The 72089-nt window shown below is 36.0% G+C and overlaps 1 long non-coding RNA gene across 1 annotated transcript; it reads right to left on the bottom strand.

Moving 5' to 3' along the window:
- Positions 1-6944: 6944 nt before the first annotated feature.
- LOC118354343 (uncharacterized) lies at positions 6945-55290 on the bottom strand. The gene is made up of 3 exons (XR_004814725.1): positions 55221-55290; positions 54067-54191; positions 6945-7098 (listed from the first exon to the last, which is right to left on the bottom strand). It is a non-coding gene; the product is annotated as an uncharacterized LOC118354343 (long non-coding RNA).
- Between the last annotated feature and the right edge of the window lie 16799 nt (positions 55291-72089).

Genomic DNA, 72089 nt, shown 5'->3' on the forward strand with positions numbered 1-72089 from the left:
ACTTTAAAAGCAGGGAGAACTAGAATCAGGAAAAACTTATGGGCATTTTCTAAGATATTCGACTGCCCTGATTATGAATTATTTCAGTTAAGTCAAGATTTCATTTTGTCAGAACCAGTGCCTTGTTAAAAAAAAAATGAGAGTATTACTTTACTTATGTGGAATCTGGAAAGAATAGGAATTTTCAATGTATTTTCCCATTTTAAGTCCTTCCAATTTTAGATGCACCTGCTGGCTCCAATTCATGGTGTTTCAAGGTGTTCTCAGAAGGAAATGACTCACTTCATTGCACGGTACTCCTCTAGTGAAGGTATAGTCATATTTCCCTTTCCTCTGATCTGTTAAGTCAGTTATCATTTGGTCTTTACTTTGTCCCTTCTACTATTTTATGGACACATTTTTTTTCTGCTGTCATCATCTCTCATTCATTTTGCCCATGTGGATTTATTTTCTTTTCTATTACACTCAGGTAGCATAGATAAATAGATAAGCTTAGTCAAAGTCAAAGACTTTTTTTTTAAATATAGGAAGAGAGATAACATCATTTAAATCTATCCCCCCATATAAAATATGCTATGCTGATAAAGTTCTTCAATACATTTTTAAAATATTAGATAAAAAGAAGAGGTTATGGGAATATACCAAATGTGGTTATATTGGTATAGGTGCTTTTCTTTTTTCATTTTTATTTCTTCTTATATTTTTGAGGTTGTGCATGTTTTCTTTTATGCTGAAATATAATTTATATTTTGTTTCCTTAAGGCACAATTAGATTAGAATATTTTATACTTATAATATTCATCTTAAAAGTACATACTCTCTCATGTTTTCATGTTGGAAAGAGACATGAAAAAGAATAGAAAAATCTAGAGAGTAAAGCAGTTAGACATTTTTGGCCTATTTTGGTTTGAGCTACTTTGTTTGGCTTGGCAGCAAATGGTTCTTTCCCTTCTGCATCAGTTTCCCTGGGCTACCATAACAAAGTAGCACAACTAGGTAGTTCAAACACCAAAAATTTACTGTCTCGCAATTTTGGAAGCTAAACATCCAAGATCAAGGTGGCAGTAAAGCATGTTCCTTCTGAGGGTGGTAGAGAAAAATGTGTTCTGGTAGTTCCTTGGTTTGCAGTAACTTATTTGCAATCTTCACATGGTGTCTGTGTATATGTTTGCTTCTGTATCAAAATTTCCCATTTTTATAAAGAAAACCTATTTAACTGGCCCATCTACCCATATCTGCTCTGGTAACCATCAGTTTGTTCTCCAAAGTTAAGTGTCTATTGCTTGGTTTGCCTCTCTTTTTACCCCTGTGATCATTTGATTTGTTTCTTAAGTTTCACATATGAGTGAAATCATATTTGTCTTTCTCTGATTAAATAATTTTGCTTAGCATAATACTTTCTAGCTCTATCTATGTCACTGCAAATGCAAGATTTCGTTCTTTTTTATGGCTGAGTAATATTCCATTACACATAGACACACACATAAAGTACATACACACACCACATCTTCTTCATCCATTCAGCAGTTGATGGACATCTGGGCTCTTTCCATAATTTGGCTATTGCAGATAATGCCGCTATAAACATTGGGGGTGCATGTATCCCTTCAAACTAGTACATTTGTAACCTCTGGGTAAATACCAAGTAGTGCAATTGTTGGATTGTATAGTAATTCTACTTTTAAATTTTTGAGAAACTTTCATTTCGTTTTCCAGAGTGGCTGCACAAGTTTGCGTTCCCACCAACAGCGTAGAAGGGTTCCCCTTTTCTCCACATCCTTGTCAACATCTGTTGTTTCTTGTGTTGTTAATTTTAGCCATTCTGACTGGTAGGAGGCAAACTTTCAAAACTAACTGAAGGGATACTGTAAGCCAAGGCTTTTGGAGGCAATTGCCCTACAGGTTACTGAGACAGATTATTATCTGGTCTTCTGAATCACACAGGTACTCACTAAAGACAAACATAATTCTGAAAATGACAATGATGAGCAGGAATCCCATTGGACTTGCAATAAATGTATGTTTATAGGACATTTTAATAAATACCTTTATACTTACTTACTATGGGGCCTTTAATTTGTATCACTAAAATGTTCTATACACCAGCCTCATTATACAATATAGGTAGGTATTTATTGCCATACAATGAAAAAATCTGTATGCTTATGAATAAATCACTGTTTCACAGTGCATTTCACAGAAGCAAAAGAAACTTATTGAGATGAGAGATTTTTTTTTAATTTTACCTTGAAAAATAAGTAAGAAGAGAGACCTAAAAAGTAAAGAATAATAGAAGTTGGGAATACAGTTACATGATAGATTTTTATATAGCTTCAAAGAGGAGAGAGAGGAAAAAAAAAGAAAATAGGAAAGGGACAAGGAAAGATTTTTTTTTTTTTTAATGGAAGGAACATAGAAAGAATCCAGGTATTAAATTAGAGGGAAAATACCTTCCCTATAAACAATAGTGTCCTGCCAATTGTGCTGAGAGAGAATGAGCTGGAATTGATTGTGCCGGAATTAGATAAAGCACTAGCTAAACAAAGAGCTTCTGGCATCCTGAGGAAGGAGCCAGAAAGTACAAAAAAAGATCAGCTCAGTGGCAGTCAGCCATTAGATACCAATGAAGCTAATCCACACCACAAACTTGTGAACGAAGTAGATTTTCCTCCTTGTCTGTTCCCACAAATAATCATTAATTTTAAGTGCAGCTTGGGCAGGTGCACAGAGAATCCCTGCCGTTTTGACACTGTGTTGGAGACTTTCCAAGCAGCAAGCTGGTACAGTCCTTGAGTCCCTTCCACTTCACTGCTTCTCAAATTCACTTACATCTATAGACAGCCTGTCTCCTACCTGTAACATGCAGGGGCAGACCAGCAATTCTGGCATCCAGAGAGGTTTATTTTCAAAAATTTGGAGCCAAAACATCCATAAACTTATTCAACGAGTGGCAGCAGGAGCATCCAGTCTCCGATATGAACTGTCTAGGATGAGTCTACTTGGCTAATATGCTTATTGATCATCAGCCTATTAGATCAGCTACTGTGGACTGAATTTCTGACATCTTCATGCTCAAGCAGATGTGTTATGTCCTCTGACTCACTGCACTTAAGATTAGCACAAGTAATACATGAATTTATACTGGAATCAATATAAAGAAAGCATTAAAAAGAAAAAGGCTAACTCCTTACAGATCTAAACCTCTGCCATTGTAGTTTCTCTTGAACATTCTACAGTGTCCGAGACTGAATGTCCATTTACTTTGCTCACTCTCTTTGCCTTTACCCTTAGGGAGGAGGCAAATAAGAAATGAGAGAGGAAAAGGCCAGAAGCTGCTTATACCTCTTTTCTCAAAAATTCTTCCTATAATGAACATTAGTGAGTGTATCAGTGGTTACAGTTCATTAAATAAGAACAGATGCCACAAAAGGATTGCAAAACCCAGGGAAAAATGTGTCCCCATTGTGTACATAGCACTCCACCATCCCCAAAGGTTTATAGACAGTGCCACCTGTCTTGGTGACAGATCCACTGTGTCCACTGCAAGCTTTCCAGGTGAACAGAGTGAGGCCATATGAGGAACCATTTGTAACATAAAGACATCTGCCAACTCTCCCCCCAAGCTTTGGGGAGGACCAATGACATATGTATAGATCAATTCAAGTTCCTTAGAAGGAAGAACCTGTGAAATAAGTACATTAGTTTTCCTTAGAAGTTAGCAGGTAGCTAATGACCCTACCCTTAATATGTGGATATAGCTATTGACACATAGATTAGATGGATTGCTCACTAACATGAAGAATAAGTGACAAGGTTAGAAGAAAAATAATATGAAACACTATTGTCTCCTAATATCCTAGTAATCAATGCTCTGTTCACTGGAAGAAAGATTTATGTGGATGCTATCAAGACACAGAAAATTTGAGTTCCCTCTCTAAGTTTCACATACTAGAAAATAACTTTTATAAAATACAGTATATAAAGATCATCTGGTAAGTCGATAAAATATTTTTTAAAAAAGGGAACTTGACAAATTAGAAACCAGTGAAGAGTGCAATAACATCTCACTTTTAAAACATCTAAGAAAAAATAAAATAATATGCCAAAAATTGATAAAGAAAAATCACTCCAATGTTGGCTTGGCCTCAGACCACATTCTTTTGTGAACTTTATGACTATCGCATTTAAAGATAAAGTTATATTTTTCAAAATGGAAACTTGAGGAATTGTGAATGCAGTTGGCCCTCTGAGTTAAAAAGATATTCACGTCTTGAATTTTAATTCCAATTATACAGCTTGCAGGCTAATGCCGAATGGACTTGTTTTCCTCTCTGTTTAGAAAAGGGAGGAGGGAAGGGAAAACCACACATGGCATCGTTGGAAAGAAGCCAAGTGGCAGAGTGCTGGGGAGGGAATTGGCAGCCACACTATCTGAGATCAAACCAGCGACAACTTTCAATGCATTTCAAAAATAAGATGTAGCATAGTATGACAAGTATAAACTTTTTAACAAAAGCAATGAAAATTGTTTCGTTCCCTCCCTTTTTTTTTTTTTTTTTTGCAATTATCATTTTAGCTTTCCAAGTGTTCCCATTTGATTTCACTACATTGCTATTTTGGTATAAATGTCAAGAAAATCTTAAAGACTATATTTTTCTAATCTTGAAAGATGCCTCAACGTTTTTTGGAGAAAACAAGGTTCTGACAAACAAAGGAAATTTGGAGATAACATTCTGCCTGATTAAAAATGGAAAATATCAGAAGGAATCATTGCTAAAGAAAAACAAACTAGCTATTAAAATTGTTAGCATTCTACAAGACCCATAATCTAGTCCATGATACCTGAACCTAATGGCCCCTTTTATGTGAAGTTCTTGGAGCATCTCCAAGGCAGTTATATTCCTTAATCTTCAAACTATTGCGGCAAGAGAGAAGTGCTGTCCATCAAAACCCCATTTTCCAGATAGTAAATTTTCAAGCACAAGAAATTTAAGTCTTATTTAATGATCCAGAAAAAAAGTAGGGTTAGGAGAGGCTTGCTGGGTCTAAAGTGTGTCATGTCAGTCCAGATTGATAGGTGTGGCTTTACCTCCTTACATCTTGCAATCTCACTGAGAAGGAGGAATTTACACTGCCCTCCCCAAGAGGGAATGGATTTAGGGGAAAGATATCCACATTCTCTCATTCATATTTTTACTGGAGAAGAAGAATGGTTCATTTTAGGGATGAGACTGAGAAAAAGCTCAGAAGCTCTCGAGGTGTAGCTCAAACTCCTCTTGATGCACTCTCCCCTCCCTCTAGCTTGCCTCTGCATACAAACACTCTGCTCTGCTCCACGTGATAAGTCTATTAGAGTAGGCTCTGCCGACAAAGGAAAGAAATCTGGACTGTAGAGTGGAGAGGTCGATTCCGCTGGGCAAAGAGCAGAAATCCTGATTTCAGTTGCACGTTTAAGTAGGATCGTCCAACCTAGCTTTATTAGTTATAAAGCTGTTGTTTCGATCATCCCCTTCAACTGGCTCAGAATATAGAAGGAGAAACATGAGGGGCACTTCAAAATCTCTATCGAGTGTCCTATGAAAGTTTAAGTCAATTAAAAAGATGCCTCATTCACAAGATTGAGCCTGGTGATAATGACACCAGTAATGATCATGGTGATGCCGCATGTTCTGACACCTACCATGTGCCAAACATTATGACATCCATAACTGATTTACATATATTAGCCACCACATTGTCATATAAATATATGAGATAAAGCTATAATTAGTCTCACATGAAAAATTGAGGCGACCAAGGCTTAATAACCTTTCCAAGAGCAGAGAGTTTGCTCTTTTCACTTCCACTCTTTTTTTTTTTTAAGACCTTATTTGAGAGAGAGAGAGAGAGAGAATATGGGGTGGGGTAAGAATAGAGGGAGAAGAAGAAGCACTCCTGCTGAGCAGGAAGCCTGACATGGGGCTTGATTCCAGGACCCTGAGATCATGACCTGGGGCAAAGACAGTCGCTTAACGGACTTAACCACCCAGATGCCTTTTATCACCACTCTTATTGTCACTAACAGCTTCAGGCATTATCTGACCCTCATCTGAAGGTTATCAGTCATTTTGTAATGAATAGTGCTTATTTTTTAATCTGTTCACTTTGACTACTTGGCATGATCTGCTTATGTATCTATTATTGTTTTTATGGTAATTTTTTAAAAAGGTAAGAATAATATCCATAGGGACAGTACCTAACATTTATGCATCAAGAACTATATGAAGCACTTATATTGTCTGATGAAAGCTTCAAAACAATTGAATGAGGTGATGGTACTATTATTCCCATTTTACAGATAAGGTTTAGAAACTTGAAGTGACTTTGCCAAGGTTATTGAGTATTAGAGGCAGTATCGATGCATATGTGTCAGGTTCTGACATCTGATCTTAACTCTATGCCATATAGATGAAATTTGAGATCAATAAAAGATATCAAAACATCTTTAATTATTGGTCTGTCTGTAACACCCAAGAAAGTTAACTCATACAAAACTTTAAGAAAACACATCCTAATAGTAGGCTATCTAAATGTTTATTATTTATCTTTATACCACAAATCATAATTATGATGTGCTTTTTGCATACTTAAGCCATAAGCTCATCATAATTATCTAGCCTTAACATAATTTGGAAAAACTTGAAATGGAAAAGGATTAGGTTCACTTCACTACCATAATAGTTTTGATAATTCTGACTCTCATCAAAACACTCTTCTGCTTTTTCTAGGAAAAGAAAAATCTTATGTTTAATTATTTTCTATAATTTTCATATATCTCTTCTAGATAAACCATTCTGTTTTGAACCGTTCATTAGCAACATCTAAAAGTTCTACTTACTGTTAAATGGCAAGTTAGAATTAGCAAGAAGGAAGATCTGGAATGCACCCAGTCAACCTACCTTGAGACTAAATACAATATAGCCACCTCTCTGTGTTTTGCACTTAATTGGAGCTCAATCAACATGGACTACTTTGTTGATCTACTGAGTTGAAGCAGTGCACAGGATAGATGTGCACAGGATATCCAAACAGCATATGATGAGGAGCAAAGTAGGGTACCTACAAACAGAGATTAGAAACAAAATGTTTTTAAAGAATCCCTGAAGCATAACTACAAACATTGTCATGGCTGTAGACCACTGGGAAACCCTGGCAGCAGATGGCTCAAGCTAATGCCCAACTAAAATGAAATGAAAATACCAGCCAAACCTCCAAGAGGAGATGAGTTTGCAAATGTAGGACAGTCTGCATTTGTATATGATAGAGAAAACTGTAACATATAGAATACTTTCAGCTCAAATATTTAAAAAAAAAAAGAAAGCAGTTTCCCTCAACATTTCCTTTCTCTCCCACTCTCTTTCTCTCTGTGTTCACTTCTTTATATAAATATCTTATTGCTCAAGTCATTAATAGTATCACAGTGAACACAAATACATAATCATTTTAATGACATTAGAAGAAAAAAGTTGAAAAGTGTATTATTCCAGAATTCTATGTTAGGTAAATAGGCTCATGGATCTTCTCAGCCTACTTACATTTGAAAAAAGAAAACGATAAATTAGATATTGATATAGATATAGATATAGATAGATATAGATATAGATATATCTGCTAAGTTTGCATATTTTCATATTAAACCATTTTGTTCACAGTTATTGACTGTCCATTATTCACAATAACTGATAACTAGAATGAAGCATATTCATGTTATCCTTATCATCACACTTCTTAATTTTTTCATGGGGTTCTCATCTATCTGGATTTCAAATCAAAATAATTTAATGTCATAAACATTGGCCATGAGGCCAATTAAGTAGGAGCTTGCAGCAGAATCTCTCTCATCTCATCTTCCAGTTTCTTTCCCATTTTTCCTGTCAATGCCTTTCTCATGATAGAAATTCTATCTCCAGTGAGTTCATGTTCTCTCTGCTTACCTAAGTTTTTTTAACTGTTAAATACACCAGATGAGAAGATGTCCCCCAATATGGGTGGCACCATGACAAGAGAGGAGTCAGGAAAGCTGAATGCAGTAGGACAGAAGGTGAGATTCATGGAACAAGAGTAGGAGCAGCGTTTTAGAACCAGACAGAGAATGGTGTCTGGCTGCTGGTACAAACACACTACAGAAGTTGCAGTATGCTTGCTGGGCATCAACAAGGACCACCCTGGAAAGGAACTGACAAAGTAACTGACAGCAATGTATGACTGAGTGATATAACAACTGCATGTTTTATTCCTGCAAAGATTATATAGAGTTCAAGAGGGATAAAATATTTGGGGTTGAAGTTGGGAGATTTATTCGATATTTTTCTGTTTTCCATGAGAAAGGATCTTATCTAAATATTCCTGACTTCTTGCTTGTCCCCTACTCCTCTCTATAGGGGTAGAATGTGACACTTGGCAGGCTGGGTTGTGCTAATCCATCACAAGCCCTAAACAAAAGGGATTTCACACACCTGCCCTATTATCCCTAGGTAAGTAGAAAGGCAATGTGTCCCCAGGTAATGGTGTCTATTCCTCAAGGCCTGGAATAAGAAGACAGGGAGTAGTATCAGATCCATCCAGCCCATATTGGGCTGCAATTATATCGGTAAGACCTACTCTGTTCTCTATCTCTCTAACTCACATCTATTTCTCAATTGGTTCTAAAGACAGAAAATAGAGATGTCACTTATGAGACCTGATAATAATTTTTAATCTCTAACTAGAATTTGAGTCATCTGTGATGGGAAGACAAGAAGTATTCTGATATTCTTCTAATCATATTCCCTAGGCTACAAATGACATTAAATGCCCATAAATCAACTCTGAATTTCATTTTACGGATCTTCCTTGACTTACGATAGGATTATGTCCCGATAAACCCATTTTAATTTGAAAATATCATAAGTCAAAAATGCATTTAATCCATCTAATCTACTGAACCTCGTAACTTAGCCTAGCCTACTTTAAGTATGCTAACACTTGTATTAGCCTACTGTTGGGCTAAAATCATCTAGCACGAGACCTATTTTAAATTAAGTGTTGAATATATCATGTAATTCATTGAATAGAATACTGATGGTGAAAAACAGAATGGCTATATGGGTACAAATGGTTGTAACTGTACTGGTTGTTGACCTTCATGATCTGTGGCTGACACGCACCTGCAGCTACCACTGCACAGCATTACAAGGAAGCATCATACTGCTTATCATTAGCCCAGAAAGAAATCAAAATTCCAAATTTGAAGTATGATTTCTACTGAATGTATATCACTTTCTCACCATCATAAGTCAGAAAAAAAAAAAAAAAGTCAAACCATTATAGTTAAGGGTCCATCTCTATTTGCAAACCACCGGTTACCTCATTTATTTGTCTAAATTGTGATATTTTTGGTACAAATTAGAGATGCCTTTATGTTTTTCATGTTTAGAGTTTAACTCTGTGCCATCTTTTAGTATCCAAATCACCTCTAAGCCCCAGCTAAGGTCTCACGACTTTCTTTACTGAAATTCCCAGTTATTTGCCTATTTTACTTTCCCAGTTGACTTACAATGTATGCCGCACAAATTTTTCCTTTTCCTATTATGTTATCTAAATATCAGCTGTGGTTTTCTTCCCAGCTTAGATCCGGATAATATTCTACTTTCCATGACCCGTAGAAAGTGCAATGCCTTCCATAAAATCTCTGTCAATTTGTGGTTCAATCTCTGATCACTTCTGGTTCCCCTTCTTTGCCCCTGACTTCCTTTTGTGCTGGAGTTTTGTCCTCTACTATGTCTTTTACTCTCCTTTATCTCTGTCCCACTAGGGACTCAAACTTGAAACACTATTTTTTTATTATGTTTCCATAAAAGCAGATCAAAGAAAATATTCATGTGCCTAGCATATGTATAAAAGTAATTACAGATGAAAAGCATTTACAAGGAAGAAATGCAAAATAATAATTAAAATTCAATATTAAATAGTGCTGTACTTAAAAGTTCACTTTGTCATCCTATGTTGCTTGACCATTTCCTCCTATTTTTCTTCTCCCATTTTTCTCTCTCTCTCTTTTTTTTTTTCTGTCCTCTGCTCTGCCAGGAAATGAAAAAAAAATAAGACTAAAGGAAAGTAAAGATTCCTTACAGTCCCTTTGCTCAAACTCCAGTCAAGACTGCATACTCAACAATGCAGCAGAAGCTTTGAAAGTACCACCTGTGAGTCAGCTGGATAGAATTTAGGGTCTCACATAATGAAGGTTTCCTTTGCTCACATTTCTAATACTTTATTAGAAATTCATGGTAACAAATCTTCACTCTCCAACTTACTGAATGAGTCTTCTATTCAAGGCTAATGTTTGTATTTCACACCTTCACAATACCCAGCATTGTATAAGATGCCTGATGTTTTCTTTGCAAAATAAGAGAAATACTACCTGACTAAGGAGTTGCTCAACCCTACTTAAGAAGCCTTTCTGGGGATTCTTGGGTGGCTCAGTGGTTTAGGGCCTGCCTTCTGCCCAGGGCATGATCCTGGAGTCTCGGACTCCAGTCCTGCATTGGGCCCTCTGCATGGAGCCTGCTCCTCTACCTGTCTGTGTCTCTGCCTCTCTCTCTCTCTCTGTGTCTCTCATAAATAAATAAATAAATAAATAAATAAATAAATAAATAATCTTAACAACAACAACAAAAAAAAGAAGTAGAAGAAGAAGCCTTTCTACTTCAGCTTGGGAGTTGGTTCCTGATTTCCATGGTCCTTAGTTTGAAGCATAAGGTCTACACAGATCAACCTCTGTTCAATCTCTTAGAAGAAAGGGGCAAAATTGTTCTCTTGAAGTACTAAAAGGAAATGAAATATTCTGTGAAAAAAAAAATCTGCTTCATTTAATTGTTTTTTCAACTTTCTGCTATTTATTACCAAACAAAAACATGTCCATAACACAGAAAGACTAAAAAGAAGTGACAGATATTGCAGGCAAATTCTAAAAATCTCATAGGCAACCCCATAAAAAATTCCCTTAAATTAGGAACAGGTGAAATCATTTATGCCACTGGAAATTTTATATGCTTGGATAATCCTAGTACCTGAAAAACAAACTTCTAAGTATATTTTACTTCTAGACTATCTGCTTAATTTTTTAATTCACATGCAGTATAATTTTGAAATTTAGTTCACCAGGATGCCTGGGTGGCTCAGCGGTTGAGCGTCTGCCTTTGGCCCAGGGTATGATCCTGGAATCCCAGGATCCAGTCCCACATAGGGGTTCCTGCAGGGAGCCTCCTTATCCTTCTGCCTATGTCTCTGCCTCTCTCTCTCTCTGTGTCTCTCATGAATAAATAAATAAAATCTTTAAAAAAAACAAAGAAATTGGTTTAAAAAAAATCTTAGTTCACCAAAACAATTTAAAATATTATTTGCTTTTTAAATTTCTCTGCAATCAGAGATCACTTATTCGTTAAATATATATCAAGGACATGGTATATACTAAAGACTTTACAAGGTGCTAAAATGCAAACATGAACAGTCTTTTGTGGAAAACTAATAATAATTATACTGTATTATGGAAAGTGTCCTTTTCTTTTTTTTTTGCTAGGTATTGTACCTTACCCTTCTGCTTCAATCCAAAAAAAGGGTAAGTTTTTGCAATAACTTAAATTAATACTGCCAACCAACTAATGTCAAAATTTAGAAAGGACTTCTTTATTTTATTTTAAAGCCTGTGTATCTGATTAAAGAAATCCGTCTACAAGTCATGGAACACCATAATATCCTAAGTGAAACAGATGACCTGAGGAGAGTAGAAAAATATTTTCTTATTTCTTTCTACATCTTTTCATGACCATGAAACCCAAGCCCTGAACTATCCATAAAACATGGCTTTTATTCTCTATATCTAATAAGAGCAGTTAGAAGACCTAGAAGACATACCTTTTGAAGTAGCTTCATATACAAGAAGAAAATTCCTGAGACTAATTTCTAATTTTGCAAAATGTAACTACTATATATGAGAGAGAAAATTAAGAGAAAGGAACTTTTTCAGTTGGAAAGGCAATAATATTAGAAGAAATTGGAAGAGGATGAAATAAAAAAACATTATAAGGAGGTTTAAAAATGTAATAAAAAACATAAACCAGAAAAAAAATAACAAGCAGAACTGGTGCTGAAGAAAAAAATAAATCCCTGAAAGGACTCATATTACAAACCATACCCTAACTACAAAGTGATATTCATATCTGATTAATAGTTTTTTTAAAGACTAAGCAGTTAGAAAAATTTTTGTATTCTTTGGTAAAGAGAAAATGAAAACAAAATTATAGGCTACCTAGAAATTAGTAAAAATAGAATGATTATATACTAAGCCTTAAGGTTATAGCCAAAGCTAGTGCTGTCTGCTTTATAATTAAAGAAAAAAGGAATAAAAATAATTGAACTGGGCATTCAATTCAATATGTTAAAAAAAGAAAAATGCAATAATTATATGAAAAGTAAAGGAAGATTATTCATTAAAGACTAGACATTAAAAAAAAAGACTAGACATTAACAAATTAACAAACATGTTTCTAGTGCTAATTATTTGAGCATGTAAGTAAAACAGCCTGATGCTGTTCATTATTGAGAAAGAGGGGAGGAAGGGAGAGAGTGAGGGAAAGAGGGAGAGTAGAAAGAAAGAGACTTTTTGGAATGAGAAAATTGGAAAAGGTATACCATTCATCATGAGATGTAAATGCTTGGGATAGTTGATAGAAAAATTGGGGGAGTAAAAATAACGTAAGAAGACTTATCATATGATATATTAAAACCTGAGTAAATAAATGGATTAGTAAATAGATTAAGTAAATAAACAGAATAAGCAAATGTATAAAATAATTCCTTATGCCAGTGAAGAGAGGTGAATTTTAAAAAATAAATGGTATTGAGAACATTGAAAAATGTAGTGGCACCTCACACCTGTCAGAATGGCTAAAACCAACAACACAAGAAATAACAGGTATTAGGGTGCCTGGGTGGCTCAGTGGGTTGAGCATCTGCTCAACCAATTCAGGTCATGATCCCAGAATCCTGGGATCCAACCCTTGGCAGGAATCGTGCTTCTCCCCTGCCTCTGTCACTCCCCCTGCTTGTGCTCTCTCGCTCTTTCTCTCTCTCTGTCAAATAAATAAGATTGAAAGAAGAAAGAGGAAAGGAAAGAAAAAGAAGAAAGAAAGAAGAAAGAAAGAAAGAAAGAAAGAAAGAAAGAAAGAAAGAAAGAAAAAAGAAGAAAGAAAGAAAGAAAGAAGAAGAAAGAAAGAAAGAAAGAAGAAGAAGGAAGTAAGGAAGGAAGGAGGAAGGAAGGAAGGAAGGAAGGAAGGAAGGAAGAAAGAAGAAAGAAGAAGGAAAGAAAGAAAGAAGAAAGAAAGAAAGAAAGAAGAAAGAAGAGAAAGAAGAAAGAAAAAGAAAGAAGAAAGAAGAAAGAATACGAAGCAAGAAGAAGAAACAAGAAAGAAAGAAAGAAATAAAGAAGAAAGAAACAGAAAGAACGAAGCCATGACGTCAGGCACGTACGGACGTCATTTCGGAAAGGAATGTAATACCATTGTTTGGTAAGTATGTGGAGAAAAAGTAACACTTGTACACTGTTGGTAGGAATAACACTGGTGCAGCCACTCTGAAAAACAGTATGGATGTTCCTCAAAAAGTTAAATATAGAACTACCCTATAATCTAGCAATTACACTAATAGGTATTTACCAAAAGAATACAAAAATACTAATGCAAAGGGATACATGCACCCCAATGCTTATAGCAGTATTATCTACAATAGCCAAATTGAGGATAAAGCCCAAGTATCCAGCAAATGATGAATGGACAAGGGAGATATGGTATTTATATACAATGGAATAACATTCAGGCATAAAAAAGAATGAAATCCTGACATTTGCAATGATGTGGATAGAGCCAGAGAGTATTATGCTAAGCAAAATAAGTCAGAGAAAGACTACCATATGATTTCACTTATATGTGGAATTTAACAATAAAAACAAATGAGCAAAGGGAAAAAAGAGAAAAAGAAAAATAAATAAATCAAGAAACAGACTCATAATTATAAAGAACAAATTGATGGTTACCAGAGGGGAGGTGGGGGATGGATGGGTTAAATAAGTGATGGGGATTAAGGAGTGCATTTGTTGTGATGAGCACCAGGTGATGTATGGAACTGTTGAATCACCACATTGTACTCCTGGAACTAATATAACATTGTATGTTAACTAACTAGATTTACAATAAAAACTTAAAAAGCCAAAAAAATATATTGTGGTAGGTTCTCATATCACAGTTTTTCCAAAATGATTTCAAAATGGATTAAATATTCCAATAACAAAAAGAAATCATAAATGTATTAGAATGAGAAATTACTTTTAATTATTTATTTCAAAGGATAAAACATATAGAGTTTGATAGTTTACATAAAAATGAAAAATATGGTAAAGGTAAAGGAAAAAATATCACTAACAGAGTGAAACGGCAAAGACCAAACTTTGAAAGAAAACCCACAGCCTACACAGCAATAAATGTTCAGTATCTTCAATATAAATAGAAATACAAATCAGTACTCAAAGTCTGAATAATCCATTAGAAAAATGGGCTAAAGTTCATGAGCATGCTATTTACACAAGAAACACAAATGGCCAATGAACACATTTTTAAAAACTTAACCTAACTGAAGAAATTCCGATTGAAACATCAATAGGGACACCTGGGTGGCTCAGCGGTTGAGCATCTGCCTTTGGCCCAGGGCATGATCCTGGAGTCCTAGGATCGAGTCCCACATAGGGCTTCCTGCATGGAGCCTACTTTTCTCTCTGCCTTTGTCTTTCCCTCTGTGTGTGTGTGTGTGTCACTCATGAATAAATAAATAGAATCTTTAAAAAAAAAAAAAAAGAAACATCAATAAAGGAAGGTCTAGAACTATCTGATGAGTAAAAGTTATATAAATGATAATATTCATTGTTGGTAAGCAATTCTCATAAGGATGGTTAGATACACAGACAAGTAGTAACTTTTGGGAAGATAATTTATTCATTTGAGTAAGGACATTAAATAAGATTTTTCCTGATATCTGAAGAATTGAGATCGATGACACAAAATCAAGAGCAATAAATACCAAAAAGAGTTGGTGGGCCAGGTACTTTTTTAGTACTCATTAAGAAGTAAACAATTATCCTTCATACAAGCCCAACTTTCTTCCTGTTTGATAAACATAGGAGACCAGGAAGCAGAGGGTATCTTGAGTATTTAATCTAAGAAAGAGCTATGCATTGCTCGTTCCCTGAAGCCAAATAATGAATCTCTGAGAGAATCAATTAAAGAAACTGGCGTCTCATTCATTAGTTCAGGATAATGTCATGCAGCAGATTGAATGATCTGTACATAGGAATATTTGAGCAGAAGTGGAAACAGGAAGTTGAGAGAGAATGTAGAACAGAAGAGGGATAGAGTGGTGTAGTCTGTACTCCAGCCAGCTTTGTCTTAGAGAAAGTGGACGTTACAGAAAGCAACAAAATTTGAAATATCTTGTTTGCCTGAAGTCATGAAGATAGATAAGCAAAGGTAAACCAGAAATAAAAGGCTGTGTTGACAACAGAAGGTGGACCTGAGATGTGTTCTACGGAGCTATCAATGGAGCAGACATCACATGTCAAAGAACTGAGCACTGAAATTCCCCTTCTGGAATCATACAAACACCCCAAGAGAGCCTGCCTATCAACACCTGCCACAAGAGAAGCAACAGCCAGCATATCTAAGAGATGACCTAGCAGAAACCTATAAGTAGAAAATATTTTCTCTATTTTTTTCTTTTTATCATATCTCTCCATTCTACTAGCTGGGAATGAAAAGATGCATAAGAGGGAAAATAAATAGAGGTAGAGTAGATGTCTTAGGAGCAGACTTTGTTTCATCTGTACTCCAAGTTCCCCAAGCCTCGCTACCACTTGGAGGAGAGGAGATGCGCAATGAATTGGATATGCAATTGGGCTTGACTTTCTTATATATCTGCATGTAACAGGAGAGTTGAGGGGACTGTCCAAGATGTCCCTAAATAATGAAAAAAAGAAATCTGAGAGAGCATAGAACAAGGTAACTTGACCATATCAAGTTCAGACTGTTCAATAGACCAGTTGTATGGTCCACAGTTCCTAAAATAATACATTCCCCTTCACCCACAAATGGTACTTCTGGAATTTATCTGTGGTGACATAAAGATCATACTGTCAAATCAAGCTACATAAATCTTGGATTTGACCCAATATCAAACTTTACCAATGATCTAAATGATACAGGAGGAAATTTTCTCCTTGGAGGACTCTGAGACCCTCAGGTACAGCTTCCAATAAAAAATGACTTTCTTCTTCCACAACAGGACATTGTTTTGTTCCAGGTTAACAGATAAAGCAGTTGAGCAATGTATGCATGAACATCACTCACACAGAAGAAGCCATTTGGACTATTTTACATTAATTACAGCTTATGTGATCTTCCTCAGCTAGCCATCCCCCATAAATTTATAAGTTGCAGAATTATTCACAATAAACAGCTTCAACTGAATAGTTTTTTTCCTGCTAAAGATCTTTTCATAGACAAGAAGTTGCCATTATCCTTCTGCTAGTAAATATCAAGAGTGGGTTTCTCAGGTCATTTGTATGTTTACCAGGAGGTCATTAGCATGTTTCCCAGGAGGTCATTAGCATGTTTGCCAGAAGATTTAATGCAGTAATTCTTTGTGTCTGGACATCTCCAGGAGAAAGTGGATTGGTACAGAACTGCTGCAAATTCTTTTCTTCCCAAGCCCCAGTCAAAAAATTGGGCAAGAGTACACATTTTAGGTACAAAGATGTTTAATTCAAATAATTTTAAACAACCTTAATATATAATAAATGAATACATTAAATATATTGCTCATATATTTATATTATGAAATCATCTATAGTTGTTATGAATGATAATAGGCACATATCTATGTTTTATCATGAAATTATGTTTATGAGAAATAGCTTAATGAACAGGCAGGTTATAGAACAATATGTACCATATGATACAACATGACATAAATTTCATAACACATACACATAAAAAAAAGATTGGAATGCTTCAGAAAATATATATATTGACAAGATCCATGAATATCACTTCTCCTGTCAAATAGATTTATTCTACCCTTGAGGGATTTTTTAGCAGTTTATCCCAATTCATGAAGACACATCACACCAAAAATAGTCTAATCCCTTTATATATACATTACAAAAGAAATTTTCTTAACTTTGTAACTTCCTGCAAAAAATCTGGAAATCATTATAACCCTCCTTGCTTGTGCATTAGAGCTCCTTTCTTTTCCACTCTTCCCCTTTTTATGTATTTATAATGACATGTCACAGGTATGCACACTCTTGTGTGTTTCTTCCACTAAGTCGTGAAATTCCTTCAGGCAGGAGCTACCACTGTTTTCTTTCTATCCCTATTATAATACCTGGCATGCAGAACATATTATCAATAGAGTTCTTTTTCCAATCTGCACAGGTAGAAAAAAAAAGAAAGGAATAAAGCACTGCAAAGCATTGTACTGTGTGTTATAGGAAATAAAAACAAAGATACCATGATTATTTGCATACTTAAGAATGTGGTTTGGAAAAATAAGATATAGCCACAACTTGTTTGCCAATTGTGGGTAGAGTTTCTATAGGAGCAGTAACTTTTACCAGATTCTACCTCCATCCCTTTCCTACTTTGTTCCACCCACTATAGGTAGGAACTATAAGGTAGGAAGATTGCATCCCTTAGGAATTTGTTCTCCAGATAACATCCAACAAACAGTAGTTTAAACCAATGTAGATTCATTATTCATATATTACTAGAAGTCTACACGTTAATCGTGGCTGTCACTGGTTCTTCTTTTCAACAAGAAACCAAAAGCTTCCTATTTTTCTGCTTTTCCATCATTAAAACATTGGTTTGGGGCCTCATAATTGCAAGATGACTGCCAGACTTCAGAGAGTACATATGCATTTTCAGGGAGGAGGAAGTGAAAGGACCAGAGGTATAGCAGCATGCCTGGTAAATATGTCATATTTTATCAGGAATTTAAAAGCATCCCAGGGAGCTCCACTTAGCTGACAGCCACTCATAATTCATTGGATAGAAATAGAGTCATAAAGCCTGACTAGATAGAATGAAGCTAGAAAGAGGAGTACTGTAGTGGCCAGAAAACAGGGCTGCCACATTTGTTAAGCTAGTTACTTATTACCTGGGACATTTCTTGGATGACAAATATTTGTGAGCAGTATTACCATGTTTAGAAGTCACAAACCTAATTAAGCTTTTTCTCTCTAATCTACTGACTCCCACGTTCATATGATAAGCAGACTTGGCCAAAACTAGCCTCCTCTATTGATGCCCAGCCATGCCTCTTGTTTCTACTCCTTTATTTGATGCAGTTATGTGGATAAACTTAAGACCCACCGCTTAACAGGTCCTACCAGATGCTCTATCCTCACCTTGTTCTTTCCGTATAGATGGTCAAAGAAAACCAATTTCAAGAATTCCATTAAAGAGGCTGATGGATAGATATTAGGACAACTTACTTAAAATTGAACATAGTTCTTTTCCCAGGTTTTATCAACATTTTCTTTGGGGACAATACATACTAAGTCATTTATACAGAAAGTAGTGTTTCCATTTTCAATTTTATGATTTTGGGGAAACCCTGTAAGCATCCAGAGGTACTGGCATGTTTCAATTATCTTAACATATACTCTCCATAACCCTAGCTATGTCTCTCATATCTCAATTTCTAAAAGACCCATAACAGGTATGCAGCAATTGGATCCATGAGTGCATAGACATATTTGGACTTTCTCAACTAACAGACAGTAAAAATATAACCATTACAACATGATGTGTATTAAGTAGGTTGATGCTATAAAGGGGTTCTTGTGTGCAGAAAAGTTGAACACACTGTCCCAAATTGAGGTAGAACAGATTTTTTTTTCAATCAAAGAAGCAAGAATGTTTTCATGGCCTGGCAGTCTGAAATGTTAGAAAGAATTAGGGGACATATAAGACCAAGAAACAACTATGGAAACCACTGTAAACTGGTTAGGTAAAAAGAAGAAACATACCTATCTGAAGAAACAGATGTACCAATACATGGAAACATTCAAACTTTGATCTTTAAGAGCAATATATATATATAATATGCATGATTAACGCACCCAAATGATGTGTTACATCAGAAACAAAGAAAAATTCACAAAAGTTGAGATTTTTTAAATGTCTTATGGCAAAACAAGTATTTCTCATTTTACATGCTATTATGAAAGAGAAGGTACTTACTGAAGTTGGTGAATGGCTTACTACTAATGAATATCAGAAAGAATATTAGTCTCATATCCTATTTTATTGCCTTTTTTTTTAAAAATTTTCCAGGAGAACATTTGTTGGAATAGGAAATATAAGAAAAACAATAGTAAGAGGTGATGTCAAGATATGTGACATCACCAAAGGAGACCTTAAACACCTTAGGCTTTTACTAATGGTTCCCCAATGCTACCCCACGGACTGGCCAACAGAAGAAACACTGGAGGAAATGTTTAAATATAGCTCTGAGGACCTACCTTCGAAGGTAATGATTCAGTATACCTAGGGTAGAACCTAAAATTCTGTACTTTAGAAAAAGTTACATGACTGATTTTAATGTGTAGTAAGATGAAGTTTCCCCCTGAAAGAATTTCAGTCTTATGACCCATATAACTACCTTCCCTAGATACTGAAAGAATCCATCCTTTCTATGATCTTTGAAGAATCTAGAAAATAGTGAAGACAGTAAAAGAGACTGGAAGTGTATTGGAATGTTCAAGGCAGAAAAAAAAAAAAAATTAATTTCAAAGATCCAGAGGAAAGAAGGCTTTTGCCAGGATTAAAGCACAGCAAGAAGGCCACATGGGCTAGAAAGGTATAAACAGGATGAAAGTGGCTGGAAATGAGAGAGGAGAGGTGGGTGGGGACAGGCAAACATGTGGGTTATAATAAGGACATTGCATTTATTTTCAATACATGGAGAAGCCATTTAAAGATTAGGAGCCAAAAAAAAATAACATATTTTAATTATGTTTTTTAAAGATAACTTTTGTTATTGAGGGGAAAGAATTGGGATAGAGAAAATTTGTTGTCCACTTTAATAAATTACTGTCTGCTTAACATAAATTTGTTAGGATGGCAGCAGTGGAGATGATGGGGATTTTATAAAGTCTCGGTATATCTTAAAAGTGTAACTGGAAGCGTTTTGGGTGAATAGTCTATCAAGGATGAGGACAAGAAAGAACTCAGGGATGATTCCTAGAGGTTTCCATAGCCCCTGGGTAAATGATGGTGCCATTTTATAAAATGAAGAAATCTGAGAAATTAGCATACTTGACAGGCAAGGATGGGGTGGTGACAGGTTTTTATTTTGGACATATTAAATTTGATATGCCTATTGGATGACCAAATGGGGATGTGATGAAGACAATCAGACATACTCATCCAGAGCACAGAGGTATTTCCTGTTTTTTAATAAGATTTTATTTATTTACTTATTCGTGAGGGACACACAGAGAGGCAGAGAGAGAAGCAGATTCAGGTGCCCTGAGAGTTTAAGACTGGAACTGTTACTACTAAGAAATGTAATTTAAAGCCAGGGCCTGGAGGAGATAATCTAGAGCATGGGTGTAAATGAGAACTAGATAAGGGATGAGGAATGAATCTTGATGCACTCCCACCTGGAATAGATCAGGGAAACAAAGGAGAGGAAAGGGAATTGCCATAAAAGTGTGAGGAAAACTCAGAGACAGTGGAGTTTGGAAAAGTGTACAAGAAAGGTATTCTAGGGCATCTGGGTGGCTCAGTGGTTGAGCATCTGCCTTTGACTCAAGTTGTGATCCCAGAGTCCTGGGATTGAGCCCACATCAGGCCTGCCAGTGGGGAGCCTGCTTCTCCTCTGCCTCTCTCTGTGTGTCTCTCATGAATAAATAAATAAATAAATAAATACATAAATACATAAATACATAAATAAATAAAATCTTAAAAAAAAAGTAGGGAATCACGAATTTTATCAAATATTGTGAAGTCATGATGTCAAATGAGAATTAACCATTGGACTTGAAAAATGGATGATTTTGTCAAGAGTATTTCAGTGGAGAGGTAGAAATGAAATCTGATTTCATTGAAGGAATAAATGAGAAGTTGAGAAATGGAAAACTTCAGAAAAATTTGTAACTAAAGTGAGTAAAGGTATACAGGCAGGGGTATGGAGATATAAGGATTCTTTTTTTGTTTTTTTTAATGGATGCTTTTGCAGTACATTTGTGTGTGGATGGTAATATCTTAGTAGCAAAGAAAATATTCACTAACTTATGAGGCAGACTCATTTTCCAAAAACGGCTACAGCAGTATATCCCCTCCCTCATGCCATTCTGCAATGGGACCTTAACACTCCTCTTATCAAGAAGTGGGATTATGTTCCTTCTTCACAAATCTGTATAGTCTGTGACTGTCTTATAATCAAAAGGATTAGCATATAGATGCTGTGTGAAGCATATTGTAGTCCTGAGGCCAGGATAGAAAAGACAGTGAAATGTACTCTGGTTACTCGGACACTCCCACTAGAGCCCTAAACTGCTTTGTAAATGTTTTGACTGCCCTAAAGCTACTGAGCTGTAAGGAAACCCAAAGCAACCCAGGCAGAGATATCACAGAGTGATAGTTTTGAGACTATTTGAAGTGAAAGAAACACTTGGTCGATCCCCAGCTGCTCCCGACACTCTGCTCCATCTGCGCTAGTTTCAGCCATGATCTGACTACAGTCCCATTAGAGATCCTTGGCCAGAACCACCTAGCTGATCACTTACTAAATGATGATCCACAGGACCTATGAGAGATAACAAAATGCTTGTTTTAAGACACTAAATTTTGGAGTGATCTGTTATGCAGCAATACCACTTAAAACAAAACAGAACAGAAAAAAAAAATGAAAAGAGAAAATTGTGGGATTAACTTCAGTAAGTCAGAAGGACTGGAATCCAATGCACAAATGTAGAGTTCATCCATGGTAAAAGGTAAATAGGCAATAATTATATGTCCAGATGCATGGAGTGGCCAGATTTCATGTGGAAAAAAAAGAATGTATTTGTCTTGTGATTATTTCTATTTTCTTAGTGCTATAAGAAGAGAGTCATCAACTCAGAATGAGAAGGTGAAAGGGATACTGAAACCCTAAGGAAAGGGGAAAAGATGTGCAATAATCTTTTGAAAGAATCGGAAGGAGAATTGATTTTTAAAATGGAGTAGGAGAGCTAGGCAGTCCTGAGGAAACACATGAAACTTGTGATTATGATTTTAAAATGAATACGGTGAGTGCATTTATGTTTTTCCTCCAGCTGCCTTTGGCTGCAATGGCACACTTATGCCTAAAAGGAGGACTTACCCAGCGTTTGCATCTTACCAGGCAATATGGGAAAAGAGAGACACCACAGAATTGAAGTGAATTCAAGGGAGTATCAAGGTGATAAAAATAATAGTTCAATGCAATCCAGATAAAAAGAACAGTGAAGATTTGTGAAGTTATACTGGTAGATTAAAAAGGTGGCATGCCTCAGAGGTACTTAGAGGGTAGAAGAATTGTGGAAGTCGTAATGAAATAAGTGAGCCAGAAATATTAGCAGTGCAGTGAGATAGTAGAATCTTTGCAATCAAGATTTTGTGGAAACTGCAGTTTTTCATAATGATGAGCTCAGAGTATGCCCAAGGGATGGGTGGTTAAGGACAAGTAGAGGACATAATCATTGGGGATAAAGCAGCCATGAAACTGAGGATCCAGAGCGTTAGAGTGCTTATCTCAATATTCAAAATACTAGAAAAATAACAGACATCATGAATGAATTAATAAAACCTCCAGAGAATGATAAGACATAAGTGAGTTTTGAGGGCGAGTGTTTAAGAAGTGTAGAGGACATCATAGTGATTTGTTTCAAACAAACTGGGAGTTCTGACAAAAAAAAGGGACAGACAGGGATTTGGAAGAGACAATGAGAAACATGGAAGACATCCAACTACCCCTGGCCTCAGGAGAATATGGAAGGAAAAGATGTCACCACCCAGAGAGCTGTTTTTTTTTTTTTAAGAGGATCTCTGACTTCATTTGGCATAAAAGGTGAAGAACTATCTAGAGCAAAAGATATAGGGAGTTTTGTAGAGAGCACAGTGGAAGAGGGTAGATAAACGCGGAAGGGAGGGAGACTGATTCAGGTTAGGGAACATACTGAGCCATGTGAGGTTAAAATCATGATGGATGTCCCCAGGGTCCTGAACTGGAATTTGTGCCCAAAGTAGGGCATGATGAAATTAATCCTGATGGTTTCTTAGGGAATGTGAGGAGTCCATTTGATTCTTGGGACTGATCTCATCAACACTATGTAATACTAAGAGAAATGTTTGGCTGGTGATAGGTATAGAGAGTGACAGTCTTACTAAAAGCATGTGGAGCTCTGGGGTTTCCTAAAATCCTGCTTTAGCCAGTGTCAAAGCTGTGGAATCATAGTCTTACCAGAGGCATAGGGAATTCTTTGGAATTGCCTTAAATCCTGCTACAAGTGCTACTGTGACAATATGAGAGACAATCTTATCACAGCCAAAGGGAGCTTTGGGGCCTGAAAGAGGTTAGAGATAATCGAGTCAGGATCATGGATGGAGAATATTAGCCTTGAATAGGAAATTATTTCTATTTCTGAAGCAGGAGGAAAATATGTCAAGAATAAAGATGCGTAGAAATGTTGATGTAAGAACTGAGATTTCTGAGAGTCAAACAATCTCAGAAAAGTAGGTAACCATGCCTGCCGCAATGTGGGAATTGAATATAAATTTGAGAGATTAAATAATTGTTTGGAAATTGTTGTGTAGTATGCAAGGGAAAGATAAAGGAAAGGTATGTGTGTATTGCCAAGTAGCCCAGAGAGATAAGCATGAATGTGTAGATGGCAGGGATTATGGCTTCTCTGATCCTCCAAACTGTATCCATCCAAAGCCACAGCCTGAAATCACCTAAGAAAGTATATTTTAAAAGGAAAGATGATCATCAACATTTTATCTTTATACCTTCCATCTGACTCTAAATGTGATAGAGACTTCTAGGTCCAGGGTTTACTCAAGTTGGAAGATGCTTACCATATATTTTTATTCAGATCTGTCATTCGACATTCTAGAATTTAAGCTCTCTGAGGTCAGGGAAATATATCTTATTCATCTTTGTAGCATTGGCTTTCATTGCAGCATCGGATACCTGGTAGGCAATGCCACAATGTTGAATACAGATACTACACGTATGTGTTCGGGAAACCTTCTGGGGTGAAGAATGTATGTTTATGTTTTAATAAAATAGACTAAGATCAGCTGTTCTGTTATGTTGTGAGCATTCTAGTACATTTCTACTTGTTATATATGAATATTATATATTATATCATGTAATATATATTAGTGAAAAATCTCATCTAACTGCCAACCTAAGACGAGTATTGGTAATTATTGCTTGCATGCTCATCCACCAAAATGGTAAGAAACTAATGTGAAGGGAACATGGTATTGCTGGTGTTCTTTAAAAATAAAAACCTATTGTACTGCAAGATTTCAATGCCCAGGTGTTACCTAATGTGCTGTAAATATGTACAGCAGACAATGTCAGAACAAGCTATTTCATTTCCATGGAAACGTCAGGGCCACAATGGAGGGTGCTGGTTAAAAATGGATTCTTTTCATTAGGACCACACAACAGGAGGGGACAATTAACAGACTGAATAGAAGTCCTAATGAATTTAGCAAAAATACAATAAAGCTGTCTTCCTATTTTTATTGTAAACATTTACGAAGCAAAAGTACAAATGAAATGCTTTGTCTGATACATTCCAACCTATTTCAAGAGACAATTCTACAACTCTCGGATTTCAAATGTTACATTAAATATTTTATGATTTCCTGACCAGGCTGAATAGGAGAAAGAGGAAGAGACAAAACTAATTTTTGTTTTGATTATTGAGATCACTTAAATTGCATCTAGTAAACAGAATTGTGAAACTTAATCACTGTTCAGTGAAGAAAACTAGAAAATTCAAAAGGAACAATTAAAATTTAAATATGTACACTAAAAGAATAGATCAAACCGTAAAATATATATTTCCCCCTTTCAACTGGGGCTGCTATTGGTCAAGATTGAAATAATTATTTTTAAAGTTATGCATTTATTTGCTGATACTTGGTCACTGTGTAGCACCAAAGAATGTAATTCAAAGTGAAAATTGTATCAGTCATTCAGAAGTTTTGCCTAAAACAAGGCTAAAACATCTGCATATTTGGATGAATGCCTGGCTCTGTCATTCACTAGCTGAGAGGAGAGGCACCATTGCATCATTGTTATCCTAAGCATCGAGAATGCTAATTCAGTATGTGTATCAGACTTCCGTGCACTTCTTGCTTGGGCTACACCTTATCATCTAAGATTAAGTTGATTTTATTTAGATTATACTCACAAATAAAGGATAATTATACTGCTATGTGACAGAAAAGAATCTACTGTTAGAGGAACCTGCTAAAATGAAATTCACTCCCTGAATGACCTTCAGGGTAGAGGGAAAAGAGTATAAGGACAAGAACAAAAGCCCTCTAGCAAACCTAAACAGCTGTCCTAGTTCTGACAAGTCCCTTATGATTCTGTGCCCCAGTCTGAGGTAGAATAGAGCCTGGAAGTCTTTTGGTCTATCTATATCTCTAGATACGATGATAAGATTAGTGATTAGTGACAGATTAGTGGTTAAGAGTTCAGGCCCTACATGGGATGCCTGGGTGGTTCAGCAGTTGAGCGTCTGCCTTTGGCTCAGGGCGTGATCCCTGAATCCCCGAATTGAGTCCCACATCAGGCTCCCTAAGTGGAGTCTGCTTCTCCCTCTGCCTCTTCTCTCTGTCTTTCATGAATTTTTAAACAAAAATCTTTAAAAAAAAAAAAAAAAAAAAAAGAGCTCGAGCCCTACAAATCGTAATTATCATTAACTTGCTATAAATTTAGGCAAGCTTCAATTTCCTCACCAGCAAACTGTTGACAATCACTGTATCTGAGCATTAAATGAGAACATGAATTCTGAATATTTAGCATAGTGCCGAGAACACTGTAAGCAACCAGTAAATGGACATTTGGGAGAATCAAAGAGAGCACATGTTCAAAGCAGCTTGGAAAATGAAGAAGGCCATAGAATCCACCAGTCTTCAAATTTGAGATGCTGGAACATGTAAATCACACCCCATTTTCTAGACTACCAAAGGTGAAAATGAAACTATCATTGACACCGTCATAAATCACATACAAAATTTAATTAAGTAAAAAGTACATGTATGTTCCTTATGTTCCTTTCTCAAATTTTGTCAACATCAACAGAGATAGCCCAGAAGTCTCCAGAAATCAAGCAACTCTCCTATACCAAAGGGATCAAACTGGAAGTCTAATCTGACCCGTGGCTATGCTTCCTCTAGTGTCACAGTACTTTAAAAGATTACTCAAAAACTGAAAATTTGAAAAAAAAAAAAAGCCTGAATATTTGGAGTGTTAAAATAAAAATCAAGATTCCTAGCTTAACTTAAAAATTAGAAAACCTGGTAGCCCTCAGCACGCACAACCATATGGCACAAATCTGCTAAAATATAAAAGCAGATGTCCTCTGTAGAAAGGCAAGACTTCTCTAGTTCTCATGGTCCTTATCTCACTTTGTTGCTTCTTTTGATACCAAGGCTCAGTACCAGTCACTGTCTGCTGTCATAGCATATCAAATTTTCCTTTGGGGAAGAAACAACTCTTAGTACTCATGTTTCCTTCTTCTTCTTCTTCTTCTTATAGATTTTATTTATATTTATTTATTTATTTATTTATTTATTTATTTTTATTTATTTTTAAAGATTTTATTTATTTATTCATGAGAGACACACACACACAGAGAGAGGCAGAGACACAGGCAAAGGGAAAAGCAGGCTCCATGCAGGGAGCCTAACGTGGGACTCGATCCCGGGTCTCCAGGATCACACCCTGGCTGAAGGCAAGTGCTAAACTGCTGAGCCTCCCAGAGATTCCATTTTACTTATTTATTTGAGAGAGAGCAAGCATGAGTGAGGGTAGGGGTAGAGCAAGAGGAACAAGCAGGCTCCCCACTGGGCAAGGAGCCCAACACAGGGCCCTTCCGAAGACCCTCGATCCTGGACCCTGGGATTGTGACCCAAACAGAAGGCAGACACTTAACCAATTGAGCCACCCAGGTGCCCCAGTATTCATGCTTCTTCTAAAGGCTGGAAGGAAGCCTTTAGGCTACAAGTTTAAAAAGTACATAAATAAGAAAAAAAAAATAAAAAAAAATTTAAAAAGTAAATAAATAAGTAAATAAATAAATAAATAAATAAATAAATAAATAAATAAATTTGTGGATTTGAAGATTTGTTGGTATATATTTTTTAACCTTTTTATTAAAGTAAAACATATATATATGTTTTAATATAAAACATATTTATATATATATATATATAAAAGGACCCAAGTCATAAGTTTACAACTCAATAAATATTCATAAATTGAATTCATTTATGCAACCAGCACCCAGATCAAGAAAGAGAACATTATCAGCAAGTAGAAGCCCCTTTGTGCCTTCTTCTGTTTACGATTCTCACAAAGGAAATGCAATCCTAACTTCTAATACAATTACTTGCTCTGTTTGAACTTTATGAAAATAGAATCACTCAGAATATATTCCTGCACATGTGCCATCTTTTACGTAACACCTTGTTTGTGAGATTCATTTATATGGTTACATGAAGTTTTCATTCTATTGCTGCATTTCTAATGTGCAAAGAAAGCTTGTCCATAACTCACTTAACTGTTATTACCTGTCTGGCCCCTATTGGCAACCCAGTTCAGCACCCTAATCAAGATATAAATCTTTAAGAAATCTTTCCCTTTACAATTCTCTTAATACTTCAAAATCCATTGGCTTCTCCACAACCATTTCACTCCTGTCTAGTGATTTAAATTTTCAAATGGTCCTCTTTGTTCATGCACAAAGGTGCAAAAATCACTTTCTGATTTGATCCTTTTACCTAACATCGAACTCGTTTCCCCCTATTTCAAATATGTCTGAAACATCTTGAATTGCCGAAAAGAGGAGTAGGATTATCTGCTACATGCCTGCTGTGCTGCTTCTTAGAATGTTCTTGATGAAGAGGAAGCAGTGTTCAGATTTCAGTCTCTTTGTTACACAGCCTAGAATCAGCGTTTAGTGAGCAAAGGATTAGATGTATTAAAATAACACTTTTGGTCAATTCTAAATGATAAAAATATTTCATATCTGAGATGCAGACAACTTTAAGCTACTAATACCACATCATTAATTACATAAGACTTTTCAGGAGAATAAAACCAGTGATTCCTAACCACAAATTTATAATCTGTCCAGAAATTTAATAGTTAACAAAAATCTTGTGTTAAGATGCCCATGCATGGTATAAGTGTAACTTTTAGTGCTGTTTTGGAAAAATTAATGTGTTATGATTCAAAATATCATTTGGACAACAAAGAAGAGAAGACTGAATTTGCTATTAACTAAGAATAATTTCACTGGGAGTCCTCTATTTCATATTTTCTCTTGAGATTTTCAGTAGGCTTTTAAAGGAGATGCTGAGCTCGAAACTAATCCAAGAAATAAAGAAAGCCAAGGGGAGAAAACAATAATAATGGACAGTTGTACTTGATTGTTTCCGTGGTCAGGGCATCCTCCTGAGTGGCAGATAATTCATCTTCTGTCAGTTTCCATTGCCTAGAGATCATTCTGAGCATTGTTATCAGCAAAACCTCCACAAAGTGAAGGATTTTCAAACAGGAAACCAGATGTGATGGGGTCAGGCCCTGCATGTGATGGGGATATTTGGGTTAATGATGATTGATGCCATATCACATTTCATAAAGTACACACTTGCCAAATCAGGTATTTCTGCAATCATGTAAGAGCAGTTGCTAAATGCCTTTACAGCAAAGCACCAAGGTCAAAGAGGAAGCAGTGGATGTAAAAGATCCCATTTCCCTTAGAAAGGTGGCATAATAAAATTGGGATAACCATGTTGCATACTGTGTGGGGTTTGTGTAACAATCCTTTCTAAATGTCTCCTATTTATCGAGGAAATCTGAAACACTCCAAAGTTCCCATACCTAAAACAAGCACATTATTGTTTTGTTTGGGGGATGTATATTTTTTACTTTGTTACTCTAAATTACTATATTAAGTAACTCTTAATGCCATTACTTTATCAAAATCAGTGATTAAAATGTAAAATATTAATTTTTGCATAACACATTTGGTGATTTGGGACAAAAATATCACATTGAATACAAATGTACACCCAACAAGTATTCCCTCTTATTTGCTGAGGCACATAAAGGTAGTGATTTTATTACCACTCCTGCTTTGGTAAAAAATATGTTTTGATTTATATGGTAGTTCAATATGGACACATATTTACATGCTACAAAGGAATAATATACAAACATGCTCAAGGGGGAAAGGACCCTCACCATTTAATCTTAGGAAATAAATCTTTACAGGGTCCCTGGGTGGCTCAGGGGTTGAGCGTCTGCCTTTGGCTCAGGGCAAGTCCTGGTATCAAGTCCTACATGGGGCTCCTTGAAGGGAGCCTGCTTCTCCCTCTGCCTATGTCTCTGCCTCTCTCCCTCTCTCTGTCTCTCATGAATAAATAAATAAAATCTTTTTTTTTTTAATAAATAAAATCTTTAAAAAAGAAAGAAATCTTTACAAAACCATTATGCCATTGTTTTTGAGGTTGATGTTTCCAAAGGAAGAATAATGAACGTTGCAACTATCGTAAAATAGTCTTGGAAAAGCTTAAAAATTATTTTTAAGCTGATGTATTTACAAGACTCTTGAAGCATTTGTGGTTTTCGATAGCTATTGGTATAATACCAACTTTTCCAAAATATGCATATTTTAAAGAAGCTTATAGTCAGGATTGGTATAGCAATCTGCATGAGTGAAACACTGGGACACCTGCACCCCAATATTTATAGCAGCAATGTCCACAATAGCCAAACTGTGGAAGGAGCCTCGGTGTCCAACGAAAGATGAATGGATAAAGGAGATGTGGTTTATGTATACAATGGAATATTCCTCAGCCATTCAAAACGACAAATACCCACCATTTGCTTCGACGTGGATGGAACTGGAGGGTATTATGCTGAGTGAAGCAAGTCAATTGGAGAAGGACAAGCATTATATGGTTTCATTCATTCGGAGAATATAAGAAATAGTGAAAGGGATTATAGGGGAAAGGAGAGTAAATGAGTGGGAAATATCAGTGAGGGAGACAGAACATGAGAGACTCCTAACTGGGAAATGAACAAGGGGTGGTGGAAAGAGAGGTGGGCGGGGGGTGGAGGTGACTGGGTGACGGGCACTGAGGGGGGCACTTGATGAGCACTGGGTGTTATGTTATATATTGGCAAATTGAACTCCAATAAAAAATAATAAAAATAAAAATAAATAAAAATAATTTAAAAAGAAATCTGCATGGTTGACTTTATACTTCCTTTTCTAAAATCAAGGCCTGCCTCATGGGAAGAAATTGGGAAAAGAAATAGTTCTGAAAGATTACTTGCTAAATAAAAATTAGAACTTCATTGTCAATGGTAGATTGGGAATTATTGGACCTAATAAAATGTATCATTGTGATGATTAATTTTATGTGTCAACTTACTGGGTCATGAAGTATCCGAATATCTAGTTAAATACTATTCCTGGTGTATCTATGAAGGTCTTTATAGATGACACTAGTACTTGAATCCATAGGCTGAGTAAAGCAGAGTACTTACCCTTCCCAGTGTGGAAAGGCTTCATCTCCTCTGCTGAGTGCCTGAATTGAATTTCAAAAAGCAGAGGATGAGAGAATTCTCTGCATCTCTATCTCTGTTTCTCTCTGTTTCTCTGTCTTTCACTCTCTCTGGATGACTGCTTCAGCTGGAATATCAATCTTCTCCTGCCTTTGGCCTAGGACTTATACCATTTGCTATCCTGGTTGTCAGTCTTTAGGATTCGGAATGGAATTATATCACCAGTACTCCTTGGTTTTAGGCCTTTGGACTCAGACTGGCATGTTTTCTACTGACTCTCCTGAGTCTCCAATTTGCCACCTGTATATCATGGGACTTCTCAGCCTCCATAATCACAATTATAAGCCAATTTCTTAAAAGTTTTATATATATATATATATATATAAAATAAATATATATGTATATATATACATATACTTATGTTTTGTTTCTTTCAGAACTCTCACTAATACAGATTTTGGCACAAAGAATGGAGTGTTGCCATAACAAATAGTTAAACATGTGAAAATAGCTTTGGAACTGAACACAGGTAGAGGCTAAAAGAGTTTTGAAGTGCATGCTAGAAATATGGATGTTAATAGCGATTCTGGTAAAGTCTTAGACAGAAATGAGGTTATTGGAAACTGGAGGAGAGGTGATCCTTACTATAAAATGGCAAAGAACTTGACTGAACTGTAGTCTAGTGTTCTGTGGATAAAACTTGTGAACAATGAAACTGGATATTTAGCTGAAGAGATTTCTAAGCAAAGTGTTGATGGAGTGGCTTGGTTCCTCCTGACTGCTTGCAGTTCGATGTGAGAAAAGAGAAATGAACTGAAGGAGCAATTGTTATCCTAAGAGAAACTAGAACTTAAAGTTTTAGAAAATCCTCAGCTTGTCCATATCAAAAGACGAGAAAGTATGTTCAGAAGAGAACACCAAGATATGGCTGACCAATTATTTGACAGATTAATGTCGAAGTAAACCATGGACTTAATCTCAATAGGATCCAGGAATTGAGATAAGATTACACCAAAAGAAACACTGCCTGTTGGGACTAAGGAAAACAGAAATGAAGGAAGACTGTAAACATGCAATATCCTTCAAGGAAAGAAAGACCCCAAAGGTGATTCAGAAACCTTCAGGGCTACTATTCCCACCACAAGCCTAGGCAGCAAGGCTGTCTCCACTTTAGTTTCAAGGGGTAGAACTGCCATCCAGCAGAGCAACCTGGGCAAGGACCTTGCAAAAAGCTGCACAGGCAGGGCTCCACCAGGGCCACCTCTCTGAGCCATGAGGGTGATGCCACCATCTCCCCCACGTGTGTCTAGAAGGTGGGACTGCTGCCCCAGTGGCTCTGGATAGCAGAGCAACAAACCAAAGAGGCCTAATATGTCATGGTATTTGCCCTGCTACACAGTGTACTTGCTTGAGAACCAACACCCCTTTCTTCCTTCCTATTTCTCCCTTTGGGAATCAGAATAACCATCTTATGGCTATACCACCATTGTGTTTGGGAAGCACATAACTAATCTGGTTTCAAAGGTTCAGCTGGAGAGAAATTTTGCCTCAAGATGAATCATATCTCCAGACTCATCTACATCTGACTTAGGCAATATTTGGGTAAGACTTTAGACTTTAGAGTTAATGTTGGTACTAGTTAAGACATTTGGGATGAAATTAGTATATTTTACATGTGAGGAGGACATGAATTTTGCGGGCTTAGGGGCAGAATGCTACAGAATGAATGTTTGTGTTCCCCTAAAATTCATATGTTAAAGCCCTAATTCCCAGTATGATAGTATTTCAGTGTGAAGCCTTTGGGAGATTTAGAGTTTAGATGGGAGATTTAGAGATTTAGGTTTAGATGAGGTCATAAGGATGGGGTTTCTATGACAGAATTAGGATAGAATTAGGGTTCTTATAAGATGAGAAAGATTAGTATCCTTAAGATGATGAGTGTGCTTTTTCTTTGTCTCTCACCTTTCCTCCCTCACTTCCCTTCTCCCCTCCCTCCCTCCCTACCTTCCTCCCTCCCATGTGAGGGCCCAGTAAGAAGACAGCAGTCTATGAACCAGGAAGCAGGTTCTCATCAGACACCAAATCTGCTGGTGCCTTATTCCTGCACTTCTCAGGAATGGCACCAAGAATGGAGTGCCATGACTCCATAACTGTAAAAAATAAATTTGTTATTTATAAGTATTTTGTTGTAGCAGCCTGAATGGACTAAGACACATCCTGGGCCAACTAAGACAAAAAGAAAAACCCACACACAAAACCTTGATAATAAATAGGGACCATTAACCACTTCTCTAGGTGATTAGACTACACAAGGAGAACTGAAGCCATAGAAGACTCGTGAGAACACAAAGATTAAATATCACAATTGTCAAAGCTCTTTGAGGCATCAACCTTGGTTCCTTTTTCACTCTTTAAAAAGAATGTTCTTTAAACATCTAACGTATTTGAATCCCTCAAACTAAGGATTCCGGATCAATCCAGAGAAAAATTGAAACAAGGACAAGTTAACTTCAAGATCAAAACACAGAAGATTACTGTTCACATTTTCTTGTGAGAACTGTATTTAAATTCTATAAATTTCACTTTCAGAGATCTTACTTTTGGGATACATTGATTAATAGAAGCAGACATATCTATCGTTGGCTGGATTCAGGGCAGTGCCTAACCAACTAACCTGCCTAATAAAATATAAACAGAAATCATTCCCTCTGTAGGATAGTGATAGTCCAATTACATCTTAATCATATATTGCACAAGGATATTTTGGTGACATGTTTAAGGGAGCTGCACACCTAGTACCAAAAGTAGAAATACAGAAAACAATCTTTAAATCCACTCTCACAAATCTCTGATAGACAGAAATTCAAAGTACAAAACCAGCAAGAAAAGTGTTCATAGTCTTCTGCCAGAGGCATGGAGGGAAAAATGAGATTTTTACTTTCTCATTGCTCAGGGTAAAATTGCTTCAACCTGAAGGTAACATGAGAAATGGAGAAAGGGGTTAGCATAGAACAGTAACCCTGAACGTCATTCCCTCCTGAAGCCTTCTCTTTTTCACAATGACATCTTGAAGAAAATAACACTGGCAAGCCTGATAGACACTAGCATGAGCCACATTTGCTGAAGATGTGATTTTGTTCTTCTTCAAGTGAATACTAAGACATTTGCCATTCTAAACAAAGAAGAGCTTGCATAACTGTGTACATGATCTCATAGTATGGTTTTTATAGACTAAATCTAACCTAAAATATATATTGCACCACTATATTTGCTCATAATTTCTCAGGCAGAGCACAGGCTATGCTGTACGAAGGGCGATCTTTTAGCATTTTCAATAATAAATCCACACTAACCTAAAAGGGAGCTGGAGATGATGAGCTTCACAATTAAGAGGAATTAAGAACAAGAACAGGAAGATATTCTATTTATCTCTCTTTTATACCATTCACCCACAAATATCAAAACCTCCAAACAATCTCTCAGAGAAAGGACAACATATATATGGAGTAAAAAACAGAAATATCAAAGCACTTATATATTTTATGCAAATACACCAGCTGTATACAAAATGTCCCATGATATCTAAAAATCAGCTCATATCAAAAGAAGTTCCTTAATTAAAGCTCATATGCTTTCAACTTTGGGTTTGGTTTTTAAAACTAAATATAGGCATCCCTATATCACCAAATTTTCTTCTCCCACATTGTTCTCTTCCTCTAGGGTTTAATCCAAAAACTCTGGAATCATCCTTAACACTTTCATAACCAACACACAATACATCAAAAAGTTATCTCAGCTCTAAATCTTTCTAGAATCCAGCTATTTCTCAGTATCTCCAGTGCTGCTTACCTGATCCAAGTCCCTATCATAACAATTCTAGATTATAGTTGTAGCCTTCTATTGGATCTCCTTGCTTCCATCAATACTTCCCTATGGCCTGTGCCCTGTAGAGCATCAGAGTGACTATTTTAACATGTCATGCTTTTGCTAAAAACGCTATAAATATGTAGAAGTCCAAAATGTCCTTTCTTATCTGATGGTCTTCATATATGCAGATTTTGGGCTCTCTTCTTATTTCCAGTGACTTTTTCATTCACTCACTCTGTTTCACCACTCTGGCCTCCTTGCTGTTACATAAACATTTCAAGACCTCTCCCACCATAGGACATTTCTACTTGCCATTGCCTTTGCCTGGATGCTCTTTTTCCAGAAATCCTCATGGTTCCCTCTGTCACTTTTTTTGAGTGTATGCTCAAATATAACCTTATCAGAGAAACTTAAGCATTCCATTCTATAAATAGAAACCTCCTACTGCAGCATTTCCTACCCCTGTAGCCAGGCATATTGTTCTCCATAGCACTTCCAACACCTGACACAATCTACATTATTTTTTTATTCCTTATCACCTCAACACTAGACTGTAAGATCTTCAGTAGCAGATTTTTTTTCCCTTTTGTTAACTGCTCTTATCTCTAGCACTTGCAAAAGTGCCTGGCACACAGTGGGAACTTACTTAATATTTGCTGAATAAATGAATAAAAGGATATATGAATGAATAATGATCCAATATTAAATATGGTCACAAATTATATCAACAAAGTGGGTTAAGAAAAGCTTGGCATGTTTTGACCTGAGAGAAGTTCAGAGAGGCTGGCTCAATAACAAGGACAAAGAGATCTTTGGATGACAGTGATGAGTCAGGTATAGGCTGATCACCCTGGAGTTTGTATAGCAGGCTGAATAATTTTAATTTTATTTTAAGGAAAATATCAAGCCATTAAAAAGTTTAAGCAAAGGAGTAACATGTTATCATTTTTTCCAAATTTTTTACTTTGTCTACTGAGTAAAATACAGAATAAAATAGAGCCAAGAGAAGAAGAGAGATTATTAATAAGGCCATTGCCATAATTTGATTGAGACAATATGCTTTCTTGGACAAGAGTGGTGGCAGCTGGAAATGGAGAGCAAAACTAAATCCAGAATATATTTTGTAAGCATGAACAATACTAATTACTAATCATTTGCATGTAGCAAAGGGAGGAGAGGAATTTTGGCTTGAATAGCTGGGTGTGTAGGCCTCAATATGGGAAAAACTAGAAGAAGAAAGATCTGGGGCAGAAATTTGATCTGAATGTATCAAGTTGAGATGTTTTAGATGGCTTACAGATCCTCCCATACAGGACAAATTGCTTCACTTTCCCCTGATAAACTAGCCACTGCTATAGGAAACTTCATTGACACCTCTCTACCGAGCAAGCACCTCTCAAGCAATAAAGCACAAGATCTCTCTAAATTTTTGAATACTTTAGGATACCTTTATTTGGAGGTTCCAGAAATCAGTCTGACAGGAAGTCAATATCATCTTGCATAGACTTTGTAACTGACCTCAAAAGAAAAGAGATTTTATATGACTTAGCTCCTATTCTTCCTTTGACAGAGGTCTCAGCAGGAAATCTGGGCTGAAAGCAAAAGTTTGTTACAAAATTCATTTTTAATTGTCTCCTCTGATATGTCAGGTAACCCTAAATTGTCTCCAGGAAATTGAATATTCCTTCTTATGTGGTAGGGAAATGATGAAAGTGTCTAGGACAGCCAGTCACCATTAGGAAGATGAAAATCTATTCATTGCCCACAAAATGGAAAGTTCTCTACCTTGAGTCTTTTCTCTCTTAACCCTAAGGGATCCAAAAAGTACTTTGGGCATGAGAAATAAATTTGAAAATTATGAATTCAAGGGACGCATGTAAAGCCATGAAAAGGAAGAATTTACTTAGAAAGGATATCTATAAAGGAAAGGGACACAGAAGAGAGCTATGGGCTTCACAGAGTTTGGATAGAAGAGTAATCCTGTAAGGGATACTGAGAAGAAGTTGAAGAAAAAAGATGAAAACCAAAAGAGTATGCTGGAAACTAAGAGGAACTAATGTTTTATATATATATAAAGAGGAAATGGGCTATTGCATCATTTTTTTCTGAGAGGTTAGATAAAAGGATAGAAATTCAGTATGGCGATATTGGTGATCATGAAAAGAACAGATTCGCGGACATGATGAGGGAGGAAACAAAAATTACAATGGCTTAATGAATCATTGGGTGGTCAGAGAGTGAAGATACTTTACATAGAAAATGCCTGACTAAAAAATGAGATGGTAAAATGAACAGAAATGCAGCCATAGCTGGAAGGTTATGAAAGTGAATGAAATAATTATTAGTGTACCAAGAGCTCTTCACAGAATGCGCATCATTCTGATGCCCAACAAGCTGAACAGACCCTATTAAATAATGTTGACCAAGCAAATACTGAGCACACTGTGGAGTCATGGCTGAAGGGGACAATAAGATAAATCTGCTGGGAGAGTCCCGCATTACGGCCTTCAGGACTCCGGACTCAGAAAAGTCCTCTAATGACCTATGGTAACTTGAAGTCATATTCTTTGGGGCAGTTGAGTGTTGTGCAAAATATTATGGGACCCTAAGAGATCAGAGAACTATGCATATGACCTTTAGTTACTCCAGTTATTTTTGCAACGGATACTTGCTGATATTCTTTTTTACTATTATTAAACCTCTTTGTGTGATACATTTATATTGTCTTGCCGCGTGCCTGGCACTCACCTAAATGCTTTAACAAATACTAACTCATTAAGCCCTCATTGCAACCTTCTAAGACCTGTACTATTATTTCCTTTATTTCACAATCCGAGGCACAGAGAATTCTGTAAGGAAAGTAGTCTTTTTCCAGAGGCCATGGCTTCAAGCTCTGCGTTTAATTGATGCTATTTAACTTACCTACTTGTTTGCAAATGAGCATTGTTACATTGTCAAGATAGAAAGCACTTCCTGAAGCTTCTGGATGAGTGATTCAAGTCAAGTGAAGAACACCTCTTCGTTAACTACATTCAGTGCTCCTGGGGACTTGGAGAGTCACTCACCTCAAAGGTGTAAGAGCAAGCTGCATTGGTAGTGCATCCTCCATTACTCATTTTCTTTAACATACATTAGAAGGAAGCACCCAGTTGAAAGGCTTAATTTTTATAATTAATAGGAATGACTGAAGGACAACTCCCTACTGTTTTTGTTTTGTTTCACTTTAGGGGGCAAGATTTCTCTACTTCTTTATACAGTTCTCTAAGAAGTCTCAAAAAGAGCCTCTGTGAGAATTATTGCACTTCCGAAACCAGAAACTCGTCATCCCCTATCTGACAAACTGATTCTTTCTCTCATGCCCACTATACTATGTATGTTCTTTGACCTCAAAATAACTTGCTTGATTCTTTTGTCCCTTTTTTTTGGCCCTATCTATCACCTTATTTCTAATCTTATTTCCTTACCTGTCCATCCTCAATCTGTGTATCAATTTAACCAACCTCCTGCCAGCACTCTTAATTTCTTTACCCTAATATGTTTCTAGTTCAACATCTTCAAAAATGATTACTTAACTGAATCTAAATATCTGCATGCTCTCCTCTCCTGCCAGACTTCTGAAAGCTCAGCCATGTCAATATGGCAACTGATGCTGCTAACAAGTCCTGGCCATCATGAATCAATCTTTTTAGATGGTCCAGGATAGCTCTCTTTTCCTTATCTCCTCCTATTACTATATGGGCTAGACTCCACCTGACTCAATCTCAACTTCACATTACATAGAGGAGTAACGTTCCTTCCTCACCATCACCATCACCTTCACCCCCATGTCAGAGGTAAAAGCATTACTTCTCTTTCCCAAGGCATTTTTTTCATAAATGCTTTCTCTCCCATTCTTTCCTACTATCTCCAGAGTCCTGCTCCAACCACTATCCAATTGTTTTGTATTGGCAACCTTTCTCATTTCATTAGCTCCTTCCTATACATGGAATCCAAAATATAGTCAAATAAGAGACACAAATAAAAATAAACATTGGGCCATCCAGTGGTTCAGTCAGTTAAGCATGGATTCTTGAGCTCAACTCTGGTCTTGATCTTGGAGTCATGAGTTAGAGCCCCCCATTGGCTCCATGTTGGGCATGAGCCTAATTAATTTTTTTAATTTAAAAAATAAATAGAAAACCTCCTATATACTATTTCCTTTCATCTGGTCTTTAACTCTACACATTTCACATCTACCCTTCCCAAAGTGTTAATACTTATGAAAAACTTTTAGAGCACGCTGTGTCAGGCACAGTTCTAATAACTTTTTTTTTTAAGATTTTATTTATTCATTCATGAGAGACACAGAGAGAGAGGCAGAGACACAGGCAGAGGGAGATGCAGGCTCCATGCAGGGAGCCCAACGTGGGACTCGATCCTGGGACCCCAGGATCATGCCCTGGGCTGAAGGCAGGCACTAAATGCTGAGCCACCCAGTGATCCCCCAGTTCTAATAATTGACACATATTTTAGTTCAATCCATACAGCAACCTTTGAGGTAAGCATTTTATTATTCTCATTTTACAGAAGAAAAACTGAGTCATAACAAGTTTAAGTACATTTTCCAGGGTCACAGAGGTGTGTTTCCCATTGTCTCTTTGACTTATTAATAAATTTTACAATAAATTACAATAAATAAATGGGCAGTTACCTGCTCACTCTAATTTTTTTTCCAGGCTTTAAAAATTTAAGCAGACCACCTCTTTGAGGATTTTTTTTTAATTTCCTTTTAGAATTTTTGCTTTCTTAGATTTTCCTAAGTATTTTTTTTCTATTTTATATTTCTACCATAACATCAACTTTACTCATTCTCAATGACTTAAATTCTTAAAAAATAGGAGCGCCTGGGTGGCTCAGTTGGGTAAGTGTCTGCCTTCAGTTCAGATCATGATCTAAGGGTCCCATGATAGAGCCCCTCATCAGGCTCCCTGCTCAGTGGGGAATCTGCTTCTTTCTCTCCCTCTGCCACTCCTCCTGCTTGTGCTCTGTCAAAGAAATAAATCTTTTTAAAAAAATTGTTAAAAATTAAACTGTAACTAAATGTAGACAAATATGAATATATTTTCACTCATAATGAAATGCATATGAAAATATTTTTCATGTTATCCCTAAAATTATATTTTCCCTAAACGTATTTTTAAGTAATTTCAAAAGAACTATTAAGAAGTAGTGGGATGCCTGGGTGGCTCAGCAGTTGAGAGTCTGCCTTTGACTCAGGGCCTAATCACCCAGATTCCTGGGATTGAGTCCCGCATCCGGCTTCTTGCAAGAAGCTTGCTTCTCCCCCCTCGCCTGGGTTTCTGCCTCTCTTTCTGTGTCAATCATGAATAAATAAATAAATAAAATATTTTTTAAAAAAGTAGTTAGGAATGTCAGTTTTAAATAAAAATTATTTAAATAAGTCCAAAAATTTTAATTTTAAAAAAGTTGATTAAATCTTATCAAATATTTTATAAAAATACAATGCATCACAATTTGCCTTTAATTTCTGTCAAGTTACCAATGTAAAGCAACAATCAGTGTTATGCTTCATGAATGTTATATCTAAACATAAGTAAATATAAATTTAAGAGAAATATGAATTATTTAACCCTGTAAAATATTATAAGCTTTGCAACATATTGTGAATACCTGCTATATGTGAGTGTCTTTGGAAACACGATTAGAAGGTGAAAAGTAATAAGAAAATAAATGCTCAGCACTACTGAGAAATGATACTATATTTTGCAAGAATCTGTTGGGTTTAGATGAGCATTTGACAGATCAATTAATTTACCTTTTCTCTTACCCAAATCCTTCCCCTGCTCTGATCCTCCCCTCCTACTGAAGCTAATGCCTGTTTCCAATGTCATCTGTGGCACAGCCCACAGCTTTTATAGCATTTGGATACAGTTGCCTTTGCAAGAAATGAAGAAAAATATTACCCAGGGGCAGGAATAACACTAGTCAAGAGAGAAGATGTTTGGGATAATAGGGGTACAAGCACTGAGTGTTAAATTCCAAGTGAAAGAAAAATCTACGTGTTTTTTTATTAATGGATGTATAGCTGCATATAAGACATTTAAGGTCTTCTAGAGTACAGGGCTCAGGGCAAGGATCACTCTTGCCTAAATCTAAGCGAGTCTTGCTCAAGATAGAAACTAAGTTCAGCTGTAGAAAAACAAAGAATGATATATTTGTTGCATACCAATACATGGTTTGAAAATATATCCAGTACACATTGCTGTAAATTGCATGTACTTTACAAACCTTCATTGACAAATCTTGCTAAAGATTCTTTCTTACTAAACTGCAAGCTTACTGAAAACTAGAATTAGGTCTCGGTTGATTACTGTAGTTCTTCCTAATAAAGAGCCCATCTTCTGGCACACACCAGGAAATACTGCTACAAATAGTGCATTGTTTCAAAGAAGGCTAAGCTGGGATCAAGCATATATATGCAATGAACATGCTGAGGGCAAAAATACCCCCAAGTGAGTTAAATGAGAGTATTTCAAAAGATAATTAGATAGCAAATCCAAAGATTATTACTAATGTGATATGTACACTTTTTTCCTTTTTCCTTTTCCTTCCTCATAATTTTCTTTTTGAATGAACAATTTCTAGTAGTAAATATTGAAAACCAAGAACTCTTTAACCATTAAATCTTCTGATAACTATTACTTGTATGCAGTTGATATACAAGGGAAAATGTTGCTATTAAACTAAATTTTAAGTAAAAGCACATTATAGTAGAAATAAGACCCTCCAGAGTATAATTTTATGAGACCATTATTGCACGGTAGCTTGGGCAGTTGAACTCACATGAAACAAATGGCTCCATAAAACAAGTCCCAAAGTGGCCTATTGCTTAATTAAATTCATATACAAAGCATCCCTCTGCCTTGACATGTGTACATACATATATTAGATATGTTTTAAAATTCAGTCTGAAAAATATGACCTCATAAAGATGCAAAGGTTTAGACAACACTTCAAAGCCAAAGAACTTCTTGAAGCAATATTTTACATAGAACTGTGACTTTCAAAATAATTGCGTTTTTTTTTCCCTTAACATAGTGAGGACAGTCAGCTTGATGTATACAATATGTTTAAGCTTTCTGCCTCTAAAGATGTGCCAGAGACTACATGAAATGCTTGCATTGAATGCAAGTATTGCTAATTCTTTCTTCTATTTCATCAAAATGGAAGCATTTCTAGAGAAGTCTGGGGGGGGGGCATATGAAGAAACACATTTATAAGATCCATAGCCTAATCCTTCAACTGAAATGTGTCTATTTGGAAGAATGTCAATTTAATGAATGCAAATAAATTAAGACATATTCTTTGCCTTGAATATAAAATTGTTTTATCACAATGTATTACTCTCCTCTTCTGTTTCATGAACCACCTACACGTGGGTAACAGCCCTCCAGGAGCAGAATGTGGTCCAGTCTGTTCAATAGGCTAAAAACATCCTAAAGCCATCTGGTAGTAAATGTGTTCAGGAAAGATGGAAGCAAGGGAAGAAAATGAAGAGACATTATTCAAAACATGTTACTAATTGATTATAAGATTGTGTCCACAAATGTTCTATCAGTTTTAAGATTCCACACTAAATAATCTGGAATGAATAATTTTAGCCTCTCAATTTTCACCTATTCTTTTGGGAAATTCCTCAATAATGCCTATTGAACTAGCACCCCTAAAAAGAATGGGAAACAATGCATAAAATCTAGACAAGTACATACAGGTGATTCTCAAACAGAAAATAAATGAGACTAAGTTTTATTTTATTTATTTATTTTTTTTTAAACATTTTATTTATTTATTCATGAAAGGCACAGAGAGAGAGAGAGAGAGAGAGAGAGAGGCAGAGACACAGGCAGAGGGAGAAGCAGGCTCCATGCAGGGAGCCCGATGTGGGACTCGATCCCGGATCTCCAGGATCACACCCTGGGCTGAAGGCGGTGCTAAACCACTGAGCCACCCAGGCTGCCCGAGACTAAGTTTTAAATGTGTGAGCAAAATGTTCTACATTTGGGTAAAATTCTCTGGACTTACAAACAGAAAAATGAGGAGGGCTTTATACTGGTGTGAATAATTTTTGCACCCAGACACTGAAAATGTCCTGTGTAAGAATACCAGCAATCATGAGAAAAGCTATGATTTATTTAGAATTCATGGGGCACCAGGCACTATGTGAAGCATTTTACACTTGGTTACCTCACTCTAATCATTGTGACATCTCTACGGAGGTATTCTTAGTTTAAAGATGAAGAAACTAAGGCACAAAGACTTGAAGCAACTTGCTCAAATCACAGTTAGTAAATAGCAGGGCTGAAACTCTTTTTCACTGATGTAAAAGCTCATCCTTTTAACTCCTACCCCCTTGCTGCCAGCTTTAAGAGGAAGTCAAGATCTGGCCACAGGGAGAAACTTGGCAGTGCCCCTTAATAACCTCATAGAGACAACTTCACATTTAGGCCACTGACAAGAAAAACAATCCATTAGAGATACATCCCAAACATTCACCTCACCAAAGGTAACCGCACAATGCAACCAATGTCCAACCCTATAGTTGTGAGGAGACATTTCTGTAAAAAAAAAAAAAAAAAAAGGTTTATGTTTAGAAACAGTAGGTTTCTTTCTGAGCCATTTATATTCATGGAGGAAAAGCACACACTCTTTTCTCTAGGCCAGTCCTCTCAAGGTGTATGATAACTAGGGAGAGGTCACAGAACATGTACTTAGTGCTATCCAGCAAACAAGCCTGAACAGATGGTGTGAGATTCCAACAGCAGAAAGGCTGAGTGAGCTCCCTATCTGAATGAAGAGCATGTGTGAGCTGTCATGGCCCTATTTATCACTTCCACCTCAGTCACTCTCTTGACAAATGCCATAGCTAAAGAGTAAGGGACAGATTCTGTGTATAAGAGCAGATATTACTACTGCCTCGCAAAAGAAATGTATCCCACATTCAAACTAAAGCATAGAGAGTCGTGGATAATGTTTACCAAGCATGCACAAGGCTATAGACACTTGACAAGGAGATGTGATGTTTACTTTGTCGGGATACATAATCGTAATGAGGCCAGAGGGTCTTTCTGTTGTGTCCATCACTAAACGATACACTTCACCAAATACAGAGATATTACACATTATCTAGCCTGGTGTGAGCAGCCCTGATGAAATAAAATGAGACTGTAGTCCACCTGACAATTACTTCCATGGAGGATTTGGTTGCAGGGCAGGCAGCGGGGAACACAGAGATCTGTTTCCATTTTGCAACTTGGAAAATGCTATTCAAAACATTCATAACGAGGATACCTAAGAGAGGATACCTGAATTCTTGCTCCTCTCTGGCATCATACTTATGCTCTGGTATTGTCACTTTTAGCAAGAGAAGAAACCATGTGACATACTGTCACCGGCTAGACCCCAAGACCTGACCTTTACTGCCCACCTGCTTGAACTCTCCAACCTTTGTCCCACATTTTTCCTCAAGCTCTTTGTTCCAGTTTATCTCTTAACTCAAGCAAATGGAAAGTGAAACCACCCCTCCCCCAGTTGACCCAGATGACTCAGACCACCCAGACCAGTTTGAGCAGAAAACCTAATGACTGTGCAGATGGACCATGGAGTGACATCTCTGATGACAGACAAAAACCTTTCCCTCAAGGTATTTATAATACTCAAGTCTCTACCCAAGGAGTCTCAGCCTCATTTACATAATATGCAATGTAGGCATGGGCATGTTTCCCTGACGTGTATGCACAGCCTTATACCTACTTCTACATCTGATGACAAATATCTATCTAAATATTCATCCCCTCTCTAAATATTCCTATCTAAATATTCATCCTAACCCTAAATTTAAAAAAAAAAAAACAAAAAAAACAACAAAGAAACAAACAACCCTCCATTCTTGCTGAGGAGTCACAGCTTTGGAATTCATTCCTTGTGATCTCATTAATTCACTGCAAATAAACCTTTCTTTGTGCTACAATTCAACCTGGTACAGTTTCTGATTCACCAAGGAGCAAACTCACATTGGTTCAGTTACAATGGTAGGATTATGTATGCACCTCAGATATTTAAATTAACTTTCAGTAAGGATGGAATCTTTTAAGAACTCAAATGAAAGAATGTGGCACTGATGCTTTCAAATATTTTTTTCTGCCACTGTTCCATAATATTGAGATTTTGAGGATACTTTATATATTTTCAAATAAAAGGCTCTTCTGGTGTGTCATACTCTTGAATTTTATCCCTTGATTTTTTTTTCAAGTGAACTTATTTTTTCTTGAGTTTATTTTTTTAGTAACCCCTATACCCAATTTGGGGCTCCAACTGATGACTTCAAGATCAAGAGTCACATATTCTTCCTACTGAGCCAGCCAGACGCCCCTCCAGGGAACAAGGGAACTCATTTTAAGATCTTATATTTTCAAAAAAAAAAAAAATCTATATTTTTAACAAATGTTTATCAAATGCCCATAAAATACAAGATATTTTTCAGTGGTATCTCAAAAGACATAAATATATATTAGAAACAGATCTAACAAAGGTAAAAAAAATAACCAAAGCTATAATGATAAACAGCCCAAGGGAAGTGCTATTTGAATGATAGAAACTAAATGCCTATGAGAACTTCAGAGTTTCAATTTGGCTTCAGAACTTTTGAAGGACCTTATAAACCCTGACTGTGGCCAAGTTCAAAGCACTTGAGATAAGGAAGGCTCTTTGTTTTAAAGGTCCTAGAATGTAAATTTCTTGGTATTCCAGTGCTACCAGCATCATCCCTGGCTCAATCCACATGATGATGAAAGAAGCCAGCCAGTAAACTGTTTATTATCAAATAACTTTGATTCAGTTATTTTGCAATGTTATCTTTGTCTTTTGCCAAAACACCAAAAACTCATGCAACATTAAGAGAAGGTCTCTCCTTCCTATGTTTGGGTACTTTACTGAAGTAAAGGCATAAATAATGTTTAAGTTGCAAGTTCATTACAGATGAAATACTGAAACCCAGATAAGTGAAATGAGTCATAAGCAGAAAAGAGATTAGAACTTGGGGTTCCTTAGTTTTTTAATCCACTGTTAGTTCTATCAAACACTGTGCTAATTATTAAGTCGTTCAAATTCATTTAGTCATTGAAAATGCTGTCTATAGGTATTTTTGCCTTGATCATCTTTGACTTTTTATTAACATTGTTTGACAAGTTATGAATCTATGTCTAAGATAGAAAAATTTGAGTATACAATTCTTAAGGTAAGTAAAAGGATAAAGCAACTTGACAAAAAAAGACTGCTTTTGACTCACATTTTAGGAAGCACACAAATCTATCTTTAATGAGAGTCGATGTATTATCTATCATCTTTAGAATTTGAAAGATAAATGCCATAGAATGATAGGGGCTGAATCTGACTTTATTGTTGATGCTAATTTGGAGATCCTCAACTGCACACCTTATCTTGAAACACCTCAGAAGTTTACATTTCATTTACAAATGAAAATCATCTATCAAGTCAACTCTGACTCAACCAGCTCTCTACTCATTTGAAAGCCAGCCCATACTAATCTCTCTCATGGCATTCTGTGGCTTGCTATTTTTTTCATTCATGAAACTTTTCTTATGGCAATATCATGATTTGAAATCTTGTATCTATACCTACATATGTGTGTATTCAGTAGGTCAATATCTGTCATCTAACACACTCTAAGCTGTGTGAAATTAGTCAAATGTGGATTTATTTCATCCTGGAACCAGTGGCTATTCAGTAAATATTTTTGAATGACCAAAGGAAAAATTATTGGATAGTCTTCTGATTTTGAAAATTGATGGATATTCTTACATTGTTGCTAGGTACAATTAATAAAGGGGGAACAGTACTGTATTACACATAATTAAATATTGTTTTAAGTCTATTACTGCTTGTATTAGACAGGATCATTTAGATCCAAGTGATAAAACCCTACCCGAACTCATTTAAACAAAATTGAGAACTTAGCAACACAAAACTGGAAAGCCCAGATGATGAAGTTTTGTCATATAGGAGAGGTCCAGAGCTGATGACCAAGAAAGAATTCTTGAGATGTCTTCGGTGCAAAATGGTGGTTTTATTAAAGCATGAGGACAAGACCCCAGGGGCAGGAAGAGCTGTGAGGGGTGGTGGACTATATACCTGGGAGTTGGGAGGGGTTTGAGGATAGAGTGCTAAGGAATTTTGGAAGCAAGGTTTCCAGGACCTTGGGGGCTAGCTATTGTTGGGGAAAGTCACTTATTATCACCTAATAAACTGTGAGTCATGAGACCCTTCAGATGTGTATCGGTGGGCCATCTGCTTGGGGGATGATTGCCAACATGTAACTTGGGGATTTAGAGAAAAAGGAAATTTCTAAAGGAATTTTTCTATGTTAAAGTAGACTTACAGGATCCTGGGGGTCAGGCTAAGATTGCCTTCTGCCCTTAGCAAAGTATGAACATCGAGGCAGTTGAGTCCATACAGGAATGTCCCTCTGCCTGTTTGAAGAAGTTGTGAATGTGCTGGCCCAAGCTCCTGCCTTGTCCCCAGCTAGTCCTGTGTTCCCCCCATCGCAGGGTTTCCAGTGAGGTGAGATTTGATCCTGTCTTTAATGAATGGCACTCGAATGAATAATCAGCAAAATCGGGGATATTGGTCTGTTTTTTTCACTGATATATCCCAAGTTTTTAGACAGTGCTTATCATATATAAACTGCTGAATAAATATTTGTTGACTAAATGAATGATCAATCTCTGTCTCTCAGACAAACTTCCCTATCTGATGGTGTGGCAGGAAGAACAATCACCCCCAAAATGATTCATAAGGACCTAAGAATATGTTACCTAGTAAAAACCAGTTTAGAGATATGCTTGAGGTTAGAACCTTAAGATGGGCAGATTATCCAGATGGGCCCAATCTAATCACATATATCTTTTCCAATTACAGTCAGAGAGAACTATAACAACAGAAAAGGAGGAAGAGTGATGTTGCATGAAGACAAGATCTGTTGTTGCTGGCTTTGAAGATTCATGCTTGGGGGAGATTGTAGGGCCATGAGGCTGAGAGGCCATCAAGTAGCAGAGGAACAGTTTGTAAAGGAAGCAGTAGGTTATGTTACCAGAAGAAAGGAAAGGAAACCTTCAAGCTTCTTGACATGTTATAGGGAAGACAGAATTTACACGTGAAATGAGACAGAATTCAGTTCAAGGCTGAAATACTTTTAACACATAATAACAACTCTACAATCCTGAGAAAGAGAGAAATACCATTAGCCCAAAATGTTACTGAAGCATATAGAGTAAGAAAACTTAAATGGAGTTTCAAGATTATGGGAAAATAGAATGGAATAAAAATATAGGGAGGATCTTCTAATTAGAAATTATAATAAAGGCATAGCTATCATGGAAAATGTGAAAAGACAAGGTAATTTTGAATAGAATGGGATTTTTTTATGGCAAAAATCTTCAAAATGTTAAGAAAGACAAAAGAAACAGAATGAAAGCATCAGTGTATTAAAGTTTCAAAAAACTATCTACAAATGTGTAAGAGATTATTTTTCTAAGAATATATTATAAAGTAAAAAACATATTTAACTCTATAATTTCATTACATACTGATGCTAGAAAATATTTATGGCTTCTAATTCTGTTCATTTCTCAAAAATTTTACTGAAACACTATTGTCTAAAAAATCTGAATGTTCCAAACTGCAGCAAAACACGCTGCTCTGAATGGATCCAATATTATGATCATAGAAATTCAAAGAGGCAACCTTTGCTATTGAGGCAGGATTAGAAAATCCACCATAGAAAGGTCTGAAAGACTTAAGGGAATCATTGTAATTAAAAAGAAATGTTGATATTAAGCCTATAAAACATATGGATCATCCTGTTGCTTCCTAGGGTGATTCTCTATGTCATCTGATATTTAATCCTTATTTTCTTTTCTTCTTCAGGGAGAAAAATGTAGCTGGAGCTATAGCTTCCTATTTGCCACCAACAACGTTATCGGCTTTTTCCATCAGCCATGCACCATCCAACCTCCCTCTCTACCATGTATTCCCCCCAAGCTTTTCAAAGGTAGTATGCTCCCTGATTTCACTTAAAAACAAAACTAAATTAAGTCTTCTCTAAGTCTCCATTCACCTAGTGTCTAGTTCTCTTTTCCTCCTCAGGCAAACACCTTCAAAAACTTTCCCTTATTATTATTTCTCCTTATTTCCCTTTTAGTCCTCAATTTGCTGCACTGTGCCTTTGCTTTCAGCCTTCCAAAGAAACTGTTCATGGTGAAGGGATGAAGATCTCTGTTCCTCCCATTAGTTCTCATATATTTCACCTCATCCAGGTCTCTACTCAAAGTAACCTCCTCACAGAATTTTTCAATGCTTATTTTCCTTTATATCTGGCCGATCTTTCCCATCCTAATGCAAAGAGATCTTTTTCCTAGCAGCTCCTGTATGATTTGGGCTCAGTCCTCTTCATTATTCACTCTTTTAACCCTCTTCCACGTGGTCTTTATTTGCTTCCATAACTTCAGTTACTATGTGTTCCCAGACAACTTTAAAATGTATGTCTCTACCTGAGACCCCTCTCTTGATTTCCAAACAAAGGTCTCAGATGGTCTACTGATGCCTCCTCATGGAGACATCTGAAACTAAATAATGTCACCTTTTCTCCTCTCCTAGGTATGCCCTGTGCCTTTAATCTATATTTACTAATTCCTAATTTGGTGTCACCACCCATTCCTTTAGTCTTTCAGGCATTATGCCTTTTCAATTCTACCTCTTCAAGAGCTCCCAGTTCCAGTCATGGTTATTCCTTAGGCCTTCCTTATTTCCTACATGAATTCTTGCCACAGGTTTCTGACTGGTGTCCTTGACTGTTGTCATGCCCACACCCACTAAACTTGCCATTATTGGTTATTAGATTGACAACTTAAAAATTCAAAATAACATCATATAAGAGGCCCATCATGGCATCTTCCTTATGCTTCACTCCCATTACCACTGAGCACATGCCCTGTGCCTTCATCCATCTCTGCTTTTTGCATGTTGCTTCCATTCTCTCTCAGGATTTCCCCCATCATCTCCTCTTGGTCTGACTAACACTTACTTGTCTTTCACATTCCAACTGAAATCTTGCTTCCTACAAGTTTCTTCTTCTGACTGCTACTTGCCCCCAACACCCAAGAGTACATTAGGTGGCACTCCAATATATTCCTACAGCTTCTTCCCCTTCTTGTCACTTGAATTAACACAGTATTAAAATTATAATTTGTTTGCTATCATCCAGTACCAGTAAGCTAATGCTAGTTGCTGAGATAAATCACCCAAAATGTCAGCATCTTAACAATAAAGGTTTGTATCTTACTCCTAAAAATCCTGTCAAAAACTAAATTAGGTCTGGGACAAAATTAACAAAGCCTATTTATTTATAAACTTGGGCAAGAGAACACACACATGTGCCATCACTTTTATTTCATCAGAGGATCAAAGGTCTAAGAAACGAAAGTAAATTTTAAAGACTCTAAAGAAGAATACAAATGTTTTTTAAATGGTATCTTTGGAAGCAAGGACTCTCTAATTGGTCTCCAGATATATTTGGCAGACAGGTTGGCTAGAGGGGACAAGTGAATAGTTTCTGGGCATTTCAAAAGAGGAAAGGTTGCTCAGTGTTAGGCCTAGAGGGTTTTTTGTGTCTAGCCATTTCTTCTAACAAATAGAGGTTGGTGGGCTGTCTTCTTGGGGCTGTACTGTCATTACGGTCTTTAGTGGGGGTGGCTGCCATTAGGGAGGATGGTTCTCTGATCGAGCACATTTTTCCTGAAAGTTGGTTGGCTTTTTTCCATGTGGTGATTGGGAATCTAGGCTTCTTCTTTTTATGGCCCCGCCATCCACAAAGTTCAATAAGCAGATTAAAAAGTTGGAAGTATATTCACAAATCCCAAACAAGAACTAATAAACACCACTTCTGTTCACATTGGATAGGCAAAATCTTGTCCTCGGACAGTGCCTGGATGCTAAAGGTGCTGGGAAATGCAGTCTTCATTGGGCACCTCCCTCCCAGGGACTTCTTCACATTATGGAGGGAAAAGGAGGTACAGATATTCTAAATAAAAGCTCCTAGCTACCATCTTTACCACACATTCCCACTAGATTTTGAATTGTAAAAAAGCAAAAAACAAAACAACAACAAAACAAAAAAGCTATGTATTTCCATTGCCTTTAAAAGTCAAAATGCCACATATTAGTTGCTCAAAAACAAAATGGTTAAATGTTTAAATCAATAAATGTTTGAATGGCTCTGTCAGCTGAAAACTCTCAATCACTAAAATTGTGTCTTTCTATTCCTAAAGATTTACTCAAGCAAATTATGGTGAATAATGAAATAAAAACATATAATCTATAAATATAAGGCATGATCTGAAAGCTGATACTGAATATCCCTCTACTTGCAAAAAATGAAAATGAATCTAAGAAGCACTATAGATATAATACATATCAAATAAACTAATAGCAATATTTTAAATGATAAAAATCAATATTATAAAATAAATTACAGGAAAAAATGCTGAAAACCCTTGCCAAAGAAATCTTCTTAATATTTTGAGAAGGGAATTCAGAGAGTTCACAGATTTGAGCCTAACAATTAATTAAAGTGGGTTTCTATATAGCATTTTGAGATCATTTTTTAGGCACAAGATCATTCTTAACAATCTGTTCTATTTGTCACTTGAAGATATTTCTAAAATAAAATTTTCAAAAATAAAGTATGAAATAATTATCAGCACATCACCTAGTGAAAAATAGAATAAACAACTTTCCAATTAGTTTTAGAGGTATGCAGGAATGAATTATCCTCTGCTTTCAGGTTTTCATGAATAATTCAAAATCTGCTGTCAGCCGACCTAATTAGTAATTATCCAAACTATTTCTAAATTATCTGGTTTGAAGCTATCTGTGTTGCAACTAGATGTATTTCTGATATAATTATTAACTCCATCTGTGTTGGTCTTATCTCTTTTTCTGTTGCTGGTAATGGAACAGTCATCTCCATACAGCAGAAAAACCTACAGATTCAGTTTATTACTGAATAAACTGTACCATTACCAAGGATCCCCTCTAGTACTAAGAAACTGACAACATATACCATACAAAGAGATATTTTAAAGCCTTTATAAATGCTCCATTCTACCAATTTAACCATATAACCACAGGGAAAGAAAGCTGACTTTAAAAAGAAAGAATAAGGTCTACTGCAAACATGATGAAAGGAGAGTGAGGCACAAGGACTTACTCAGGGATGAAGTGAAACACACTAGAGTAGATATAGAGGCCCCACCCACAGAGAAATCTTCCCCATGTGAACCTTGGAGATAATTCAACACACTCAGAAGTAACACGGTACAAAAAGGAAAATTCATTAGTTTAATACTGCATCACAATGCTAGAAATTATGTTGTCTTTATATTTTAAATTGCAGTTTATTTCATAGTATATACTTCTTAGCAACACTATTTGGACTATGAATATCACCGCTGCTCAAAAAAGAAAAAAAGTTTACAAAATAAATTTTTACATCTTGACCCTAAAACAAAATCTGAAACCTAAAAATTCCTAACAAGTTTTGGGGTAGAATGAAACTTAAAATCAAATTATAATTGTGAGGCAGAACATATTTCACTGATGACTGCAAGTGCATCATATACTCTGGGGTGAAAATTCTAATTAATAAGGGACATATTCCCTGATTCATTCTCCTATTTCTAGATTTATATGAGATTATATCACCTTTCTCTTCTTAAAAAGTTTTTACTGAAAGCTTGTAGGGATTATAACAAACTAGGCAATTCTTTCAAAATAATCAAAAGCATTTAGTTTTAACTTGCAGGAGTACATCATAACATTTTATTTCACAATTGCTATTGCCTAGCCCTAACAGTTTTGGCTATTATTGCCATTAATAACTTCCTTCATCTCCATACACATGCAAAATAATTTTTTAAATACCCTATTTTCTTCTTTATTCTTTTTTTTTTTTTTTTTTTTTAATCTAGATTTCACCAACAACTGAGAAGTATAAAAGATGTGATAGGCTTGTGGTCATTTCTTGAGTCTTTGCCTGCTTAACATTTTTGCTTTACAGTGTTTTTCTCTCCGTTTTGTTCTTTCTCTTGGATGTATTTATAGAAACTTTTCTTATTTCCTTTGAGTCCCTTAGCTACATTATTTCATTTTGCTTTCTTGACTCTCTTATTGTGTGCCTGCATTTCTTGATGGCTAGCTTATATCTATTCCTTTCAATCTCCCCTCTTTTCCATTTCCTGTACAATTCTATTTTGTATTTCAGCGCTTAGAGAAACCCACCCTCACCCACAGAAATTTTTTAATCTTCTCTGTATTTTTAACCTATATTGGAATCGCTGTTGAGCTTTCCACGCTGAGCTCATCTTAAAACTTATTTCTTCCCCTTTTTTCCTCACCCTAGCAGTTGGCCACTGACTTCATTTGAACTGATTATGTTGCTCTACATTGTCATAAAAAAAACTCTTCCACTTTAGCCACTATTTATTATATTAGGGACATTGAACAGTTATCTAACTATTACAAGGGACTTACTGATTTGAAAACAAATTGGGACATTTTATACCTATCTCCATGGTGAGGAACAAACAAGAAAATGAATGATACAGTATCATTGTATACTAAGTCCTCCTGAGTCCTGAGTCGCTCAAATAGACTGGCCTCCCCGAGCTAGGACAATAGAAAGTTCAGATGACCTCCTTATAGTCAACAACTCTTGATCAGCTGATGGGTATAATGGACTATGAGAGTTCGTACCACTACCATGGCCAACCCCAGGTTCACTTATCCTAAAGCCATTCTATATTAAAATCCTCCTGGAACTCAGAAAATTTATTAAAGTGACCTTAGCACCAAAGTATATTTTTAAACTCTCATATCATACATTATATTTATAAATATAGCCATGGATCCCTAGAAGACAATATCATAGGAATAGCAAGCCTAAAAATTAAAATTTCAAGGCAAAGACCTTTTAGTTAAGCCTACAGACACACATTTTCAGACAAAAAATCTACCAAATATTGTGACTAGTTTTGGAAATCTAAGAAAAGACCTGAACCCTGGCAAGTTTTGTTAATCAACATCTACCTTCAGATGTAAGGCTTGTTCCAGCCCAGATATTTAATAGTGTGTCGTCCCAGTAATCCATTGCGTGCTCTTAAATGAATGAGCTAAATCCAAGGAAATTAAACTAAAAGCTCGGCCTCCCAAATCTGCAAGAAATATAGAGACGATATGAAAGACATTGTAGCTTAGATTACTTATGAACCATCAGGTGGCACATTTATGAGCCAGGGCAAATATTACCTCATTTCATTTGACTGGCATCAGTTGAAGAAGGAACAGCAATTAATATTAGTTTCAGTATGGCTATTTAGATATATCTGTTTGAATCAGTCTATATATATAATATACATAATAAATAATAAATAGACTTTTTATATTTTTGTACACAGATGTCCTCAAACATCTGAATAGCTAAAAAGCAAGTGCTCAAGCATAAAATGAAGCAGTCTCTTACAGAAGATAGAGGAAGAAAAATCAACTTTAAGAACTTGCAAACCAGCCTGCCTGCTAAAATATTGCTCAGTCCCCTTCCCACCCAAGTAGAAAGGAGGGCATTCTCCATATGCAGCTGTAAATAAATGACATATAAACTTAGTCATGAATAAAAGAAAAAGGACAACTTTTTGTACCATGAAGAAAGGGTAAAAGTAAAATATCATCAACATTAAGTGGATTTTTTTTCTTTTTTATAGATTTTACATTTTAAACACATATGTCATGACATTTTAATGTAGCAGTCTGAAATGGAGAAATAGCACATTGATTTTGTGCCCCAGAGAAAAATAAACAATAGCACTTTCAAAAAAGGTTTTGGCCTGAGATTCTCTTGAACCATATAAAGGACATTTATCCCCAAACTGAATGATGTTAGTAATGATTGTATTTCCTTGACTACTCTTTCCATCTATATATTCTGGTTTGATCCATCAGTGAGGTCACCATACTGCCCAAGCTGTAACATAACACGCTGATGAAAAATTACTATAAATTCAAATTAACATAAAGAATACCACCAAATCCAGAATACACAGCATTAGTAAAGAATTAATAAAGAAAGGTGGCCTGATATCCTTCATGTATTTAGCTATAAAACCAGCAATTTTCAAAGAAAATTTTAATGAGAGTCATTTAAAAGTGCATATCCAAGTAACATATATTTTAAATATTTTTCCTACCTGATATTCTATTCCTTTCTATTTTTAGTGTGTTGGAGACAGATCTTGTGTGATGACTCTTAGTAGTCCTACAGTGAAATGAAAGAAAATACTTTTGTCAGGATCAAACTAACTATTAAAGGGGTTTAAAAAAATGTACATTCTACTTTTGACATGGGTAAAATCTATTAATGGTGATATATATTACATTTGCCCACAGAGGAATTATTTAACTTCTTTTAGGTTTAAATACTGTAATCTGAAGATTCTTGTTGTTGACACATGTGGTAGCTGAGGTCTACTGAGGAGAAAGTAAAATAATATTTCCATACTTTTATGAAACACACTACTAACTTCACCAAAAGATATACATTGGAATGTCATTAAAATACTCTAATTGGGATGTATGATACAAGACTGATCTTTAAATGACACCATAATAAGCTCATATTCCTCCAAAGTCAGATTTGCAGAATGGAGTATAATACAAGCTGAGAGCTTATATAAACAGGTTGATTGACTTAGAAAATATTAACTCAAATGCCACTTTGATGATGGGAAACTCACATTTACCAATTTTTAAAAATTACAATTGAATGAAGCCTTCTTTACTCCTATATTGTTTTCTCCAATCACAGTAGAAACCTCAAATGTGGTAAGCCTTAAAGAAGAAACTCAGGGGACACCTAGGTGGCTCAGTGGTTGAGCATCTGCCTTTGGCTCAGGTCGTTATCCCAGATCCTAGGATCTAGTCCCACATCAGGCTCCCCACAGGGAGCCTGCTTTCTCCCTCTGCCTATGTCTCTGCCTCTCTCTGTGTGTCTCTCATGAATAAATAAATAAGAAAGAAAGAAAGAAAGAAAGAAAGAAAGAAAGAAAGAAAGAAAGAAACTCAGGATGACATATCGTCTGTGCCTCTTGGAAAACACAGAAAAGCCTACAGAGCCAGTTCCCACAGGAAGAGAAGGGACAAAGGAAAGAGAACTCTTTTCAAAGATAGGAAGAAGGTGTTTTCAGTCCTTCGCATCTAATAGTACTTGCTTACAGTGCTTTAAAAGATGGAAGCAAGTTTGATAGGCCTGCCTACAATTACCAATGCCATCATCTGCTCTGGACTCCACCCATTTTTAATGAGTGTATACTCCATATGGACAGTCATTTCTGAGTACTATGCCATAATCTGATGCTACAAAGGCCTCCAAAACACCTATGTATTTTCATTCCCATTTTTATCAGACTTCTTGGGGAAGCTCAAATGTTTATTTGAAATTTCTTATTGGGATCCCTGGGTGGCACAGCGGTTTGGCGCCTGCCTTTGGCCCAGGGCGCGATCCTGGAGACCCGGGATCGAATCCCACATTGGGCTCCCGGTGCATGGAGCCTGCTTCTCCCTCTGCCTGTGTCTCTGCCTCTCTCTCTCTCTCTCTGTGACTATCATAAATAAATAAAAATTTTTTTAAAATGAAATTTCTTATTATAGTGCGCTTCTGAATTTAAGATTCAAGAGAATAACAATTTAAGTCAGCTAGCATTAGAGACATGCAAAATTATTTTTAATCCATAAACTTTCTGTAAACAAACTAGTTGGCTGAAATTTGTTAGCCTCACACCCCTACTAAAGCTCATTTTATATTTCACATTCAAGAATCTGAACATCTCAAAAATGTCAGTACAAATCATACATTCACCCTAATCAAATTCGTTTTCATTACAGGAAGGCCTTTTCCAAAAGACCAAGTAATTTGATGTAAATACTCTGCCTTTCAAATTGGAGACAAACTAAGCTTTGGCATTTTCTAGTAAAATATTTATTTACATAAATAAAATAGCTTGATACTGGTCCCTCTCCCCTTTCATGATTCAGGCAGTCAAAAAAGTAAGAACAAGCCCTGAGTTAATTACATTTGTCAACACTTTGTCATTACCACAACATGTTCTATTGGAACTGAACTTGTGAAAGTTTCTAGATAAAAACTGAAGGAGGATGTGTGGTAAATATTGTAGATTAAGTGCATGCATCCCTCCTGTAAGCCCACTTACAGAGAAGAAGAGGAAGAAGAAGAAGAAGAAGAAGAAGAAGAAGAAGAAGAAGAAGAAGAAGAAGAAGAAGAAGAAAAAGAAGAAGGAGGAGGAGGAGGGAAGGAGGGAGGAGGGGATGGGTGGGAGGGGAGGAGGGAGAACAGGAAGTGGAAGGAAGGAGGGAGGGTGGGGGAGGGGGAGGGGAGGGAAGGCAAATAGGAGGGGAAGGGGGGAAGGGAAGGGAGGAAGATAGGAGGGGAGGGGGAGGAGGAACAGGAGAGGGGAGGAGGGGGAGGGGAAGGTGAAGGGAAAGGGAAAGAAGAAAAGAATAATTCCAGGACTAACAGAAGCAGTTGTACAATAGGGAAAGACATCAACAAGTTTTTGGAGCATGGAAACCAAGTGGATGAGAGGTAAATAGTTATTAAAACAGGAGAAATTTAAAGCTAAAAAAGAGAAAGTTGAAACCCATTCAGGAAAGGATGCCAACATGAAGCAGCCATTTATGTAGCAGAATCCCAGGAAGACTTATGGATTCCAAGCACCAGATATTTCAGAATGTGGAAATCATGGTGAGACTAAAAATAAAAGTATCTGAAAATCAATTTAAAGGAGGAGTTAAACATCCTAAATTCCTTTCCAACCCTAACCATTCACAAGATTTCTCTCAACTTTGGTATATTCGGACTTGAATGAATTAGACTCTGGACACAAGGATAGAGACATTAGTAACAGCTGAGAATAGGACCACAATTTTATACTGAAAACAGAAGACTACTTACACATATAAATTTATGATTTCTCCTCCATAGTCCAGGACTCCAGCAGCCTGGTTATACTGCTCCAGCCTATAACTAGAGAACATTCTTTGGAGAAACAATCAGCCCCAAAGAAAAGATACACAGATAATGATATTTGGACATCCCCCACAGATTGGTGATCCTGCCTAATTACCCAACAGTGAAGTCCAACAGCCAACAAATTCTGCCCAAATACCGGATTCTCTGGTTTTTAATGTTTCAATCTTAAATATAAACAGATGATGAAAGATAGCTCAACACTTGAAGAAAGCCTTCAACATAAATGTTAGCAATAAACAACAAAATATAAAAACAAATGCATAGAAATAGGTACAACACAGGAAACAGAAGTTAACTTCAAAAAATGTATACGTAATTAATATTCTTGAATATATTGCTCTGTGAAAAAAAGAAGAGGGTGCTGTTTTTTTAAAGGACAATTAGATAAAAAGAAAGAGACTTTGGGTATATAAATATGACAAACCTCCAGTCGAAGTTTTGGAAGACAAAACTGGGAAATCAAAAAAAAAAAAAAAAAAAACAGTGTGAAAGAAAAAAATAAAGAAATTTTTTAATTAGATAATTAATTTAGGAGGTCTAATTGCTGCACAACTAAAGTTCCAGAAAAAAAGGTACAAAGAAAATAGAAAGGAGAAATTTGTTCAAAAAATTGAAATAACATTTCTCTAAACTGTAAGACATACAACAGTTATCACCACAACTAATAAAAAGTGACACCCACCGGGGCACATAAACATGAGGTTTCTGTTAAAGATATCTTAAATGCTTCCAGTGATAATGATGATTATGAGAAGGAGGGATGGAGGACAATTAAAATGACAAGCAAAACTATAGGAATAAGGTGGGTGTTGATTTTTTTCAGAAGTTACCCATCCTAAAATTTCTTCCAAAATATTAGTTAAGTAGTAAGGTGGAATAAAGACATTTTTTGACAAATGCGCAAAAATTTCGATTCTCTTATACTGCACTTAAGACAGCTACTCCAAAAATGGTAGCTAGAGACATATGGAAAAAGGACCCGGGAGGCAGAAAATAATGGTTCTGTTTTAATAAAGAAGTAAAGAGAATTCCCACGATGATGAAGAGAGGGAAATGCCATGTTGATAACTGAACAGCAGGCCAAGATGGCAAGCAGTCTCCGTGGGACCAGGAACATGAAGGTCACCAGAAAAACATCTCGTATGAAAGAAAAAAGGTCCTGATAGATTACCTAATATGTTTGGCCTTAGTGAGAAGTATTCTTTTCTTTAAATGAACTTTATATTTAGGAATAACTTTAGATTTACAGAAGAGCTTCCAAAGATAGTCCATAGATTTCCTATATATTTTTCACTTAATTTCCACATGGTTAACATCTTAAATTACCATGGCCTATTTGTCAAAACTAAGACACTGACAGTGCTTTATGAATGCATGAAGTCCAGACTTTTATTAGATTTTACCAGGTTTTCCATTAATATCCTTTTCTTCTAACATCCAATCCACACTACCACACTGCATTGAGTTGTTGTATGTCCCAGTCTCCTCTTATTTGGACAGTTTCTCAATCTTTCCTTGTATGTATTTCATGTGACAGTCTTAAGGGGTGCTGCCAAGGAAGTATCTGAGTTTCTCAGATATTTTTCTTATGATTCAAGTGGAGTTAAAGTTTATCTCTTGAAGAGGGGGCAGAAATATCTCCACATATTTTTTGAATTTTTCTGTAAATAAGTTGTGTCTCTTCTCCCCATTTATTTACATATTTATTTATTCATATCAGCATATAAATTCATTTGTATAAACTTTTTGCTTCATGGTATAATCCAATACTACTTAACCTGTTCTAGCTTTGGCTATTAGACCTTTTGGGTTATCTCTTGTGTTCTTTGATATGATACTACCCTTCTGCCTTAGAATACTTCACTATTTTTAATAGTGAAACATGCTCCAGGCTAATCTTCCATTTGCTCTACCCCAGCTCTAGAGCTGGTTATTTCTCTAAGGAATACAGATTCCTTCTACTAGAAAATGGTATTTAGAACACAGGACCTGAGTATGCTGCATGTGCTCATTGCTAGTAGCATATCATTGCTTCTAGGCAAGTAAGAGGAATTTTATAGCATGTCCGAGTGCTGGTGGAGCATCAGCAATGGGTACATAGAGAAGAAAACAAACCAAAGAGACAATTTTTAATTCGATATTTAAGAAAAGTTTCAAAGGAGGGATGCCTGGGTGGCTCAGTGGTTGAGCATCTGCCTTCAGCTCAGGGCGTGATCCTGGAGTCCCGGAATCAAGTCCCACATCAGGCTCCCTGTGGGGAGCCTGCTTCTCCCTCTGCCTATGTCTCTGCCTCTCTATCTGTGTCTCTCATGAATAAATAAATGAAATCTTTAAAATAAAAAGTTTCAAAAGAAATCAAATTTAATTATAATATGGTATTTTGGTATTTTGTTCCGTTATAACAATATTTATGTAATCCATATGATACAAATACTTAATACTATCTCATTTAACCAAAATATCATAACCATATGGTCAGAATAGGCATACCGTAAGTACTTGTGAGTTTAATTGAAAGCAAGTGGTCTCTGAACACAAACCCTCATCTACTATAAAAGATAAATCATCTATCAGAAATTCAAAACTCAAGAAAGAGCCATATGTGGATTTTAACTTAGAAATATGAGTGTAAATTCCAGAGATACAGATAAAATGTTGAAAATTCTTTCCTCTGGAGAATGATGTCTTGTGGGCAGAGTATGTGACTACTTTTAATTATTATACTAACATATTTTAAACTAAGTAAATATAGCTCATAATGGATAAAAAAATTTAATCAGTCAGGGCTATCTTTGTGTAAACTAGGAGTCCCCTTCTTACTTCTTTACTATAGTTTCCAAACTCCAAAATACATGTGAAATTTCATCAATGATTGAAAAAAAGAGTCTCACTATTTAAAAAATGAAACAAGCACACCTAGCAGCAGCAAATATTTTATAATGGAGTTGGATCAAACTGAAATCTTTAAAAGTATGATCAGTAATGCTAGAAATAGAAATTTGCCTTGGGAAAAAAATCCCTTGTTACAGAATATCAATGTGAGAAGAAGGCAAGGGAGAAGTGAAAATTATGTTTTAGTTGTGAATTTAGAGAAAAAAAAAGAGTTAACACAAAGGGAAAAAAAAAAGATTTTAAAGGTTCACATGTCTGTATCTATGTGTGTGAACCAATTTGGCTGCTTCTGTATGCTTTGGTAGGAAAATAACTATAGATACCAGACCTTCTGCAAATTTAAAAGAATGTCGTTCCATTCTTTTCTCCCATTTCACAGATTGGGGAAATTCTCAACCAGGAAGAAACTGAATAGTTCATGAAATGCACATTGTACTCATTCTCAAATGTCTTGTGCTCCCTTGAAGTGCTGGTCTCTCATACTACAAGGGAGTTTTGAAGATATACAAAGCAAAGTGAGGAAAAAGAAGAAAATGGGCCTATCTACCTGAATACTGAAATAGAAACAATATTCCCTAAGATGGTAACAGCATATGCCTGGGACGCATGCCTTAGTTCTCTAAAAACCTCCATATTTCCCCCGCGAAAAAATATGCATAATAATGGTACCAACCTCCTACAGATGCAGTGAAGATTAAGATATCAAATCCCAAATAAAGTACTGTCCAGAAAATAGAGATCCATAAACTGTGACTAGTATTTGTATTTGTAATTTTTTTAAGATTTTATTTATTCATTTGAGAGAGAGAGAAAAAAAATGCACGAATGGGTGGAGCAGAGGGAGAAGCAGACTGTGTGCTGAGCAGGGAGCCTGTTGCAGGGCTCAGTCCCAGAATCCTAGGATCATGACCTGAGCTGAAAACAGATCCTCCACCAACTGAGCCACCCAGGTGCCCCTAGTGTTTGTATTTATGTTCATGTACGTGCGGGTATCATTTAACCCGTTAATATCACTGCTCTTTATATGAAGGGAATTAGTATAAATGTTAGATGCAGAAAGCAAAGCCACAGTGTGTACCTGAACTATGCATTATCTAGGCCACAGAAAGAGTAAGAACCAGGTAGGCCGAGATCCTCCAGTTGTTAACTTTATCCCTCCTTCTGATCTATCCACCAGGTCACCTGTCCAAACACAGAAGATCCAGAAACACAAATGTGTATCATGATGAAACTTCTATAATAGTTTTTAAATATTGATGAGATCAAAACATAATAGAGAATTATGTACCTCAAAATATTTTTTTAAGAATAAGATCTATTTCTCCTAGTATCGTTTAACTAAGTTCAAAGACTTTCTTGCAGCCTAAGGAAGCTCTGGTTTGTCTGAAGCCTGATTATTTAGCATTTTACAGTAAATATAGGAAGTGTTTCTTTGAAACTACTTTAGGAAATGATCACTTTTGGTGCTCAACTTGAAACCATCTATGTATAGGAAACAGATAACTGCACAATCAGTAATTTCCTTCCAGGGAGTTGAAGTTAATTAAATCCATAAACTAAATTATGAGCACTAATGTCAATATGTCCAACTGGTTAGATAATGAATTTGTGTTCTAGAGAATTATGATAAAACAAATGTTCAACTTCTGTTAAGAATTAAAAGTTTTACCTTATAAAATAGATGTGTGCATTGTAATATTGACATTGAATCAGTTGGATAGTGTTTAAGACTCACTTTTGAGATGGGCTCCATTTCTGATCTTGAGAAGTTGTGTAAACCCATAAGCCTTGTAGGTCATATATTATATAGGTATAATACAAATGTTTTTTAAAGCATTTACTATGGGACCTAACTTAAAGTAAATGCTGAACCATTAATAATAGACTGTTAATTACAGCATTATCATTATTTTAAAGGTAAAGTATTAAGGCTATTTTGCCTAAAGGCACATACTTATTAAGAAAATAAGTTAATAAATTACTAGTTTACTATTTACATTTGCTTTTCTAAGCCCCAAAATGTTGGGTTTTTTCTATTGAAAATAATTTAAGTGACAGAACTGTGATTGGATTCCAGTAATTCTATTCATTCTATAAAACCTAGTTTCATCTCAGTCATAAATTCCTTGTTTAAAATATATATATATTTTTTTAAGATTTTATTTATTTATTCATGATAGACATAGAGAGAGAAGGACAAAGACACAGGCAGAGGGAGAAGCAGGCTCCATGCAGGTAGCTCAACATGGGAGTTGATCCCGGGACTCCAGGATCATGCCCCAGGGCCAAAGATAGGTGCTAAACTGCTGAGCCACCTAGGGATCCCTCAGTCACAAATTCCTAAAGAATTATTTGCTGAAACATAAAATTCTCCCTCTCTCCTTTTCTTTCTTTCTTTCTTTCTTTCTTTCTTTCTTTCTTTCTTCTTTCTTTCTTTCTTTCTTTCTTTCTTTCTTCTTTCTTTCTTTCTTTCTTTCTTTCTTCCTTTCTTTCTTTCTTTCTTTCTTTCTTTCTTTCTTTCTTTCTTTCTTTCTTTCTTTCTTTCCTTTCCTCCCTCCCTGCCTCCCTCCCTCCCTCCCTTCTTTTCTTTGTCTTGGTTGTCAATGAACAGTGCTTATAGCTAGGGGAATGAAAGAAAAATGTTTAGGGGCATCTGGGTGGCTCAGTTGGTTAAGATTTCAACTCTTGGTTTTCAGCTTAGGTCATGATCTCAGGGTCATGAGATCAAGCCCTACATCGGGCTTCACACTGGGTATGAAGCTTGCTTAAAATTCTCTTTTTCCTTCTGAGTCTCCCCCACCATATTGACTCACATGCTCTCTAAAAACAAAGAGAAAGAAAAATGTTTATTGAGTTGCACAAATGGTTCAAACATTCAACACATGTCCACATTAAAAGATTCTCTTTTTTTTCAGTCACTAGTGGGAAAACTACAATATGAACCTGTGACTTGCTCTAGGGCAACAATATTTTTACAACCTGTCAATTGATTGAAGCCTCAAGGTTGCCTCAAATTTGAATAGAGAAAAGAAAAAGAAGGGAGGATTTTATGAAGGGTCAAGGGAACAGGATTCATGTAGTGGCCTGAAGCTAGGCCAAGGGCACATCCCTCAATAGAGTAAGAAATTATTCTAATAATCTCAAAAATGCTGGAATTTAATACAGTTTTGATTATTTTATAATATTTTCAAATATCTTTCAAAAAGTATATAATCTTTCTTGTCAGAATCCATACAAGTATTTTTTAACAAATCAATCTTTAGTGTAAAATAGAGTCAAGTAGCTTATTATAGTTTATAAAAGATTTATAGGCTTTTAGAACCAGAAGATACCCAGACTTTCTTCACTTAATTAGTTCAGAGAATTATTTCTGAGGTACATTTCTCCAAAGGAAGAGAATCCATGATTGACCAAATAAGCTAAGAAGTCATTTGATTAAATAAAGTTCAATAACATTTTTATTTTTTCTGTTTTCTTCTCTTTATTTTTTAAATTCCAAAACTTCTTTAAATCTTTACTGTGTTAATGTAGGTTGTGAATTTCAAAGAGGAGAATACAGACTGCTTTATTTTCCAAGTTTTTGTGACCAGAGATTTTTGTTTCTAGTAGTACACTTATCAAATGGTTTTTTAAAACAATGTTTAGAAGAAAATACTTGTGTAACCTAGAAGATTAAACACAGGACAAAACTGGAGTCCAAAGAATGAAATCGTTTTCCTTAAGAACAAACAACTAATTGATAATATTTTAAGAATATTAAATTGGAGGTGGACCTTGGTCTCCTGCCTAGTCCAGGATATTTGCCACTCTACCATTCTAAATGTTAAGGACTCTCCTGAGACAGAAATGTATTTTGCAGCTAGAGAAATATTGTGCTTTTATATTAAGCTAAATCAGGTTACATGTTAAAAATCTAACACTTGATGATAGGGGGGAAATGTCCTGGTTGAGCAGTTCGGGACTCTTAATAACAGTCTTAATATCTGTTAACTCGAGTGCCTTCATTTCACTCTTAGGAAATGGAGACTGTCTTTCATCACCCACATTGTAAGATTATTATGAAGATAAAATAAAATAGTAGGCTTAAAAATGGAACCATAAAATTATATACAAAGAAAATGCATTGTTATTAGTAATAGACATCATTTCTATTATTTTGGTTTTCAGAATTTACTTTGGGCATGTGCTCTAACTTATTTCCTCTTCTGCTATGTTATCTCAGATGTCTAGTAAAGGACTATTGCTAAACTTCAAAAAAAAAAAAAGAAAGAAAAAAGAAAAAATATGTTATGCCATGTAACCCCATAGCAAGAAGAAAAATCTTGAAAATACATTGGATAGATAATTGGTAAAGGAATTATTAGAATGTAAAGGTGCTTAAAATATAAAATCAACATTTTCAAACATTATAATATTCTAGTAGAATATATAAATATGAGACAGTGTATACTTAAGAACTTAGTGATGGAATTTCCTCATAGATTAACATAAGTTTCAATCTGAGCCCAAATTTTTATATATTTAGCAAACAAATATGAAAGAAAGACACAAATGAGTAACAGAGGATTAATTCTGTTCATAGGACAATCTTTCCATTCATTCATTTATTCAACCAACAAGTATCTATTGGCTACTCACAAAGTACCAGGAATTATTTTAACTCCAAAGGATATACTGGTAAATAAAATAAGAAAGACTCTTGTTCTCATGAAGTTCTCTCTCTTGTATTCATATGAGTAAAATGAAGAACAAAGAAGCAAAAAAGTAGACCATTTCAACAAAGCACTTTGAAGATAATAAAAATAGGCTGATAAGAGAGAGAGGAAAGGGAGAAGGATAGGAAGAAAAATACTTGTCTAAGATGGCAAGGAGGACTTGAAGGAGGACTTGTTTGAGGAAATGCCATGTGACTGACCTCCAAATGATAACACATTTAAGAGCTGTATAAAAATCTGGGGGGGGGGGGTAGAGCTATCACTGAGTGGGAGTCTTTTCTCCCAAGGGAATCATAAGAACAAGATTAAAATTTCCATAAGAAAAAAGAAAAAAGAGCCCTGTGATCTCTCTTGAAGGTGCATTTGACAGAAGATAACTCACAGATTAGAGATGAAGTAGAAGTACAGACACACACACACACACACACACAAATGTGGAATACCAGGTAGTTCAGCACATTCATAAGTGTTACAAGAAAACAAAGCCCAAGGAAAATGAACACAATCTCCCACACGTGAAGAATGGCAGCTATATGATGGATAAAAATGCCTCCCGCTCAGCATTATGATGCAATGGTAAAAGAAATGAATTAACAAATATTTTGAGGAGGGAAATTTTCTAAATTAACAGAAATAATTCCTAACTTGGATTTAGCAATATGACAAAAGAACCAGAAGCAGCTAAGGGATTAAAATGCTTCTAGGGATGTTCAAGTATCACCTCAAAGAAAGAAATTTAAGAAGAAATACCAGTCCAAAAACCAGGATCCAGACTAAGACTAAAATTGTCTTTTATCTCTAACTAGCTAAAGAGTTAAACTTACTCCTTATTTCGGAAGAATGTACTTACTAAATAAGATTCATATTCAGTATATATGTTGTAGTTTGCTTCTTTTTGTTCATCTTTACCCCAGCTCATGTTTAGCAAAGTAACCCATGTTTGACATAAGGCAGATACCAAATAAATATTGGCATATTTTTAGTGTGAAGTGTAAGGGCTTTGAAAATAGTTCTGGTATCTTAATTTCTTGAGCCTGTAATAAAAGGATACTGGCCTATCTTGGAAAAAGAAATTTGAAATAAAAGATACTTTCCCCTTTCAAGTCACTCACCCTCTTACTGTTCCCCAAGCACGTATCAAACTCCAGGTAATTTACCTCACCATCAAGGATGTGTTGCTCTCTATTTATTCAAGTTTGAGGACACAATTCAGGCCAAATTTACTCAGAATTTTGTAGAAGGGTGTATTTTGCTATGGCTCAATCTACCATAACAAAATACCACAGTCTGGGTGACTCAAATAATAGAAATGTATTTTCTCATAGTTCTGGAGGCTAGATTTCTAAGATCAAGATGTTGTTAAGGTTGGTTTCTAGTGAAGTCTCTCTGCCCAGTTTATAGATGGGTGCCTTCTTGATGTGTCCTCATATGGTCTATGTGTATGTGTGTGTCTGTGTAAAAAGAGAGAAATCACTGGTGTTTCTTCCTCTTCCTATAAGAACATCAAAATTAAAAAAAAAAAAAAAAACAAAGAATATCAAAATTAGGGCCTCATCCTTATGACCTCATTTAACTTAATTCCCTCTCTAAAAGTTCTTTCTCCAAACAGTCACACTGGTGGGCTACACCTAGAGTCAATGTAGAGAATTACACTATATCCATGGAAATGGGGAAAGAAACCGAATAATTTAAAAAATTAACTTAATATAGCATTGTACTTATAACTTTTTGACACATTCATGTTGAGATCCAAGACTCTGGGATAAATGTGGGGGTAGATATAGACTGAGCAGAACATTAAGCATATCAGTAATCTGGTTTTAGAGTTTAGGAATAGGGTCTCAATACATTACAGCTTAATTAATTAAAATTCTACACTGAGATTTGGGGGCCCCCACAAGTGTTAACTTGTCTTGCTTAATTAATTATGCATGCATACCCTTCAAACTTTCTCTCAATCCATACTAATCTTTCTTTAAATGGTATTAAGAATCCAGTGAGATAATATGTGACAGCATGAAACACAATGCTTGAAACAAAGCAGGTGCTCATGAAAGTTTTCTTCTACACTTTGTGTCTGTCTGTTATACAAATGTAATTCAAATTGGCTCATACACAGCATTGTTTCTTCTTTGTAATGCCTTCAATTCCAACATTTCAAGTTGCAAAACTCCTCTAAGATTTTAAAAGTGAAACATGGAATATAGTTGAATTGAACTGACAGTTTGATCTCAATTTTAGTGCCTGGACAGGACAACAGTCCTGAGTTTGCCACCCATCGATTTCCCAGAACCTCATTATAAAACCAGTACCCTTTGGGATCATCCTCAATGAGGAGAGGGCAAACTGCAGTCTGTGTAATCTAACATATGCCATAAACTTGTAACATTTGCAAGGAGTATGTCAAAAGACTTGCAAATTCCCACATGCATAAATGTCACTATAGGATATAATTTCTCACGTAAATCTGTTGAATGTAATGATGTATTTAAATAACCCCTCAGACCTCTAATGGAGGACCTCTGCATACCTGAAGACAGGCCAAGAACAACAGAACCATGTTGATATTTAGATAGAGTGGTTGACGAGGCTCACTCATCACCTCACGATTTTCTCCCCTCCGACTGGCCTCAAAGACACACGATTTAATCAGAAGCTCCACACACTTAACAGTATTGCAGGTCATGAACTTTCCAAATTTCCTGTGACTCACCGAAACCACAAATGTTAAAACTGTGAATGGCAAGGGTCCACTCCACCATGAGGAGAATTCAGGAGAATATTAGGAGGTACAAGACACTTGCTAGAATAGGAAATAGAATAAAGCACATAAAACCCCTGCAGTGGCACAAATGAGAGATTGCGTATATTCAACTCAGCCTTTACATGATCAAGTAAGATGTGCAACAACTAACAGCTGAGTACAGACAGGAACCAATAACCTGAGTTACAAGCTCTGCCCTAAGAAATACATATCCCCATGCTCCCACTACACAATGAACATCCATTAGCATATAACCTTCCACTTACAAGTACACATGGGAATCCTGCCAATAGGACACTATATGCTGAAGATGATTAAATCAGCATTACAGAGAGAAGAGCACAAAGAGACCTTCTAAACAATTTAATTACTAGCGCCACATTTACTGGAAGACAGAGTTTGAAATCTCTTATCACTAGCTATTTGTAAGATGAAATTTCAGACTAGTATGAGAAAGACAATACCAGATGCTCTTTATTACCAACCAATTCTGTTTTTCTGTTATACATGCCAGTTTACCTTATTATTGGGGTAAGTACCAAATTCACATAAGTACCAAATTCTGTTAAGTGGCTAATGTTGGGGTTTCACATAAATACTGAGTTCTACTAAGTGGCAGTGAGGAGGAGGATGATGATGATGATAGTGGCTGACATTTATTGAGTCCTTTCTACCTACCAGGCTCTGTTCTATGTGCTAAACAAGAATTATGACATTTAAACATAACTATTTTGTAAGATAAATCTTATCATTTCCCCCATTTTATAAGAAAAGAAAAAGATGCATAGAACTAGTAAGTATAATGGTAAAGACAGAACTCAAAATAAGATGATTTGAAAATCTGAGCTCTTCACCAAAACAGTTTACTAACTACAGTGCTAAAAAGTGATTAATAACATTGACTAGAATTCAAACCTCTCCTCTTTGGCTTACTTGCTATGCAAATTTGGGCAACTTACATAAAAACTCTAAATATGAATTATTTTTCATCTGTAGAATGAATATAAATAAGTATATCTAACATCTATTAAGCTTTTTGTAAGGCTTACATGAGCTTAAGCATTGTTAAGTCATATAATGCAACATGTAGAAGGAAGACCTCAAAAATATTAACTCTTATTAAGAGCTCTACTAAGCTCTTACTTTATTAAAAGGAAATTTGATTCATTATATGCTACTCTCATTCCTAAGCAATGACTCATTGATCCTAATATAGAGCTTATTAAAATATATCATAAGCTGAATGCTTCTATAAAAATTTAAATTTTATAGCCACAAAGTAATTCTTGTTAAAAAATATAATTTCATGCATTTTAACATGAAAACTTGGAAATTTGGAAGGTGTTGCTATATTTAGGACAATCACTATAGAATGTAATTAGCCTTTTGCTACCCAAACTATCTTTACGTTTCGTTTTTCTTAGACCCAGTTAAAAGGTTGAAATTCTAGGTGAGCTCACCTCATATAATGACAGGAAATTTGAAGAAAAATTGTTCCACATCTTTAGGATTTTCTTTAAGAAAACTGAAAAAGAATAGCTTGGAATCATGAAATTACTGTATCAATTAGCTATTGATCCAAAACAACTGAGCACACCATCCCAGTGACATACCACAATGTGCTTTCATTCTTATTAATATGTAGGTTGGTCAGCCAGGGCAGCTCTTCTTCAGGCTTTGGCAGCTGAGGAGGCTCTGCTTCCTCATGAAGATCTGAGGTTGGCAGGGTTGACTCTGCTCCACATACATTCTCTCTGGGTCTCAGTGTAAGAGCAACACCACCTAAAGATGGGTCTTCTCATGATCATGCAGAGGAAGCTCATGTCAGATATTGAATGAAATGCTGTATGTATATCAACTTATATAACCTTCATAATAATGCATGATAAAATAGGAACTATTTTTATCCCATTATATAAACGAGATTATTGAGGCACAGAGACATTAAATAACTTGTCCAGGACATACACATAAGTGGCTGAGTCTCAATTCAAACCAAGATAATCTGGCTCCAGAATCTGTTATTAAGCAGTCCAGATATTGCTATTCCATTTCTACATTTCTTTGACAAAATTTAGACCTCCAAAATATTGACCTTCTTTCTTTTTCACTATCAATCACCCATTAATGTCTTCTTGTTCATCCTCTACCTCGTGTTAGTAATCATAATCATCATAATCATTCCCCTGCAAATCCCCTTAGCTCACTCACCCCTTCCCTGTATGGCTTAAAACTAGCTATCGTCCTACAACTATACCTGAACATATTAGCATTTCCAGAGAAAGAAACATGTTACTACTGGGCAGTCTTACATTATATTAAATTTCTGACCTTAGATCAAAAGTTCAAAACTGATCTGTAACACTCTCTGATGTCCCAGTGATATTCCTCTAGTACTTTTTTTTTTTTTTTTGGATAGACAGTCGATAGGGATAGCAATATTGGGAAAGCAAAGGGGAGTATGTGTCCTTTCACTATTGTCACTATTGTGCCCTATCAATCACTGGGCATCCTCTGTGAAAAAGACCCATCTTTAGCTCTGAAGAAGAGGGAAAGAAGCATAAAATACAATTGATTAGCTTTCTACCTGAGGGACAAACATCATACACATGCTCACATCTCACAAGAAAAAAGAGATTCACAAAAGACAATATAAGTAAAATAAATGCTATAAACACAAATTACGAACACTTGTGTGGAGTCAATTCAGGGCAATGGAAGAAAACTAAGTTATAAGAGGCACTTTATTGACATTTCATTATCAATTTCCATTTAGAACCTGATCCTTTTATAGAATCCTCTCCCAGGTGCTGCTGGAGAAACTTAGTTAGTGGAAGTGGCAGAGCTAGGACAAAAGCTGGGAAGTTAAACTGACAGACTATGGTGGAAATTGGGGGGGGGGGTCAAAGAGGCTCTCACCCTTTAGTCATATCTTTCTCAGACCAAAGAAATAGGCACTCTCAATTACATTTTTCTCATGCACATCCACAGCAGCACAACCAGCCACTACTGTCACTGTGTTTTTAGTTATTATAGCTTGTTCCCAATCGTTATGGTGGTGAGAGGAGTCTTCTTTGCAAAAAGCTTAAGCAGTCTATTTTGCCCCAATTCTTTCCTTTAAGTCTATTGATTTTTGGCAATAAAGATATTCAGAAAATAGAGATACAGAGCCAAATTTGGGCACTTCACTGACAGATTAGGATTTAAAAATTGTTACCACACCCTTTGGTACTGGCCAGGAAAGAAGGGACAGATTTTTAGGAAATTGTGTATGGAAAGCAGAAGTGCACATTAGCATTCTATAGCATTCCAAGTCATAACTGCCTTTCAAGGCCTCTTTCTCCATAACTCCTCTGGAACTAGCTCAGCTTCACGATCTGCTAGTAGACAGGCAGGTGGCATGAGAATTCATTTGGTCTATTTTCCATCCAATATGGGCCCATTCTTATAAGATCCTTGACAGATGGTCATCAGCCCCCCAAGGCAGCTTGGTACTCTGACCTCTGCACCTCAAATTGATGTACTACTCTGATTTTTTGAGACATAATTGACATATAATATTACATGACTTTTAGGTGTACAACACAATGTTTCAATATATACCTCTAGCACTTTTTCTTTCCCAATATCCAAAATTACT

Source organism: Canis lupus, chromosome 13 (assembly GCF_003254725.2).
Source record: "Canis lupus dingo isolate Sandy chromosome 13, ASM325472v2, whole genome shotgun sequence".
Classification (NCBI taxonomy): Eukaryota; Metazoa; Chordata; class Mammalia; order Carnivora; family Canidae; genus Canis; species Canis lupus.